Raw genomic sequence first — 70,823 nt, forward strand, 5'->3', positions numbered from 1 at the left:
CCTCTCTGCTCGAATCCTCCCCTCTCCCTGTTATCCCTGATGTGGTTATTCCCACAGCCTCAGTTAGTAGTCCTCTTACCGAAAGCAAACAGCACAGACCGAGATGTCTTCAAATGCTTTCTGCCGTTGCACCTTAAAGGGGGGAATGACAAATCCTGTGATTTGCACTGTTCCAAGGCCCTGTACATGGCATGAACCACCTCCCCCACTCTCCTCAAAAAGCTGCTCTACATCAAGCACTTTGTCTTCTGTTCTCCAAACGAACACCACTTATGAACTTTGAAATTACATAGCAGAGGTTTTTTTCCCCTCCCCTGAGACTTCTTTGCCTTCCTCATTCTCACAAGGATAGCTTTCTACAAAATCCAGTGCTGCCAGGGCCTTCAGTTCAAGTGGGACACTGAAGTGGTGCCTAAATCTCGTGCTCTCTAGAGTTCACTGCGTATCGTGGCACCTGCTTTCTCCCACACCTCTCATCTGAGGATGATCCCCATTGTAAATTAATATCAGGACAGAACTAATGAGGATTATGTGCCAAGTGGGTGGCTGTAATCACACTCGTGCAGGCCTTAAGTGGGTACAGTCTGGTAATGCTTCTAACGTGTCCCACAACCAAATTCCTCCAAGTTAGCACATACTTTTCAGGCAGCTCACTGTGCCAAATATGTGCTGTCTGGGTTTTTTATGAGTCCTAGGAAGTCCCCAAAGGAGCAGATCACCTGTGATGCAAATGTCTAAATTATAGTGAAGGCTAGGAGTAGGAAAAATGGTACTCAGTTTTCAAATCTGTCAGGGGTTGAGACAGGGATCCCCCCATTGCCTGGCCCTTGTCCCCACCTATACACCCTCCACTTTTCTCCAAGACGGGCTTTTACACATGCATTCAATGAGCGATTAGCAAGTGCTAGTGCCTGAGGCTCCCTGGCTGGCACCGGCTCTACATCTGAATGGCAGAGCCGGGTAAGCCCAGGGCTGTGGAATGGGATCTGCAAGTGGATGTTGTCTGCGACGCCTGACGGAAGAAAAAGATTTACCTGCTTTTGTCTGACAGTATTTAAATGGCTGACTTGGCTGAGATGGAAAAAGAGAGAGACAAAGAAGAGACGAACGGTGAGAGGCTGGAGCTTTTTAAACTGGGTGTCATTTGTCTAGGAATTAAATCCAATGAAGGGTGGAAAGTGGGTAGGGTAACATAGCACTGCCATCGGTTATTGGTGTAAAGGTTAAAATTATCTGTACTTCATAATCTTTAAAATCCATGGAGCTCAAATTAGGCTTTGAAAGCACATCTTGTGGGGGCATCAACAAAATATCAAAAAGACAGTAGTATGGATTGCATCTCTAACCATGTGCAAGGTCAGAAGCCACAGAATCATAGTGAAAGAACTCCAGACCCCCAGACTACTGTGATAAAATAAAAATGCTTCTCCAGCAGAGCTTAGTCATGATGGGGCCATGACTGTCTGTGTTGAGAAAAATATTTTGCTAAAAATTCCTTGTATAACCCCAGTTGTGTCTTTCATGCAAACTCTGGGGTTAAGGCAGGCCTGAGAACACCTTCTCTTAACCCCACTCATGACTATACTGCTTTGCTGTAATTGTAAACAGCCTAATAATAGTGTCAAAAGTGCTTGCAGATGCAAAGTAACCTTGCAGAGTATTTCATGGCTTTGGTGTAGAGATGCAGGTGTGGTGATCCAGCAGGGCCCTCTGACGAGGTAGCACCTCAGATGTCTCTCTTTCACTCCTGTGAAACAAATAAAATCGATAAAATCACGGACAAAGGACTCTCTAACTAGTTAAAGTTAGAAAGTGGCATGTTTATTCAGCCACTGGGCAACACGGGGAGTAGACATGTGCAAAAATCCCGGAGCTCTACCCCTCTGTTTATCTACTAATGTCTTACATATTCATTCAATTTCTCAAAAACACTTATACATATACATAATCCTAGCACCTCCTACCCGGCTTCGTATTAAAATGACCTTGAAGTCCTTTATGGCAGTGCAATTCTTCTCTCAAATTGGGTTGGTGGTCTTTGAAATGGGTCAGTGGTCTTGAAGGATGGAGTCAGAGACATCTTCCTTGCAGTGAACTTTCTACCTTCATCTTGTTGGCAGGCTATGCGACCTCTTGGGCATAGTCCAAGCTCTCCTGCCTGGTTTCCAATTAGTTTCCGTGTCCAGGTGCAGCCATGGTTTCTTCTTTATCACAATGGTTCATCTATCTTCTTTCCTTCTACAAACACAACTAAAACGAACAAGTAATATATTGCCTGAGCTCTAGCTTAAGCGTCTAATAATTATTAACTCTTCTACTTCATCTCTGCTCTTCTAACTTAAATCCTAATATAAATTGCTTCTATTCCTTAGTTAAAATCTTAACTCTTTCAATTCTTAACTCAACTGTACCCATCAAACATCACCAGTTCTCCAGCAGAAATGGTCAAGTCAGGTGTAATTCATCTCTCCTCAGCCACTGCAGTTCGCAGACAGCACTTTGACACAAACCACTGAAGATTTCAGTTTCTATCAGCATCCACCTGCTCTGTGAACCAATGTGCTGGCACTCTTTTCATGTGCTGGCACTCTTTTCCTGTGATTTGATCCCCAGAGAATACATGTAGGCTGGTCATGGGGTTGAACATTATCCTCTTCATGTACTGACCTTCTTGTGTCTTGAGAGCTGCTTGGAGCACCTGGAGCTGTCCTCAAGGCACTGAATGATGCTGCCATGGAAGTGCCAAGGGCTGCTGGCAGCCTGCCTTATAGCAATCTGCAATGGCACCAGGGAACAGGAGGAAAAGCAAATTCTCAGAATCAGGCTGTTCTATGTAACATCCTCTTTGTAGCTTTAATACTTCCCTTATGGAGAAACACATGAACATCTTGTTCCAGTCTCCAGCAGTCAAGGCCAAAAGGGAGGGAACTCGTCCAGTGGGACAAGTGCCGATTTCTGCTCCCTCTGTGAAACCAGGAGCAGGGAGGGATTCTTATCCCATGACAATCAAAGACACACATCGAGTTGGGTAGCACTGAACTTTGAGAATTTTTTCTGTGCTCATAACAGTGCCCCTGCGCACACACTCTGACTTTATTTACATGCAGCAATACATGCATTCCAGGACAAAGAAATAAAGCTGGTGAGTTTTATTTCTATCTAAAGCTAGACAAAGTGAGAAAAAGCTGAGCCACAATAAGTAGAGGGGAGGTAAGAGAAAAAGAGAACAGAAAACCATTTTATTAGCTCCAGGTTCCTAGATTGCCTTCATCGTTATGGTGTCTGAGCATTTTCCGGTGGAGTGTTCAGTGGCCTGACTCAGATCTGCCACATGTGGTTCTTTGTCTCTTTCTCATCCTCTCCACAGGGAGACAGCTGCACATATGTCGTGGGAGATTTAACTTTGGCTCAGCAGGCTTGGGTTTGGGGCTTGTTCATAACATGCTCGCAGCTGCCTGTATTTGACGTGTGTGTTGGAAACGTGCACCTTTTACTCGAAAGCGAAGCAGTGAGACCAGGGCATGCTGTAGCATGGGCTTGTTACGACCCCTGACACATCTCTGCTTCCTGCTTAGACTAGACTTTCACAGAGTTAGAGAGCTCCCTGCTATCAGTACAGTTGAACTGCTGAGACCAGTAGATGTCAGTTGTCAACTTAAGAGCCATAAAGGAATCTCTACATACTGGCCTGAGGCCACTGGGTACATCAAGATGCGTACATCAAGATGCCGAACTTGGTAAGTAGGAGCCAGTCCCAGTTAGAAAACACAGCTCAGATAAAAGGAAAAGCAGGTCAACAGGGATGGGTGAAACACTCCTCAGTCCCATCCTTGTGCTCTCCAAAGTCTACTGACTTAAGAGGTTGCCTACACTGTTTGCCTGCTGATGTTGGGAGGGGAAGAGAGTTTCCCTTTATATTAGTTGTCAGCAGAAGTATAACTGGCCAGCTGGTCTGATCAGTATTTTAGGATGTAGAGCACTTAGCATACATTAAATGTCCAAGCTAAGTGAGGGATGTCTGGTGTTGCACTATGCTGAGTCCATCACAAACCCATGTTCACAAGCAGACAGCTCCAGGCAACTTTCCATATCAGAGAAAGACCTTTACCACAGGGACCACTGTTCTAGGGTACATCCCCAAGCCAACTCTTAACTCTGTGGTTTGGTTATGGATAATGATGGAGTTTGGACAGTTCGAAGCTAAAAAATACCAGTTGAGATGCTGGTTAAACACTCTGGCAGTGATCTGAAAGAGTGGTGTCAAAACTGCAAGAAAATGCCATGTGATGACATTGGGTAGTTCTGTGGCAAAATGATCTACCCTGGTCTGGTGTGAACTATGTGGTCAAATTATCAGGAAGGACTTAAAATAACACATCAGCTCTTCAGTATAACTGACAAAAGAAAAATACAGCCTTAATTAATTACTTCTGAGAAACAGGCACTGCCTACCTCCCCACCCTCAGCAATGCACATAACAGTGTGTAATTGCAATTACTTGTTTGTTGTCTCCTCCACCCACATGCCAGGAAACTGAGGCACAAGGCTGTGTGGTGGCCCTGCACTCCTGCCAGGCCTGGAGCAAGCATCAGGCGATTCCCAAGTCTTTGACAGCATGCATTCTTAGGCTGCGCAGAAGTGAAGATCCATGTTCTATTAAAGTGAGGAATTGCCATGGTATCACTTCCTGCCCAGGCTGCCGTTTGTATTTAGGGAAGCAGTGTACAGGCTTGAGACACTGCTGCTTTCTGTGCCCCAGCGCTGGGCACTGCACAGGGGCAGCTGGCTGGGTTTGTCCCAGACCTGCTCTGGCAGCATCTCCCACAGACCCTTGCTGGGACAGACGCGCCCTGCCAGGAGGGGCAGGTTCCTATCCCAAAACACAGCCGCAGGGAGTTGTGGAGCTTCCATTGTGTGCTCCTGCCTTGTGCTGCTGCCCAGGGATAGGGGCCATCCTGGCGTCACCCTCGAATCCCTGCAAGCCTCGGAGGGAACGCCAGTTCAGGCAGAGAATGAGTCACTTCACATCAGTCCAAGCAAGCGCGGTGACCCGAGTACGCAGCTCCTCAGGGGGCTCTGCCTTATGCAATCAGCTCCATCCCACACCCGAAAAGAAGAAAGTAGGGTAACCCTGTCTGCATCCCAACCCCGCGGCAGGGATCCCATCCAGGTTCGGCAGCAGTGACCCTGGCATGAGGGAGAGCCCATCCTGGGACACAGCAACAGGTGGAGAAGGACCCCTGAAGGAGGCCAGCCTTTCACAGACGGGTCGGTTCTGGGAAACCTGAGCCTCCTACGGCCCGGCACGGCCCGGCACGGCCGCTTTCTGGGCCAGGTGGCGGGAAGGCTGAACAGCGGGGCCGGGGGTCATCCCCCTCACGGCGGCCCTGCTGTGCTTCACCGTGCGGCGGCCACCGAGCGGCAGCAGACAGCCGCGCCGGGAGCGGCGGGAGGTTCCCGCATCCCGCCTCCTCCATTCCGCATCCTGCACCCTCCATCCAGCCTCTCCCCTCCTCCATCCCGCATCCCAGTACGAGCGGTGCCCGCCCGCCGCGCCGCCCCCGCGGGCCCCGAGCGGCTTCGGCGCCATCCTCATCCTCATGGTTGCCGAGGACGTGCCACACGACGCGCAGGGAGCGTGGTGAGCCCCACCATAATGTGCGATGTTATCAGCAGCGACAGCACGCAAATCCAGGAATTTGTGTTTACACCAAACGCAGCTTCTCCCCCAGCACAACGTTTCTTGAGCCTTTCTGCCTTTGCCCTTGGTGACTTTCCTTCTTTAGGCTCACAGCTCACCCCTGTGCTTTGGACATGATCTCCTGTAGCTGGCAGCAAACCCCAGACGAAGCCTCTGTAAATAGGCGTTTGAATTGGCATCAACATAACTGGCTGCAAGCTGGCCCAGCTTTATTGCTGCAAAATGCACATCTTCGCCTGTTTGCACAGAGGGAGGGACTAGCATCCTTTCGAGCACGACATGCCAGACTCCAACTGTCTTTTTGCAAAGGAAAGATTGAATATGACGCTAGGAATCTTGTAGAGGTGTTTTCTTGGCTGTTCTGTTCTCGCTGGCAGCTGAGGCTCCTCTTGTGTTTCCTTTCAGAATGACGCCGCCGTTACCAGCTCCTGGTTTTGCCAAAGGCCGTTCTGATTCTCAGTGGGTGCTTTTTTTGCTACCTGTGCTGCAGGCAAGTGACTCATGCACTAGAGCTTCCATTCAACAAATACCCATACAATAAAGGCCCCAACTGGGAGAAATTTCCTGTGCAAAAAAGCACTTCAGCTAGCATAGTTTCAGAAGGTGTAAATCTGTAGGGTGTAAACCCTGGGGGGTGTGTGGCCTGAGGTCCTGGAGGGCTCATTACCTTGAGAATCAAGCAGGCTAAATGAAAGGAGGCTGAACTTCCCCTCCTTTAAGATGATGTTGCTAACATTTCCCAGCAGGACTGCAGCATATGCCAGAATTCAGTTTGGCAAAGATTAAGGGCTTCATTTGCACTAGGAGAAGGATTTCTTTTCCTCTCACCAGCTGTCATGATCTTCTGGTCTGTCTCCCCTGTGCATGGACTGAGTAAACTTTGTAGTGTGGACTATCCAGCATTTTCTTCCCTTTGCACAGTCAGGATGGAAGTGTGGCTGTCTTTGGCCCATCACTGATCTCCCCTCAGGATTTTCCACTTATTTTTGTTCTTACACTTAATTGCTTTCATTTCTCTCCTGCATTTTTTCCTGTTTATTTTCTTCTCCAGATGGCCTGTCATTTAAAGTTCTCATCTCCCTGTATTTTTTTCCTTCATGGCTGTATCTCCTGGTTATATTTCCTTGATTCTGTGTGATGTGCAGCAGTCAGTGGCCACTAACCAAACCAAACTTCATTTGAAGGCAAACATAATCTCAGAGAGAGCTGAATTTGAAGCACCAGTTGCTTGCAGCTGCATCTGTAGTTGCCATCACCTGTAAAGATGCAGGCACTGTTATAAATGATAAGCCAATTCCATAAAATAAAACGTTAACGAGAATTTATTAAGAATTTACAAATAGAAAAACCCCGATAAAGCCACAACCAAAATACAGTTCCGATCCCGGGAATCGGCACTGGGTGAACCAGAGATCCTGCCCCTATGGCACAGAATTGAGTTCACGAATTCAGTGTGTGCAGAGTCTATTTTTATACAGTTTTTGGGTTTGTGCAACCGATTACTTAATCGGTCTTTGTTTTTCTGGTTCCTGATGCATATTCATCTGGTTCCTTTTCTGGTCGAGAGTCCGGTGAACAGTTTATTTCCGAGGACACACAAGATTTTGTCCGGGCTTACTTGAATTTGGTATTGAGATGTGTGTTCATGACGAGATAGAGGAGATAGCTATCAGTCGCTGAGCACTGGGCTAACGATCGTTGATGGCGGTTCTCAGCTCCATCACCCATGGGTGACACCCTTCTTTCTCTTGGGAGTGGGTGATTCTCATATTCCTGGCAGAGGAATGTTTTCTACGAATCTCACATTCCTTAGGTTTAAGGATGTGATTTTATACAGTGAAACAAAAAATAATTCCCAAACATCTATTTTCACAGATCTATAAAGCATATTATAGAAAAACACGACCTAATCTCAAAATATTTACCACAGGCACCATTTTTTTTTCATGGAGAAGGATAATTGTCATGGTTTTATGGTCCTCCTTCACTGTTGTCCATTTATATTGTTGGGATAGTTAGATTCTCTCAGCATGCATGGTGCTAGCACCACTAAGCACATCAGTGATGAGAACTTTCCACCAACCATGCTGCTGTGACAGCCTCTCTGGCATGGTGACAATCTGTCCAATCAAACCAGGGAATGGTATCAACCTGGCAGCTTCATCTGCTTTCCAACTCTGCCTCCTAGATCACAATCAGATTGCATCAGGTTCCTTTGTGTGCTCAGAGGAGCCAAATGAACAACAGGGTTTTTTTAATCCCCAACTTTCAGCTGTGTGCTGCTCTTTTTTTTTTTTTTTTTTTTTTTTTTTTTTTTTTTTTTTTTTTTTTTTTTTGTGTGTGTGTGTGTGTGTGTGTGTGTGTGTGTGTGTGTGTGTGTGTGTCAAAATATGTTGTGCTGTCTTGGGTTTTTAACCAAAAAAAAAAAAGTTATTCTATTCCATCTATTGAAACCGGGTGAAGCAATGTTGCTTATCTCTGTCCAAATGGGTCAGTGTTGCTTATCAGATGGAGCAGTGTGGCTTATCTCTGTTCATTGTTTCACCACCCCTATGGGGATATCTTCTGCTAATGGACCATTAAAGCTCACCAATGACATGACACATTATGTCATACTATTGTAAGATGCTCCACACAGGGAGGAGGAGCCAAGCCATCTTTACCTAGATAAAAAGAGCCACAAGTGTCACCAGTTATCCAGTTTTCCACGAGATTCCTGGAGGAAGCCCAGACTCATCTCACCATTACTGGACCCTTTTTCAGCGAGACCATTTCTACTCCAACAGAACCACATCTGCCACTTCAGGAGGGCTTACTCTGGACTGCTTCCAACACCCTGGCCGACAGGGTGTCAGGTTGTATTTCTGACTCTGTCAAGGTTTTCTAGGATTTCTTGTTTCTTTGTTTGCTTGCTTAGTCTTCTGTACTACAACATTTATATTTTTATATGCCTAGTAAATAACTGCTATACGTATTCTGAAAATCTTTGCCTGACAGTCTTTTAATTGCAAATTTATAATAATCTGGAAAAGAAAGGAGGAGCTTACATTCCAAGGGAGACTCCAATCCTCCCTGGCAGATACCTGTCTATCTAAACCAAGACATGTGTCTTAGAAGAAAGCCTCACAGGTAGTCCTTTCCTGCCTAACTGTAAGGATGATAGGATCCCAGGAAGGTTCTGTGGCTGTAGCACAGTGAGATTTAGAAGTTCATAGCCAGGGGACAGGAGGCCTTTCCTACACTATGATGTTTAATATCCATACTATTTTCAGTGTATTGTGGACACTAACCAGCTCAGCAGTCTCTTCAGCTATGACAGTGCTCACCTCTTATCTAAAACTCAGAGACTTCCCTTGGGGCACTGTCCTGCCCCAGTGGCAGTAACAAACAGGTATGGGGGACAGCAGAAGAAAAGGTATGAGCTGTATTTGCTGCAGCATCAGTGTCTGTATGTTTATGATAAGCCTCAGCCTTCTGATGCAGGTATGGAAAGAAAGGTATATTCCACCCAAGTGTGCTTAGTCCCAGCTTTTGTTCTCCTCAGATAAAGACAATCTGTTTCTGCAGCCCTTTGATTTGGTTTCTATCCTGGAGACACAGCACCGTGTGTAGGAATGAAAGCTGAGCCGGCCAGGATCATTTGGCTTTCATAGGAAAAAGTTGTTTGGACAGAACCAAAAGGTTTCTGTGGAAAGGAGGAGATTAGCTGGGTAGCCTATCCTGGGTGAGACTTGGGTTCATACCTCCTTTTGAACCTGACTCTGTGGCATCCCTGTTGCATGCCACAGGCTATCAGCTGTTTTCTAGGATGACACAGGATGTGGGGTAGAAGCCAGTGAGAGTGGGAGGGAAGGAGGGACCCTGCTTGTGCTGTGAGTCAGAATAAAAGCATCTCATTAGAGTGAGGATTTTCAGGAAACAGAACTGCTGATTTATGGCCAACTGTCTTTGAGCTTGGCTGAAGTCAGTGGTCAGGGAAGGTGTTTCTGGGAAAATGGAACTTCCCAGGTGTGTGATATCTTCTTTCATATCACATTTTGGTTTGCCTGCATGCCTGGTTGTTTTTTTTGCCAAAACCCATCTGTTACTTTGCAGAGCTGTCCTCCAAAATATTTTACTCCCTTCTGCAGAACTGTCTGGATTAGAATTAAATGTTATAAAAACCTATGGAGGAGACCATTTACCCTGTCCCTCCTGATAACAGAAGTTCAAGGGAGGCAACTGGCAGCAGAACAGCAACAACAAATAGCCAGGGATAGTCCTGCTGCAGTCCTATGAATAGTTTGTTTGATAGTAAGTGGAGCTATCCCGCTTCAAAACATCTGCAAAGCTATGATGCAAGCCCAAAAACTTGGACTGTTGTTTTGAGATTTGGACTTGAGCCCATTTCACAGCTCACCCTGTTCCTTCTTCTTTAGCTATTGCTACAGAATCCCTGTGTGGACAGACTGTTGTTTGAAGTCAAGATAAAACTGTGCTGGCACATGTATCTTTCTAAGGCTAAAGACCAGGACAAACTGGGGCCAGAGAGAAGAAAATGAAGTTTCGTCATTCCTTGTCTTACAGAAGATGTCACTTGAATTGGGATTTTTTTTCCTTGCCTCATGCTTTTGCCCAAACCCTTTGCCCCACCATCCCCTGCACAGTCACTATGCCCTTAGAGAAACTCTTTATCCCCGTGTCTCCTTTCACTCACTACTCCCCACTGCTGCAACTTGGATTTTCCTTTTGGAGATGCACAGATTCAAGAGAGGAGATGACACAGGGTGACTTGGGGACAGAGATCAGAGACAAACTCCACTGCCTAGATACATCGCCTCTGCGAGGCTCCTGCTCGTGCATTTGTATTCGAAAAGAAGCCTGCACTCATTAGGGTCTAACCACAGGGCAGGCAGGGGTTTCCCCAGAGCTGTTGGTGCTGTCTGTGGGCTGGAACGAGCTGGGGTATTTTCAGCGTGGGGACAGGAGCAGCGTCGGCCACAGCCCCCGGGACAGGCACTCCACTGCCTGTGCCTGCTGCGGGCTGTGCCAAAGGCACCAGCGCGGGACAGTCCTGCCCAAGTCTGCCCGGCTCTGCCGGCTGATTCATCTCACTGTTGTGCTGAGGGTGTGGAAGCAGCTGCCTGCTGACTCTGGGGCAGCATGGAACCTGGGTAGTGCTGAGAGCTGGCCTGACTTCTGTTACCACTGCAAGAAATTCCTCTAGTAAAGAAAAGGCCCTGAAAATGGACAAGTAGAGCTGCGTGTGGGTGTGTTGTATCCCAGCCTGGTTTCTTTGCCCGTCTGACTCGTGTTCGCTCTTTCTAGGAAGAGCTTCCTTGATGGGCTGGAGTAACTAAGGGGAAGTATCAGCATTTAGGGCAGTCTCTTGGCAGCGAGAAGTGTCTGGATAGCACAGGAATTATGCAGAAAAGAGAGACCTCCTTTAAAGAATGAGGGGAAATACTTCACACTATTGTACTGCTCAGGCAGAATTCCCCTATCTTTCTTTTTTTCAAACACCAGCTTTCAAAACAGAAGCTATTTCACTGTCTTTCTCCATCATCAAAACCTTTTTTCAAATTCATTAGGGAAGCAAATGCTTCACAAAAAGATAAAACAAGCTTAAAAACAGAGATCAGTAATTTTTTCTGGGGTATTTTTTGCCTTTTGTTTTTTTGAGCTCTGAACTGTCCTTCCTGTTCCTTGTCCCACGGGCCTGAACAAATATTTAATGTCAGATGAGTGGCTGTGACGCTGGTCTGAAGCTAGAGGGGCTGAGATGTAGGAAAAACCTTCAGAATATGACAGCAAAGGTCAACAACATCCAAGAGGCTACAGAGAAATGTGCTGGGAAGTGCTGTAGGTTTTGATACACTGATTTTGGTGACAATTGTCTTCCATAAAGCTCCTGGCTCATAGAGATTCTCCTGTTCTATCTGACTCTGTGAGGTGATAAAGCCTCCTTAACAGGATTCATAATAGATCTGGGGTCAGGAAGGTCCAGCTGTTGGGGGACCAACATCTAATATGTGCATAGGAAATATTTCCTGATACTCTTCAAAATTTTAAAAGAGATAAATAAATTACAAAAATGCAGTTATGTTTTGATTTCTATTTCATTGAGTAATAAAGATAAAGAGCAGCATATTTAATGTCATAAACTGAACTAAAACATTATGACTCATATGTCCCATGACTGAACTGTCAGAACAAGATGTTTTATATTTCTGGTTGAGTTACCTACATGCTGATGATCTCACATCATGTTTTTCATTGCCATATTCAAGCTTTCACTGAAATAACAATTATGACCAGAGTGCCTAAGAGGCAAAATGACTAAGGACACACTGATCACTTATGAGTTTTCATCTTTTCTTTGTTGGCTGTCTATAAGTCTAGTTACCTAACCTGCTTTATTTATTGCCCCATCAGATCCCTGTAACTAATAATGTTATTATTTATCCAGCAGACTCCTTAGCCAGACCTCCCTAATGCCAGACCATTGCAGTGCTGTTGGCCCTTGGTAGGTGCTGTGGGTTTGTTCTAGTTCGGGTGTGGCCCACAGCCACATTCTGACAGGGCTCTGCTGACTCCTCCCAGCTGAGATTTTGTGCTGGCACATTTTTGTGCCATGCCTTGCATGTGAGGAGCTGGTGCTCCAGGTGGTACTAAGCATGGATTGTGCTGTGCATTGCAATGATCCGCTCCTGTTGCACAGAGCAGATGTCTGGCCAGTTTCCCAGGAAGGGACTGGCTCTTTCTGAGGGCAGCCACCATGCCATGACACCACCTTAAATAAAGACATCCCATTCTGTGGTGGGAGGGTTAAATGTTATCTCAGGAGTCCAGCATGAAATCTTCATGCAGTCCTAGTACACTGCAGCAGCAGGAGGAGGCAGTTCCAGCCCCAGGTGTGTGGAAACTGAAAGCCCCCAGCATCCAGCCTTTTGTTGCCAGTTCACTGGGAGAATCTTAACCTGTGGCTTGACAATATGATGTGAAACTGTTGCAGCTCAGCAAAAGCATCCCTTTCCCTAAGATGTGGGAAATCCAGGTCAGCATGTCATCCTGCAGTTCACAGGAGATGATGAAGTCTGAAAGACTGAAAGAGAACCTGACCTAGGACAAGCTATGTTCTTGTATCTCAGGCTGTTTTAATTTTACACCCTTGTGTCATTCACTAATGTTGTTTGCATGATGGAGAGCATGTGAATGAGGATCAATCAGATAAATTTACTAATCTAAGAAATTACAGCTGTTGCACATTTTTTTGTCACCAAACAGGTTGAAAGAAACTTATCCAACACCAGTTTGCTGTGAACAAGCAGACACTTCTTTATTCAGAAACAGGGGGAATAGCTCCTCTGAAAACATGTTCCACCTTAACCAACCAAACCCATCCATTTTATGTACTTTTTCTGCTGAATCATCAGTACATAAGTTCTTTTACATAGCATGCATACTATGCATGTTCTTAAATATAACCTTTGCATTGGATGGTTCCAATTGTTTTAACTTCATCAATATTCTTAGCCTAAAACAATCATTGGTCATCTCTCCTGAGGTCCACTGGTTGGAATCCTTAATATTAAAATCAAGGTCGGAAGTGGAGTGGGTTTCCAAGCAGCATAACTGGTGAGCATGATGATCTCCATAGCTTCTTGACTGAAACATAAGGGTCCAGTAACTTCTTGGTGAAGTTTGTAAGGCTACACACTCCAAACACAAGACTCTTGATATTTCTGTACTTTATATTTTGCAATTTTCTACTTACAATCATAGCTATCCCTTTGATATTATTTAATATATTATTTGATCAAAATATTAATAACATTTTCCCCCTCTGAAAATTTTGAAAATTATTTCAATGTTTTCATGTGAATCTTATTCTCTACATGTTGGTGGGAGACTTGGAAGTGGTTCCTTTGCATCTGGTTGTCTAGCTAATTCTAGGATAATCATGCAATTCCTTGCAGTCTTGTTGTTAATTTGCTTCTTATAACAATAGTAGAGCAACGTAATTGCTAGGAAGACAACTAACAAAATTGTATTAATCAGTGATTTTATCCATGAACTCAGATTCCATCCCAATCCACTAAGAATTTAATCTGCCCAATTTTGTTACGTATTTTGTTTAAGCTCATGAATATTTTCTACATTTTCTTGTAAGTCTAGGTCATGCTCTACATCTTGTGTCACATTTGGAATGTGTATGCAGCAATGATCAATTCTCTTTTAAGTATCCACAAACCCCATGTTCTTTGAACAGGAGCATATCTAAAGCCATTCCATTTTATAAAATCATCCTGGATGTTGCCTGTAACTGTTTAAATCCATAAATCTTTTCCTGGTCACATTTGCCAGCCTTTCTATGCATCCTGTGAGTTCATATCCATTCTTTATTCCTGTATATTACTAAATGAGTCAATGAACACTCTAAGGTCCAACTAACTTTCACTTCAGATGAAGGTTCATTCCATCCTTCATGCATTTTTGACCTTCTCACCCGTTCCAACTGCAGGTTTTCTACTGTTCCTCCAAAAGGAGCTTTCTTCCCATTTGGACATAAATTTGGCATACCTAATGTAATTTGTTTTACTTTACCATTTAAAGGTAAAGGAGTTGTCCATGTCCCATCACTCATTGCCCATACTAAATGTCTAAGGTTCCCAACTGTAGCTCAATTGCAACTATAAGAAAAAAAGGTTCCCCTCATATCAGTCAATTGGAGGTTATTTCTGAGGCCACAAAACATCCATACTTTAAAGCAGCAGTTAAAGAAGGAATAGGCTACATTACCTTATCAACAGGACTACAATTATATATCCTCTCACGTTTCCACCATGACACTGGCTTTTGCTGCACTTGATACCATGCTCCCCTTTCTTGCACAAATGGTCAATTTGCAAAAGCTAAACCATCCCAAGTAAAACACCATGGGGCCTTTGTCATATACTGAAATTGAGAAAATATGGTCATAGACCAAATGGAGTCCCAGTATGCCTCCTTTTATTTTGCTTGATTAGTTATGCCTCATGTTTATTCCATAAATATTTGGCACACATTTTTCTTTATTTGTTCATCATAAGAACATTATCCTACTGTCTGAAATATACCTATTTTGGTGAAAATATAATTTCGGAATTTCTCACAATCAGCTCTATTCTCTGGAGACTTCCACTGTTTGCTAATTTTCTCTACCTGCTCCTTCCATCCAGTTACATGTTTCTGTTCACAATGTGTGGTTTCATTTTTATGTTCTTCAGTAGTCAAATCCATGGTTAAAATTCCCCATGGAATGGACACACCTACAGCTCTTGATATTTGTAAACAAGCAGTAAGCTGTGATACATTCTGCAAATTGGCAAACTCCTTGATTAATCCTAACATCAAATACTCCTCTGGAGTTTTTCTCAGGAAGAGGATTAATTGTTCTATTTCTGTTTGACTTTCAATTCTCATTTTGCCTTCCTTCTTGATCTGGGTGAATGCATTTCTTTCCAAATGACTGAGTTGGCAAATCAAATTTCCTTGTTCTCTTTCCAATTCTCGTCATCATTCCCGCTTTGAAGTTTGGTATTCCCTACAAATCAGTTCTTGTTTTGGACTTTGCAACACTGTGTCATATCTTGGGTCCCTTTGCTCCTTATTTTCAATGGGTTGGCAACAAAAATCACCTTCACTCAACAAATGACGATATTGACTGCCATCCTTCAGGATGATAAGGTATGCCACTGCACTGTGCCATTTACCTATGCATTTAATTTTAAAAACAATTTTTTCTATCTCTTTTTCCCAGCTCACTTTCAATTTTTCAGGATTAAAGTTTGGAATCTGCATAAAATCACACTTCTACTTCAGTGGATCTCCGTCTCTTACTGATACTTCTTGTTGTTCAGTTTTTACCTTGCCCCAGGCTCTCACTAACATTAATTTCCAAATTTTTGTCAAATTGATGACTAAAGCCCCATAGAACTGGATTTTCTGCAGAGATTTGCGTTGGCAAAAAATTATAGAAGTTACATTCTGCCAAAATTTTGCACTAACTTTAAAACCACATTCCCCTTCCCAAAAGTTAAAAACATAGTTTCTATCATTATTTTTATTGTTGCTGTTATTATAATAAATATGCAATTATTTATCATCTTAATCTAAATCCAATAAATAGTATCTCCCTCGAAAATCATATTCCATACCTAAAACAACTATATAAACTCCATGGTGTTATTCAGTCTTTTCTCTGCTGAATTTAATGTGCGGTTGCTGATTTTGCATGTGTGTGATGAACCCAATGTTCAATTCCTTCCGCCTTGAGTGCAGTGTAGATTAACAGGAGAGCTTGATCTGGTCCTTTCCACTTCTCCTGGATTGGTCCAAAATTCCAGGCTCTGATGCACACCATAGGTCCTGGTCAGAAAGGATGTACAGGCAAGTCAAGTCCTACTGATCTGTTGATAGTGATGTATCTTTTAAAACTTGAAAGAGTAAGTTTCAGTGCTAATAAATATTAATTTCAGCAAAACCCTTGAGACTTCTCTTATCTTGTTGGTGTGACATGGGGAAGTTTCTGGCCATCCAAAAAAACCTATCTACCAATACCAAAATATACTAGTCTCCATTTTGCCTTGGCAATACCGCAAAATGAATTTGCCAATAATCTGCATGTAAATTCCTGTGTTTTACTAGCCCTGGAGGTGGCATTCCTCCTTCCTTGGGATTATTTTACAAGACAAATCACATATTTTTCAACAACTGATCTAATAATTTCTGTCATCTTTGTGCTTACTATATTCCTTTATAAAGTAGTTATCATATTTTCTCTTTCCTAATGTGTTTTCTGATGTGTTATCTTAGCTATCTTATATGTTAATTGTGGAGGTACAATTACCTGCCCACATCAATCACTTGCTGGGGTTTTCTGTACCTTCATATGACAGGGCTAATTCACTGTCCTGATTGCTGTAATTTGGCTTTTCTTCCCAGACATTCAACTTTTTGCTAGGTATTTGTGCCAGGATACCTTTCCCAGCAACCTCTTGTGCTGTTTTGTCAGTGAATCGATTCTCTGTGTTAACTGGAGAGTCTCCAAACTGATGAGCTTTACAAGGGCACCACATCCACTTCTTGCAGCTTTTTGCACGCTCTCTAGTAGTTGAGTAATTTCTTTTTTGTATTTAATAGGAACCCTTTATGCCTATAACAGTTCCCTTTTTTCCATGTGGTTTCATGGTGTATAACTCCAAACGCATATTTTAAATCAATCCATATGTTTACCCTTTTTCCTTCAGTGATTTCTAGCACTCAGTGTAAGGTCACTAATTCTGCTTTCTGCGCTGATGTATTAAAAGGTAAAGTCTGGACTTCTATTGCCTGAGTCAAAGTTCCCACTGTATAACCAGCTGCCTGTTATCTGTTTTGCACCATGCTGCTCCCACTGGAGTGCAGGTCCGGTTCTGGGCCCGGGATGGGATTGCTCTTGAGATCAGGTCTGCCAAAACACACTTGTTCAGTGGTTAGCAGTGTTAGGAGAATTAATTCAAGTTGCCAGAGGTTTATGTCCAAAAAGGAGAGAGATGAGTCCTGCAACTTTATTCAAATAATAGTAGAGACCATGGAATATTTCCCACGGGGTGTCTCAAGTTGCTGGAGGGTGCAGCCTCCTTTTTATCCTAATTTCCCAGTCTCATTTCCCTTTCTCTTTCCCCTTTGGCTAAGGTACTTCAGAGGTGCAGACTAATTGCCTAATACAGACTCCCTTCTAATGTGCATCCCCCTTCTTTTTCTCTGTATCTCTGTTCTTTTTCTCTCAGTTTAGGAATTTAGCACGACCTTGAGTAAGCAACAGTCTGTGTCAATTAGTGGAATTCCTCTGGAATTTATGGTTCCTCCCACTGCTTCTTTCACCTATCAGTATCTGGCTTTATCTACAAGCAGGCCCACAGTTTATTTGTAAAAACACATCCCCCTCATTCTTTTCACTAGCCAGTCATGATACATAGGTCTCCGGGCTTCTTTTGAAGCCTGAAGAAACATGGCTGGGTTTAAAGTAGTGCTTACCTTAAGCTCAACATTGTCCTGCTCCAATGGAGCAACCTGGTATGGCAGCATCCTGCTGGCAATATCCAGTGTCCTCCTTTCTGTTCCAAACCAGCTGTGCCCATGTGGGGTACATGGCAGCTTTTGTGCTTCTCTGCAGCTACCACCTCTTTCAGGTATCCACCTTTACTTCCATTGTCAAATTGTTTGGACAGGATACTTTCATGACCCAAAAGCTGCACCAGTACCCCTAGTGCCAGATGCATCCTTTCCTGCACAAGTGACTCAAATGGTTTGGTTTAAAGTGTGAGAGTCTTAATGCAGGGGTTGGCATTAAGGTTCTTCTAGGGCTTAAAAAAAACCAAACAAACAACCCTCTGACTCTCAGGAGTCTATACCAAGTATTTTTGGTGGAGGACCGTGCAAGGGTTTTGCCAGTACCCCATAACTGACAGCATCTCGCTGTACCTGAGAAGGCTTGTATTCCTTGTCTCTGGAGTCTGGCAAATGGCTTCTTTTCAGCTGCTTCCCAAGCTTCTTTTTTTCCTGTGATATCTCAAAACGAAATTATATTACTGCTTCTTTGTCTATTTGTGCCATTTGCTTTGATACCCTGTACCCAAACAGTCCCAAGAAATTTAAAAGACTTACACTAGCACCGAGGCACTTACTTTCAGTCTTGATTGCTGATAAAATATCATCCACACACTGTAGAGAAGTTCTGTCCAGATTTTCTTTTTCCAGCTTTCCAATTTTTTTCCTTCTTTTCTTTTCTTTTCTTTTCTTTTCTTTTCTTTTCTTTTCTTTTCTTTTCTTTTCTTTTCTTTTCTTTTCTTTTCTTTTCTTTTCTTTTCTTTTCTTTTCTTTTCTTTTCTTTTCTTTTCTTTTCTTTTCTTTTCTTTTCTTTTCTTTTCTTTTCTTTTCTTTTCTTTTCTTTTCTTTTCTTTTCTTTTTTTTTTTTTTTTTTTTTTTATTGTGAGCACAATCCACATAAGCTGCACCTTCCACCTGGTGTTTGGACTCCCCCACTCAAAGGCAAACATTTTCTAACTATCTGCATCAAGAGGTATTGCAGAAAAAGCCTCCTTAAGATCAAGCTTCATAAACCATTTCTATTCCCTTTTCAGTGCTGTCACTAGCTACTCCTAGATAAATATCAGGTACTTTTTATTAATAGCCCTTAAAACTTGCACTAATCTGTAACTGGTAATATCAGTATGTTACAGTCTAATTCTCACTCTTTCAATAACCCATATTCTAAAATTTTTTTAACAACCTTCTCCGACTTTTTACTTGCCTCCCACTTAAGAGGATATAATTTTTGCTTTACCAGTTTGACTTCAGGTTTGAAAGTAATCCTTACTCATTTGGCCACCTTTGATCATCCAGACATCTCTCTGATCATCCAGGCAGTCGTCTATACCAATGGGGTTAATTCTCTACCTCCTCTGGGATTTCTTCCAGCTCTTTTTTTATTCCTGTAAAATGAAAATCTTTGCATCAACATCTTTTGATTCTGATATTTGATTTCTATTTCTTCATTGTGGACAGTTATTTAAGAATCCAATCTTTTCAATAAATCTCTTACCAGTGAGGGCATTCTTCATTCAGGCACACACACATTGGTGTGTCTCCAATTCTTTTCCTAACTTAAATAGTAATGTTTGTAAAAAAAAAAACCCTGTTCTCTTTCCTCCCTGTTGCACCACAATGCTGTTGGCAGTTTCCAAATGGAGTTTTTCTCCACACATATTCAATACCAAATAAGTTGCCCCTATACCAATTAAAATTAACTTTTTCATTCCCCAACAGGGACCATAACTGGTGAGCATGATGGTCTCCATAGCTTCTTGACTGAAACATAAGGGTCCAGTAATTTCTTGGTGAGGTTTGTAAGGTTAGACATTCCAAACACAAGATTCTTGATATTTCTGTGCCTTATATTTTGCAATTTTCTACTTATAATCATAGCTAACCCTTTGATAATATTTAATATATTATTTGATCAAAATATTTATAACAATATGAGTGTCTGTCTGTCCACTAAGAACTTGCAGGGGTCACAGAAAAAAGCCATATGGTTTGTGGAGCTAGAGGTGACAGAACAGGGACAGAGCTTTTGCACTTTAGGAAAGTACTTATCCCATGCCTTGATGTCATCTCAGGTGATGTCTATTGTGGTCAGAGCAGAGTCACTGGAATGCATCATGTAAACAAGCTCATTTTGCACATTATCCTGGAGGAAGCTTTCCCATCAAATCTCTGCTGAGCCCATTCAGGCTAAGCGTCACCATCTTATCTTAGATATGTAAAACACCTTAATCTGCAAGCTGCAAAGAGGCCCATTCCTTACTAGTATAAGTTTTTAATTCCAAGTTAGGTGAGTTTATCACAACCTTGAAATTCATGAGTTGCCACCATGAACTTCCATTTGTGTTCTGCTTTTTATGATAGAAGTGCATTCCTAACAGACCTTATCTGGGAGTATTTACGATCCTTTCCAGCTTTCAGAAGGTTGCACTGTTGCCACTGATACTTACAACGCATTTACAAACAGACAAGTCAAAATGAAGATGCTGGCTGTGTACACCTTTACTTTCTCTTCCAAGGCACACAGGATTTCCCATTGGGTTAGGCTGGCATATATTGCTTAGCCAACAGCCCACAGTGCTCCTTTTGTCCTTCCCAGCTGGAGACAGGCGCTTTCTGAGGCAACCAGCACTCAAGCCAACAGGGTAAGACAAGCTGGTGTCAACACCTGGCAATAGCTTCAGCATCAGTCCTGTAATCACTGGAGCTCCTTCTCCCTCAGAAGAGTGTAGGAGCATCTGAGGATGGCAGGGAGAGGGAACTCTGCAAAACCTGAGACACTCTAAGAAACACGTGGTTTTATTGCAAGGGTCGTGGGTAAAAGGGCTTTCCTACAGCCACCAGTCTCGGCTGAAGGGAAGCCCCAAGGAGAGAGAGAGAGGTAAGAGCAGGGTAAGAGAGGTGGCAGGGGTAAGGGAGGAGAGCGAGGTGAGTTAAGAGGGCAAGGTAAGAGCAGGGTAAGCAAGAGAGAAGGGTAAGAGAGCGAGGGCCTTGTTACAACACATTATATCTCCTTTCGTGTTGAATATTCTACTTTACAGTGACCAACCGGCGCAAGATACAAAACTTACAAACTTTGCATACAGCCTATGAGAACTGCTATATTACCATATCATCCTGTATTCTAAACTCTAAAGACTACTTTTTCTTATCTACCTCTTCCCTGATACCTTTGCAGGGCTACTCCCTCGAGCCTCTTTGTTTGCTATCACCCAACCCATTACCAGCTAATAGCCGTCTTCTGGCCTGCCATGCCTACATATCAAAGCTAGCTTTCATTTCTATTTCACTCACAGGTTTTATACTGTTAGTATCTCTTGCTAGGCAATTATATTTGTAGGCTTTTTCTGTCTCACCTTTCCCAACAGAAGAGACAGCAATTTTCTTCAGGTATACCATAAAAAGGGAAATGGAAGCTGAAATCCTAATACTGTCAACTCGTGCTATTTGAGGATATCCCAGGTAATGTGTTATAAATGATAAGCTGAATCCGTGAATTAAAAATATTAATAACAAATTTATTAATTAAAAAAAATGAAGAATTTGAGAAATAGAAAAACCCCGATAAAACCACAACCAAAGCGCAGTTCCGATCCCGGGAATCGGCACTGGGTGAACCGCAGATCCTGCTCCCTGTGGCACAGAATCCCCCTCTGCTTCACAAATTCAGAGTGTGCAGGGCCCATTGTTATACAGTTCCTGGGCTTGTGCAACCGATTACTTCATCGATTCTTTTGTGTGTATGGTCTTGGATTCATATTCGTCTGGTTTCTTTTTTGGATGAGATTTTGGTGAATAGTTTTTCCGGGGAGACATAAACCTATGTCTGGGTTTGCATGGACCAGGTATTGAGATGTATGTCCTTAATGAGATTGGGATGATGGATATGGGGTGCTGAGCGCTTGGCTGATGGTGGTGCTCAATTCCATCACCCATGGGTGGTGCCTTCCTTTCTTTCGATGGTGGGTGATGCTCTGTTTCTCGGCAGAGGAATGTCTTCCCGGAGCCCTGCATTCCTTAGGCTTAAGAACATTATACAGTAACATACAAACTAACTCTCAGACTGCAGTTATATAGGTTTTATAAAATGTTATTAAAAAAGAAAACACAAATTAATCCTGCAATATTTATCACATAATGGAAAAAAAAACCCCAAGGCCAGTTCCTGGAGGGACAAATATCTCTGTAACTGTTCTAGTCCAAGGCTGGCTCTGCATCCAGGCAGGGTTGAGTCTGAGGGAACGTGCTCTCCTGGACTGCTGGTGGCATGCAGAGAGTGTCATCGCTTGCCTTGAGGCAGAGCTGTTTTCTTCATGGTCTGTGAGGAGTCACTTCGGTCCTGTTGCCACCTGCTCCCGTGGGCTCCTCATCTGAGGAGCACACCTGCAGACCCTCTGCAGCACTCTCTAGGTACATCTAGTCCTTCTTAGATTAGGCTTAGTGTCCCATGAAAGCATTTGTAATGTTTCCAGACCTGATCAGGCAGCACTGTGCCCCAGCTGAGGAACCCAGGCAGGCTCTGCATGAAGCCAGCTGAGCTCTCTGCACCCACAGTGCAGTTAATCCGAAAGCAGAACACTGCTGAGTGGTGGATTAACTGTAGCTACTCCTTGGTGTCTTCATAGGATTGTGAGTCTTGCCAGGTTTGCCTTGGCAATGTTTCTGAAAGGGGGCTGGCACTGTTGCTGAGCTGCACTGTGTTTTTCCAGCATAGTGGTTAGGTGAACAGCAGGAACTGTGTGGGACTTGGGAGCTACTATCTCTCCTAAATATTTCCACAGGAAATTCCTATAACAACACTCAAAAAGACCATAAAGAAAGGCAATGGGAGGGTTTTTTTACAAATCTCAAAATAAATGTATTTTGCCCCTTTGCACGCTTATCCGTATCAGCATCATAGAATATTCTGAATATTGGAGGGGACCCACAAGGATCAAATCAAAGTCCAATTCCTAGATTAGTGGCCTGGCCACGATCACTTACGTGCAAGAGAGATGGTGCAGGGTACATACTGGCTCTCAGTAAGAAACGCCTGAGAAGACATGAGTTAAAGAACAGCTGTTTTAAAAAAATAGAATAGCAAGAGGAGTATAGACAGCAAGTAAATCTAAGACCCCTTCAGATGCTGGGCACTGTGTATTCAGGCAGCATTGTTCAAGACCAGAGGGGAAACCCTGCTGGGTTTGGTCGGGAAGGTGATGAAGCTTTGCTGACACTCTGTGAGTGCAGTCTCTCATGAGTGGTGTGAAGTGTGGGGTTGTGATTTGTGTCAGGTAGAAAAAGGTGGCCTGTGTAGCTGTGGTTGTGAAATGTGTGGAATGAGGCCATGGGACAATTATAAAAATGAGTTTTAATGAACAAACGGAAAAAGCATGGAAAGAGGCTTTTCGGACAAATATTTTGCGTGCTTATAAGTGAAAAATGTGAGCTTTAAAGTTTTCACAATATAAGTTTTAAGGTTTTTTTAGGCCTTTAACACGTAGGATAGAAGAATGCGGAAGTATTATTTGCTTTGAAAATAAAATTATTATAAGCTTTAAGCTGCTTTGTAATAAGAGGTTTTGAACTATAGGATTCTGAAAAAGAGAAACTGGACATCACCATCACTAATTTACAAGCCTGGGATATAGAAATTCGACGTCACCAATAGGAACTGATCACAATGGGGTATAGAAATAGGACTTCACAAATAGAAACTAGGAGGAAACCACACACACACGCACAAAAAAAGCTGAGAAGTGCTTATGAAAATGCTCAATAAATACCAGCAAAAATTAGTAGCTGATGTGCAGCTGGAGGGGAAGCCCCCACTGTACCCAGCGCGCTGCCTTGTTCCCACTTTACCATTTGAATTAATGAATTAATGAATTAATAAATTGATTGTTGCTTGGTATATTGGCTGAGTCAAGCTCTTCTTCTTTACAGTGGTATTTGTGAACACTTCTCTTTGACGAAGTTGCAACAACATGGCAAGATTTGGCAACACAAGGCAGAACCACCGTGCATTCCGCACAGCTGAGCTTCAGCTGCCTCAGAGAAGGTCTGTATGCCACACAGAACAGCCATGACCCTTGGAGGAGTGTCCTACACAGAAGAATAAATCACGTTTTTCTCCCAAGGAAACGTTATCATCCCTTTGGAACTTAGAAGGAGGCTTCAAAGGGGAGGTTCAATTATTACGGGTTTTTTGGTTTTGGTTTTGGTTTGGTTTTTTGGGGGGGTTTTTTTTGTTTGTTTGTTTTCTTTTGTTTTGTTTTGTTTTTACCTGGAAACGTGTATCAGACGCCCACCCCCCGCAGCTCAGATAAGGTGTGAGGAAAGAGGAGAGAGCACTGCTGGGGGCAGGCATGTTTGGATACGTCATTAAGAGGCACCACTTGTGGTCAGGCGAAGCATTTCTGTTTCCGCTTTCATCACCTTGTCCCAGCTAAGCCTGGGGGTGTGCTGCGTGTGGCCGTGCGTGGAGCCCGTCCGCAGGGCCAGGAAGGAGAACAGCACCTGGAGGGTCCACCGGGAAAGGAGAAGCCATGCACCGGAGAGGGCTGAGAGGGTAAAAAGAATTGCTGACCTGAAGAAAGCACTCCAGCTTCAGCTCTTGTGTTGTTGCTGCTGCTTAAACCCAATGGCACCCCTCTCTGAAGCCCCGAGGGAGGGCTCTAGGCTTTTTTTTTCCGTGCAGAGTCTCTGTCTTGCTTGGGGAAGGGCGAGGGCAGCGCTGGTGGCTGAGCGGGACCTTCGTCCCCAGGGTCACTGCAGGGGACGAGGGGCTGCACTGGGCTCTGAGCCTGCTGGGGGAATTCCCGCTGGTTTAGGAGCTCTCCCGGGAGCCATAAACCCTGGAGGAGCAACAGGCACTGACCAAAGGCCAGGGAAGATGGGTGGTGTTGGGGAAGGGCTAAGGCGGGAGCTGGCTCGCCCCGACGCTGGGCTGCAAGAGAAGCTGGAAATGCCGCCTCCTCCTTGCTCGGCAGTTTCGAGGTCTTGAGACAGCTGATATCACCCAGAATAAAATGTCTCAGACCATTTTCTGTTCCGTGAAGCGGGGAGGGAGGGGGAAGTTTTAATGCAAAGTTTAGTGAAGAAGTGCCTCGGTCGTGCAAAGCGTTAGCGAGGGGCAAAAATGCAGATTAAAGAAGTTTTGACAAATTTATGCTCATATATTTTTAGACATTATCATTACTGTCTTGCAATGAGCAGAGTTTTAAATAGTTTCTAATAAAAAAGTGCTGGAGGAAGGAAGGAAAATTATTTAATATCTATAATGATGCAGTTTATTACACAGTTTTAATAAGAGAAATATTCGTATTAGGAGCTGGTTTTGTAAAATTAGTACTTTTTAAAATAACCTCATTGCATTCCTGATCAAGTTATAGATGATGGAACCATACAATAGGAAATATATTAATAACACATTTTAAAATATATTTTGTAATCAGTCAGTACATCTTCAAGGTTTAATGCACATTTATGTAGCAGCTGCATTTTAATAAAAAAAGAAAATAAAGCCTAGGAGACAGTTATGCTGGCTGACATCCCTCTGCCGTTTTCTGCCCTAATTCCTCTAAACATTTTGGGGTACAATCCACCTTTCAAATTATTAGTCACACTTCACAGTGCGTTTCTCTGCAGCTCTCAAATTCTGAAAGGATTGCAAGTTTATCTCTATGAGACTGATGAACCAAATTTAGAAATAAAACCAATAATGGTTTCTTCTTTATATCTTTAATTATTTGCTAACTGTGAAATTTGTGGGATCAGGTTTTTTTTGAGTTAGGCTCCATGTGAATACATGTACCGTGTGTAACAGTGCTGAACAGGAAGAACAGTTGGTGATAGCTATAAAAATTATAAAAAAGAGTTGAGGTGATTGCATGGATTTAGGCAATGTATCTGTAAACTCACAGTTACTTTAAGTATTCTCTTACCTGACTTGGGGAGAAAAATGAGTGCTTCCTTTCATATTTATTCTATGGTGTGTGAATGTTTTTTTCATGGTTTAAATTTCTCCTTCTGGTAATGTTGTTTAAATTTTCATTAATCTACTATTTAAAAATAGCAAGTTATAGCTGTAGGAAATATTAATAAGAGTGCAGACTTTTGGTCATATTGCATTAAGTTGATTATGCCGTAGATTTTACTCGGCTTAACACATCCCTAAGGTGGCTATATCTTGAAGATTAGTATATTTCACGATTGTTCTAAAGAAATAGCTTTATGGCCCTGAAAATATGCACAGGACACCCATTGCAATAGCTTGTCCAAAGTGCAATATTTTATGGTCAAAACACAGACGAGAGGGTGCTTAAGACCTATTTAGGTAAGACTTGGAAGTTTTAACTTGTTTGTGTGTTATAATCAGATGCGAAAATCTACAGATACCTTTGAACGAATCAGATCTCTGTAATCTGTTGTGACAATGCTTTCCAAAACCTTAGAGGTACCTTCTGTAAAAATTAGATGAACTGACTTGGCTTGAATATTGGGAGTTTAATGAATTTTCTTTGGACTTCAACCAGTCACAAATTTTGTACATTTATCATTAACATATAATTATATTATTAGATATATGTTCCCTAAAAATTGAGTTTTAAATAAATTTCAGCTAATAGACATTAACTTCCAAGTAATATAATAGAAAAAGTGCATCTCTTTTAACACCTCAAATGAGAAAGCATAAAAATTGTCTGTGCTTCAGTTTTGTCTCTCTTAGTATTTTTTTAACAACCTACTAAAGGAATTGCATCTAATAGAATAGCTATTCTTGTACCAGAATTAAACATTTGGTGACATTTACATTTGTTATTGCATTTACATAAATTCAGTAGAAAGTCTGATCACGAAATCTGCATGTGTGGTTTCTTTGGTTTATATAAATGGAGTTTACATAGAGAAGATAGAGAGACACACCCTGTGGTTTATAAACTGGTTTGTGTGCATATGTATTTTAATGTGTAGGAGGCTGGGATGAAGAAGAAGACAGGGTAAGAGGACAAAACCTTCTGTCTAACTCAGATAAATGAGATGCTTTTTTTTTTATAGGTGAGAAGTCCTGCAGATAGGGAGTATGTGACAGTTTTTCTGCAAGATGTCAATTGTCCCTAGTTCAGAGTGGGGTTTTGTGACTTTGTTTGTTTGTTTGTGGTTTTTTGTTGTGCATTTTGTTTGTTGGTTTGGTTTCGGTTTTTGTTTGTTGGTTTTTGTTACTAATGAGTACTAATATATAAAACAATTTACATGCTTATTGCTTCTCTCTTCAGAATCTGATCAGTTGTCTGCTAGATTTACTCTGAATTATTCTAATTTGGAAAAACATATATCTGAAGTGCATTCTCATATAAATCTCTATAAAGGAAAATTGTACAAAGGCCACAAAGTGCCTCTGGAGAGTTCATTATTTATGTATTATGGATAATTACTGAGTATAAAAGATATATTCAAGACTATTGGCAGTCTTTGTATAGATCCTTAACTGACAATATTTAGAGGTCCTTTCTGAACTCAGAAAATATCCATCCTGGGAGTTGCATCTTTTTGCATAGAACACTTCTTTCTTCTTATCTTGAGTTGGATGGTGTTGACTGTGCTAATCCTTATGAAAGTACACACAGCAGGAGAATCCAATAAGGAAAACTATTCAGCTTCATGGTGTATCAGTGCATTTATTTTCTTTTTTTAAAATTTTTTTGTATTAGTTTTTACAAAATTCACAACAGCTCCCTACATTGAAAAGGGCCATATAGGAACCTTGTAAAAATGTCTGACACACAAAAAAAATATAGAGAGCTGTTAGAAACACTCCCACTGATGGGGAAGAGGACAGGCGTAGGGAGGGGGGAGGCAGTGAAAGTTCCACATGCAGCTGTAGATGAGGGGATGATTAGCTGTTCAGGGTTTGGTTTCTTTAATTCCTTTACCCTGCCTGGTGCCTGCCTCTCCATTTTTCTTGTGTTGCCGTCTCGTGCTTTGCGCTTCTCAGTTCTTCCTCCACCCTTCCCTTTTTAATGTACTGGAGTACTACCGAAAACAAACTTGTAACCAGTGATTCCCTGAAGTTTCTCTTCTGTTTCAGCATGTATATATCTAAGAAGGCATTCAGAAGACACTTTGATCCCTGCCTGTATCCAGACGAGACGTACCTACTGTGCGAGCTGTGGTGGAATGGGAATGAGACGTCTTGGAAACACTGGGTCAGAAACGACGTTAACCATGCAGAAGAGTACTTCCTGCAGGAAATCTTTGAGCCTAGAAGCTACGGTTTCTGTAACATCACCTGGTACCTGTCCTGGAGCCCCTGTTGGAGCTGCTGTAATAAAATACGGGATTTCCTGAGGAGGCATCCCAATGTGAGCATAGACATACATGTAGCACGGCTCTACTACTCTGACTATACAAGAAACCAAAGAGGCCTGAGGGAACTAGAGGGGTTGCAGCGAGTAACCATTCAAGTCATGGAAGAAGAAGGCAAGGTTTCCCATACTTTGTGGGACTGGGGAGGGGTTAGCTGGTGAACTTTGTGCATGGCTGAATCGGGTACAGGCTGGCTTCTGTGGTGCCTCATGTCCTACTCAGCTTCTTTGGGGGCATAGCCATCACCATGCAGTGAACGAGAGTGACATCCAAAAAAAAAGATGTTTAAATAGTGCAGGAGAAGAGGGGCAGGACCCTTAGCAACCAGGTCTGAAGGAAAATTCTCCTTTGTTTAGAGATAGCATCCTTATGGCACCCCTCAGGGAATGGGAGATATGGTCCTTCTCCCTTGTCCTGAGCAAATAAATGGAGTCGCAGGGATCAGGCTGGCTGAAAAGCTCCTGTGCAATTAAAGGAGGGGAAAAGTATTGCCCAGAGTAAATGACATGGGCTCCAAATATGGAGTGGACAGCATGCATCAGCTGACCTATTCATGGCCGAGCTGTCTCTGTGATATGGACACAAGGAAGAGCTTAAAAAGTCTTGTTTCCTGAGCTTCTCTGGTATCTGAATAAACTCAGATTAATTATCTTGCTTCTATTTCTCCAGACTATCATTACTGTTGGGAGACCTTTTTAGAAACAGATGTCTATTATGATTTCTTGCCCGAGAACTTTGGACCAGCGATACGGAGATATCGTTTAATGCTCGAAAACATCCTTGAGGTCAGTACACTCTGAGAGATAGAGGGAATCACATGAAATGATTTGCAGTCTAGGGCAACTGAGTTGTAAAGAGCAGGAAAGAAACCTTTGTTTACATGTAGCTCTAGTTGGACTTCAAAGAGTCCTGCAGTAGGCTTTTGAAAAAAGTAGTGTACTAAAATCATGGGAACTATCCTCTCCCACTGGGAGAGAAGCACTGTGGATATTTTTCCATAATATTGATGCCATCTTGGCTTTTGCCTTTTTTTCTTTTATATGTTCTCTGTATTCTTTGCACATATATTTGGAGCTCTGTAGCCTAGTATTTTATTCTGGCTTGTTTTCTCAGTACTTTTCCGTGCTCTTTCCCTAGGCAGGAAGACAAAACAAATTCCAGAGCTCCAAGCCCCGGGGGATACAAGGCCCTTATCCTATCTTGGTCCTTCCTGGGAACCAAGGTTGATAACAAGGTCTTTGAGACAGATTTTTATAAACAAATACAGTTAGTACCAAGGGGGGGCTCCAGAGAAGGAGCTTGACTTGGGGAATTGCATCACTGCTTGTCCTCCTAATTGGTGCTTTTTATCCATTATGATAATTTCCTAAAACTAATCAAAACTATATTCACCTTGCATGGGGGGGCTTTTGTGGATATTCTCCATAACTGCCCCTGGAGACTTCCAAATAAAAATCCACTTTTATATTACCTCCTATACTAAAATGACCTCAGGTTTCATTTTTAGGTTGAAAAAGGCAACAATATTATGAAGGAAAAGCTATGAGTGCAGTTTTTCTCCTTTGGGTTCCAGGGTGGGAAATTCCTTGATTTTTACCTGGAACTCTAGTCTCAATCTCAGAAACCCTCCACCAGATTCCTTTTTAACCTGGGTCTGAGCATGGGTTTCAGTTTGCCAAATGGTGCTGCTCAGCCCCTTTCTCTCAATGTCTGCAGTGGTCTGGCACCCCCCATTCACTGGGCCCCTGCATACTTCATTAAAGTCCCTTCTAGACTCCATTCAGTAACTTCTGTGACTGGTTGGGAGGGTACAGTTTCTGTGAGATGAGAAAAGCTGTTCAAAATGGAATGTCTGTACCCTGGGAAAATTCAGTCTTTGTTTTGTGCCAGACCTCCTGATATAGGCAGGAGTGAAAAGAGCGTGTTCAACAACACACTGAAAGTTTGTGTCCTTGAAGACAAGAGAATTTGCTTGGATGAATAAGTCCACACCCTTGGCTGGGAAAGACTGTATTAAAAAAAAAGTATAGCAAAACTAATATAAATGATTCAGCATTTTATTTCGATGTATTAGAATTTTCTGACAAATGCTATTTTTAGTGAATAAGAGTGAAAGAAATCTATGGCTATGTGGGTCATTGGTTATTTGGGAAATTCATTTTATATGGTATATGTGGAAAAGTAACATCTTGGGCTACTACAACTAATAGACTGCTTCTGCTATGTCTGTTTCAAATCACAAAGCAGTTGGAGGATCTAAATGTCATTTTCTACTTCTGTTTTAGGATCATCGTTTATAGAATCAAAGAATCACAGAAAATCTCAAGTTGGAAGGGACCCAAAAGGATCATCGAGTCCAACCCCCTTCTCCTCGCAGGACTAACTAAAACTTAACAACATGACTAAAAACATCATCCATGTTATAAACAGGTTATGTAGTAGCTGACTTTTGTTAAAATTTGTTTTAATTATAAAATTGTAATTGTTTGTAGATAATTAGTGTAAGTCTCAATTTGCTTTTAAGTGTGGTAAAATTTGTAATTGCTCATGGGGAACGTAAAAGGGGAAGCAAAGCTTTCATGAGATGTAAGTGGGCTTTTGAAAGGTGTGTTTTAAGATAGCTTAAGTGGAGAGCAGAAGATCATAAAAGGAAAAGTACCAAGCTTAAAGTGGCATCAAAAGACCACCCTAGACTGTTGATGTCTGCAGTTATTAAATCATGCAAACGCTGCAAAAATCTAAAGCAAGATTGTGGTCAACAAGCTCTAAATAAATTTGCTAAATCATTTAAGTGAGTAATACAACTGAAATGGTATAAAAGACTGCAGACTGAAGAAGTGGGTGTGTACTGGGTTTGCCAGGCTTTATGATTATCCCTTTTATTATCATTTATTGAAACTCTTAAATAGTTAAGAGGAGTGAGCTCCTTACCTCTGACAGACCTGATGGTGATCCTGTTCCTCTGACCAACCAACTTCTCAGTGAAGGTGAGCTGTTCCTAATGTCCAAGCTGAACATCCCCTAATGCAGATTCATTCCATTTACACCAGTCCTATCACTGGTCACTGGTTTCAGGAATAGATAAATTTCAGGATTACCCGGTTCCAAGTGGAGAATTCCAGCACTTGCTCTTGTAATATTTCATACAGTTGGTGACTGCTCAGCTCTTCAGTATCCAGATCTCTCTGCAGGGCCTCTTTACCCTCAAGGGAATCCACAGTTCCTCCTAGTTAAGTGTCATTGGCAAGATTACATGAATTTGGTTCCTACATTTGATTCCTCCATACAGATGATTTATAAGAACACTGAAGATCACTGGCTGTAAAAATGAGCCCCAAGGAACTCCAGTGGTGACCAGTCACCAGCCTGATGTAAACCCACTGACTGTAACTTTTTGAGCCATCAGCCAACTGCTCACCCAGAGCCCTGTGGACTTATCTAGTCATGTGCTGGACATTTTATCCTGAAGGTGAAGTACTGAGGCCTGAACAACAAACCCTGACTAAGACCTGAAAAACAGGCCTTGAGCCAAAGTTGACCTCTCGATGAAGTTTCCAACCAAAGGTTATATTTGTATCTGCTCTCTAAAGAAATCCTATTAGCAATAAGATACATGTCTCCTTTCTTTGGTGAAAGATGTATTTACCTTTCTGTATTAGAAACTGGACAAGGCCAGGTCTTTTTTGCTCTACCTCTGTTTTTCTGTCTTTCCTTCTTCCTTTCTTCCTCTGCTTTAAAGTTTAGGTCACTGTTGCCATAGGCTGCTCAAAGATTATTGTTGCCTCACGTTGTTCAGAAAGGTTTAAATTGTTGCTGCTACAGGCTGTTGAACCTATCATATGGTTTTAATTGCTGTGGCCTATATAAATAAAACTTTCTAATTTGATCTCTTGGTGTTGTTGTGCCTTAATTTAGCCCAAGGCTATCCCAAATGTTAGCTACCTCAGAGCAGGTGGTCCAGGACATCCCTCTCAGGACCTGATAATTGTGTCTCAGAATATTCTTCTTCATAACTTTACCAGTCACTGAAGTGAGACAGGCAGGCCTGTAATTACCAGGGTCTTCCTTCTTACCATTCTTGAAACAGTGGAACAACACTGTCGTCTTCCACTTGAACCTTTCCAGACTCCCAAGACCATTGAAAAATAATCCTAGATCCTGCGATGATAATGGTCAGCTCCTTCAGTACCTTGGGACAAATGCCGTCAGACTCCCCCGTAGGTTTATGTGCATCCATCTGGAGCAGCCACTCTTGAACTAGATCGAGATTGTCTCTGGGTTTATCATCCCCTCAGTCCTGGCCTTCCAGCATAGGGCTCTTGGGGTCCCAGGGCCATCATCTGGCAGGAGATGGTCAGGATGCCAAAAGGATCATCTCTGGAGACTTGCTGTCCTCTCAGATAGCCTTGTTTCCTACCTCATGATTTAAGAGGAACAGAGGTGGACTTAGTACCATGAAAATGCCCCATCAGGTCAGAAAGCAGAGTCCAGGCACTATCTAGCAGTGACAGAGGGGTTGTTTTTCACAGAGAGCAGATAATCCTGGCCACCAGCTGTGGTTTTTCATGATCCTGTCCCAATACCTCAATACCCACAATGACTGCACTTGGGTACCCTGCATCTCACCTTTAGGGTCCGTATACAGACCTAGTTTTACTCTGTCCTGCCATCTGCGTCCACAGCTTACTGGAGCAGAAAATTCCAGAAGCTTATAGTTAGCCATGTAAATAAGCACTTGCCTCTGTTTTAAACTGATCAACTAATCACACTAAGTGTCAGTTCTTGGTATAATAATGTCTCATGATTGATCACAGAAACACTAGTCTGCATTAGAAAGACTGTCCTAACCTAGAGGATTTTCCACTCTTTCAGTGGGAGCTCTAACATGTAACTGACAGCAGCACTTGATTTTAAAATGCAGCTTCAAAAAATCCACAGATGTTCCATTCAACAGAACCAAATCCTCCATCCATCAAGAGATTTGACTGTGGAATGATAATTACAGTACCCATGTTCTTTGCATTTCAGCATCTCCAGTCAGATAGCTAAAAGAAGTAATTAATTAATTTAATTTGCAAGTCCATCCTGGAACTGGGCCACTAGATGGAAACCCCTCATGTTTTAAGGTGTTTTTAAAGAGGCACAGAAAACTGATCACACAAGTCGTTAAGGGGGATGGGAAAGAGAAACACAGACATTGTGAAACTACTGAACAAAATTTATGAAGTGGACCAAGTGTTCCCTGTTCAGTCTCCAATGTAACTAGTTGTTGGCACAGGCTGCTAAACAAAGGATATCACAAAGTATAATCTTCCAAGCAACTTTGGGGGTGGTTGTTGATGCTCTGCCTGTGCCAAGGCTCATTTTCCTTAGTTCTTGTTTACACTGTCCTGTTGGCCTTCTCTTACCACACTCAGCCCATTCACATCATAACCAGATTTTGACCAGAGCAAGCTTGTGACATTCCAAGGTCTTGAGCAAGGAAGAACCCCAACTTGTTTTCACAATAAAAAATAAAGACAGTTATGGTCTGTACCTCTTGGGGCCCTGAGGACTTAAAAAAAAAAAAAAATTGGTTATCTTGACCACCCACACTAGTGGCTTCCACTGACACACTGCCCACAGATGGCCCAGGAGCTAATATGTTTAGTATGGATTGCAATGAAGAAGATTAACTCCGTCCTTGATGGTGCCCAATGGTTGTAGTGCCTGGTCCTGACGAATGTTTTCTGCTTTTGATGGAGATTTTACCTCCCATGACAGCTACATCTTCAAGGTGAATTTTCGGGAGAGTTTAACCCAATATTTTGTTGGCATTGAGCAATCCCTGAGTGCTTGGAAAAGAAAATCTCAGAGCTGGAAGTTCCTAGAGCTGCTCTGTACATTCTCCTTGGTACAACCTATAGAAAATCATTGCTTTCTCTCAAGTGAAGTCCACCTGGTAATGTGGTCCCCCTCATATTTAAAACTCTGCTGTTTTGTGGTGACTGACTCAGGCTCTCAAGCAGAGCATGGACACCAATCCCCCAGGGTTTGGGGCACTTATTTTTGTGCTTTGACAAGGTGTGTGCGTTGACACAAAGATGTAGAAATGAAGCAAAACCAGAAAGATAAATATATAGAACTTCTGTGACTCAAGGTAGTGTGAGAAGACTGTAGAAGGACTGCTTGGAGTAGGGAAACATTCCAAAATACAGATATGTTCACTTGCAGTTTTTCTTTTCACACTGACCTCTCATGAAGTATCTTTGATGAGCTCAGAAATTCTTTGATTTCTACAACCTCACCAGTTAATGTGAGGTTAATGTGAGAAAGAATTATATTACAAGGATATTCAGGATGTTTTGTTACCGAAGTAAGCATGCAGGTAAGTGCTTCCCCCTAGCCAATTATTTTTCACTTTGCCTGGGTCAGAGCTCTGCCTGCACATCCTTGTGGCAGGCTGCCATTCCACTTCATCAGAGTCAGCCTCATAAAGCTCACCCAGCAGTGGCAGGGTGCCACCAGTTATCTTAATCTCTTATGTTTCGGTTTCCATGCATGGAGGCTGAACAAGAGTATCAGTAAAGTATGGTGACGCCATGCAGCCTGCAGAGGAAATGAAAGCAAAGGTACTGGGAGAGATAAAGGAGCCATGGGTGGGTGTGCTTATCAGAGTTGCAAAGTAATAATACGCTGCAAAGGAGATGTATTTGTGTATCTACAAGCTTGTTTTTATATGCATTATTGTGCATATATGTAAATATCCATAAATATTTTCATGAGTGTGAATTCATACATACAGATTCATACATAAACACGCCTTTTTAAAATGTGGAGGTCACAGAAAAAATCTTAAAAGGCTCTGTGCGGTTTTTCTTTCCATGAAAAGTATAGATACCTACTGAGAAAACTCCATTAAATCCAAGTAAACATACAGTGGATTTTCCTTTTACTGTCAAATGTGTCAGCAGCAGAACACTTAAACTAACACAGGATTTACTATTTCAAATTAAGTCCAGGAGGCAGCCTGTAGGTGGAGGTTGAGACTTAAGCCTCTGTAGTATAAGCCCCGGGCTTTTGTCACATTTAAATTTAACCATTCTCTCTGCTACCAGAATTCTACTTGGTGATTCTCACCTCTTTCCAATAGATCATTCAGCCAGAGAATAAAAAGTTGTATACCTGTAAAATCCTCAGAGGTCTGCAAATTGGGATCTTAGCTGATTCAAACCTTGACCCTTTTTGTCTTCTTTGATGTCTGATTTAACTTTTCTTCTGTGCTCCTCTTTGTTCTCTAACCTGCTTCCATATATTTCCATTTCTAGGACTCCGTCAGTCCAAATTTGTTACCGGATGCACATCTTGGGTTTTGAGCGTCAGATAAGCTAAAAGATGTTTGGGAAAAGGGAGTGGCACATCAGCAGACAACACGTCTGTAAGAGTCGTGCTATGGACTTGTTTTGCTGCTATCTCTTTCCTGGGAGAATCTGAAGGCACCTAGCTCACTCATACTCTGTCCACCTCTCTATCACTTAGTGTGCGTCGTGGAGGCCCTTTATAAAATGTTCTTGTTATAGATGATAAGCCAAATCCGTGAATTAAAAATATTAATAACAAATTTATTAATAGAAATTAAAAAAAAATCGAAAATTTTGGAAATAGAAAGACCCCGATAAAACCACAACCAAAGCGCAGTTCCGATCCCGGGAATCGGCACTGGGTGAACCGCAGATCCTGCCCCCTGTGGCACAGAATCCCCCTCTGCTTCACAAATTCAGAGTGTGCAGGGCCCATTTTTATACAGTTCCCGGGCTTGTGCGACCGATTATTTCATCGATTCTTTTGTGTGTATAGTCATTGATTCATATTCATCTGGTTTCTTTTCTGGATGAGAGTTTGGTGAATAGTTTTTCCGGGGAGACATAAACCTATGTCTGGGTTTGCATGGACCAGGTATTGAGATGTATGTCCTTAATGAGATTGGGATGATGGATATGGGGTGCTGAGCGCTTGGCTGATGGCGGTGCTCAACTCCATCACCCATGGGTGGTGCCTTCCTTTCTTTCGGTGGTGGGTGATTCTCTGTTTCTCGGCAGAGGAATGTCTTCCCGGAGCCCTGCGTTCCTTAGGCTTAAGAACATTATACAGTAACATACAAACTAACTCTCAGACTACAGTTATATAGGTTTTATAAAATGTTATTAAAAAAGAAAACACAAATTAATCCTGCAATACTTATCACGTTCTGAAGAAATTGTGAAGCTTCTACATTCTTTTCCCCGATGAATCTGTTGACTTGTGTAATAGATGTACTGTATAAAATTCGTGTATTAAATTTGTGTGTGTAAAATTATACATTGGAATTGAAAAAACCCGGATTCCTGGAAACGGTCTGAGGTCGTCTCCAAAAATTCCAAAGTCTTTTTTTAGCTTGGAGGTGCCACCTCGACATTTGCAGAAGAGATAACGTGGAATCGGCTCATTAATCACGGGCAGATCACATCTTCGCAGCCACTCAAGGATCTGATATTGATCTTGATGGAGATTAGCAGATGATTGCATCAAGCCTCCCAACAGAAAATTCAGAGACTCTCCTTTTGGACTTTCATACAACTCTTCAGGAAGTTCTTTCAAAAACATCCCTCAGGGGGTGTAGGACATTTCGGCGATTGTGTCGTTTGCACGAATTCATGTTTTTTGGGCGAATTCGCATTCTTTGCGGCAGTCCTGCTTTCACCTCAGGGCAGAAAAACGGTATAAAACACCTACCCTGAGACCCTGAATTTGTGGACAGTGCCCCGGAGAAGCACCTTTTGCTGCTCCCAGATTGTCCACCCAGCATTCGATCGATGTTGTCCTGATTTATCGTGGCGTCTCAAAATTAATTTTCAAAATTGCTAAATAAATCTTTGGATTTTTGAATTGGCTCGTGATTATTTATAACACTTGTATACAGCATGGCTCTACTACCACCAAAGGGAATATTCTTATGAAGGTCTCAGGAACCTGGTGTTAAAAGAGGCATGAGTAAATGTCTGTCTACCATTCCATGTACGCTTTTCTTTGTATGTTCCTCTAAAATGCATCCAGGTTCATGAGGTATGCATATGAGGGTGGTGGTAATTAAAAAAAAAAAATCCTTTTGCTGGAGTGCTTGAGATATATTCAGATATTACCAATAGCTCAGCATCACGAACCACCTCCATATTTTTCTCTCACATCACCTTAAGCAGCTTCTGTAAGGGGACATAACTGATTGCATGAGAAGTAAAATGAAAATTTTTGCCAGTTGTTCGAGTAATACAAGACTCCACCTGTATAGATAACCCTTGCCACAGTCACGTAGCAATTTAAAGGGTTACTGGATTACTGCTGGTTGCTCATAAAAACCAAGGGATGGGTTTCCCACCTAGTTGTATGATGCTTCTGGAGGTCATAATCTCCCTCTTGACTCACTGGAGCGTGGTCCCCATAAACACAATGTGCAAGTTCTTCTAGAAGTATGAAATTTCATTTGTGTGGCAACCCTGTCTTCCTGATTTTATTATGATTAAAGCAACAACTGAATTTGGAAGGGATTTGTGAAAAAGGAGGTTCACTCTCCTGGTAAAATTTAAAAGTTTAATAAACGACAATAGGAGACAAAGATAATAAAGCAAATTTTAAAGGCTGGGTGCTTGGCATTCAGCCAAGAGCACACCTGCTGTTTCGGAGACACCCTTTACATACCTTTTCTATTGTATCTGCCTATTACATATTCATAAACAATTATGCATATTTAAACTTTTCCCCAAACTAGTTTACACGTTCCAAGAACTGTTGACTGACTATGGTTCCTTCTTGGGTCCGCCTTTTTAGAGCATGCACATTTCTTGGCTGTGGTTTTAGTCCATTCTTATTATCACCTCCAGCTTGGGTTTTGGTCCATACTTTCTCCAGACGGCAGGTGGTGAGAGTTGGCATATCAGTAGCAGGGTCCTCATCATATGTTCATTGGATGTTATCCCGACCAAGCAGGCAGCTCAATTACCACAAGCCTATCCCACATAACTATATATCAGCTATTTCACTACTATGTCTAAGTTTAGTTAATAGCAGAAATAAAAACTATATCTTTATAGCAAAGTTACTTTAACGTTATACCTATAGCATCCATTTTAATATTGACGAAAAGCCAATAATATAATACGTATTTATGACAGATTCTTCTTCTCATATTAGGCTAACAGAGCGGTATTTCCAGATTGTTGGGGTTTTTTTCCTTTTGGCTTTCTGCCATCTCATACAGCACATTCAGCTTCCTGAACACACCCAAAAATGTTGCACTGCTTGGACATTTTTATTTCTCCACTTTCTGTGGCACATTGCTGGTTTTCTGTGAGGAACTATTGCTGCTAATCAAGCCATTCCTTGCAGACTAATCATCTTTAAGCCTAATTCACTCCTGCTTATTTGTAAATACGTACTGTAAGGACAGGGCAGTGAAGGGAGTGCTACAGCACCAAAGCATTCCTGGTCTCACTGAGAATCACGCCCATGAACTCAAAACCGTATTAGTCAATCACATTTTTGTTTCAACAATCTCTGTTTAAGTTGCTCCCCATCACTCTTCTGTGGTAGGAAATAATGCAGCCACTAGGTAACAATTCTGTGCTGAGAAGTGAGAAGTGACCTTGTAGCAGAAGTGACCCTCAGGGCAGACGCTGTGTTGGCACTGCCTGATGACCTGCCACAGCCAGTCTTCTCCTTGACAGGGAATCCTGCCAGTTCCCGAGTCCCTCGAAACTCCACCATTCATGTACACTTCTTGATTTTTTTCTGCCCTGGCAAGAAAGTGAATACTTTTTGACAATAGAATACTGAGAGCTTCCTGCTGAGAATACAAATAAATCACTCCCTTAGCTTTAAAATTCAGCATCTAGCTTGGCACCCAGGAAGGCAATCTCTACATTGTGCATCAGTTCAAAACTAATTGTGTCACAAAACCAGAAAAAAACTGTAAGGGACAGAGACTGATTCTACCTAAGCCATGTGAAGAATTCTTTTGTGATCCCTTTCCTCTGCAAGCCGTTTTGGGGTTTATCAGTCAGAGGAAAGTTTCTCACTAGAAACTAAGATGAGTATTCTGATTCAGGAATAGAAACTGAAACTAATATAAGACTAATAAAAGCACGCCAGTCTCCCAGGAAGCAACACACAAATCCAGAAACACCCATGGCTGCCACAAATGCCAGAGGTAAGTGCATTTATGTGAAAGGCAGGCCTACTTCTCCATATTCAAGTGTAGATATTTACTGTAGTTGTACCTTAAGGACTGGGGTGTAGAAACAAATGTGTATTGTTGGCACAAGGACACACAGGAGACAGATGTGGATTTGTGTTTTATGTCTTTGAATACATTACCGTATCTTGAGTCGTAGGTCCAGCTTCAAAATATTAATATAATTTTGTTAACCTTGGTATGGCAGGAAAAATTAAAAATCCAAAAGAACTTTTTTCTGTGAAAAGAGTTATCAAAGGCATTTAAGAATGGAGCAATGTAGTTATCTTATGTGTTCGCCTATTTTATTTTCATTGTGATATATAAGTAGAAGATATATAATCTTCTTCTTAAACAATCAGGGCAATAAGGCTGTGCAAGGAGTTGATCATGTCTCTGTAGATGTGGAAAACTATTTTCTTCCTGTTAAAATGTAATTTTACTCTGGATAATTCATAATTTCTCATCTTCAAGAGCTAAGCTGCAGAAAAATGCCATTAGTATCTTAATTCTAAGTAAATTTTAAAAGAATTTTTTATTATATTATGTATGATACATAAAAACTAAAATTATAATTAATTATTTCTATTTTATAAACACTTATAATTAAAAAATGAAATTAATTATTTTATCAAATAAAATGATGGTTCCCAGATCCTTAAGTTTTCTATTGGTGGATTTTTACAAAATAAAAAAGTGCCTTGATCACCTGCAACTGTTTTCCTGTAGACCCTCAGCTGGGAAAGGCTGAAAAAGCCTTGGGGTCAAAGTTGCTTGCCACCATGGAAGATAAAATGTGTATAATCAGGCAGATCTGCGTTGCCACCCTGTATGTATTTGTTACACTCCTTTCTGTACCAGTATTTTTTTCCTTGGCACTGATATTTTTTTGATTTTTAGAAAGTTATGGATTAAATAAAGATGGGAAGTCGTTTGTGGACATGTTTTTGTCTATATTGCCAAGATTATGAGTACCAATGAGAAAATGGCTCAAGCCTTGCCTGTCTCGTAGAAGTGGTTTGGAAGATTTAAAGGAATAAGATATTTGATTCTGCTTTATGATTAGTCAGGGAAAAACAGATGCAGTACTGCTGAAATTAGGGAATATAAACTTGAGTGTTTACGCAATCAACCATAATGTGCTAAACTGAGCAAGGGTTTATGTACAGCATGGTTTAAACAACCATCAAATTCAGCTTCCAGGTAGGAGTCAACACCTCCTGCATCCCAGAGCGCCTATCCTGCTGTGCTGTGATTACTTATTGAGCCCTTTCAGAGAAAAGAGATTTGGAAGGAGTGTATAAACTGAAAGGCATCTGGACAGAAAGTGCAGAGAAAATTTTGTTTTCTGACCTGCTATCCTCAGTGACTCACAGATCCTTTCTACACAGGTCCCTCACCCAGAGAGAACAACCAAGGGTAAGAGATGTACCTCTGTCACTCACTGCTGCCTGAGCTACATGGCAACTTCCAGAGACAACCTTGTGCCTTCTTTTATTCTTACTATCCCTTTCCTCCATCTTCCTTTCCAGTTGCCTTACTGCTTTGACTGGTGCTGATCTCTGAGTGGTGACAGGGTTCCTTACCCACCCAACAGCTCTCAAGAAGGTGCTGGGGGTGAAGTTTTCATCACATTCCAGGTTTAGATTGCTAAATCGCAACATTCTTCAAGCTGCTCATTTCTGATGGGAAAAGCTGGGAGTGGGAGTCCTGGCTGATATTGAGAGCGGGCAGTGCACGGTGGGACCAAACAGCATTGAAGTGCTGGGGTCACAGTACTGCTGGTGCTCTTCTTCAGGTGGAGGTTACAACCGAGAGACTTCCAAAGAAATTATTTGCCTCACCAAACCGGGCCAGTGGTGTACCTGCTGTATGAAATCAGGTGGAGAAGAGGTTCCATCTGGAGGAATTGGTGCTCGAACAGTCGTAAGCAACATGCCGAAGTCAACTTCCTGGAAAACCGTTTCAGTGACAAGCCACAAGCTTCTTGCTCAATCACCTGGTTCCTTTCAACTAGTCCCTGTGGAAACTGCTCCAGAAGGATTCTGAAGTTCCTGAGGTCACACCCTAATGTGACCTTGGAAATATATGCAGCCAAGCTGTTCAGGCATCACGATATCCGTAACCAACAAGGTCTCCGCAGCCTGATAATGAATGGAGTCACAATACATATCATGAATCTTGGAGGTAACCCAGTTACTCTTGGTCTAAATGTGGATTGAAAGTTCTAGGATTATGTGCACTCTTAGTTTGTAATAGGGGTGATCGCTGGCTCTGGAGAGGACTAGTGAGTACAAAAGTGTCTCTTCTACTCTCTTCTACCTTATTTCTTCCCCATTCCTGTGCAGCAGCAGGACCAGCATGGTCATTTCCTCTTGCCAAATCTGAACATGGAGGGTTGGAGGTTTCTCTAGCTATCCATACTTCCTTTATATGCAGTGAAAAATCCTGGGCAAGACAGAACCTGTCCCTCCTAGAATACACACGCAGATCAGCTTGCCAGCTGCATCAAGTAATTGGTTTCCCTTGGTAGCTGGAGAAAAGGAAACTTGCCCTAAGGAGACTTTCAGATGATGCATCACAGAAGATGCATCTTGCACATGTGCCTTTTTTTGTGTGTATCTTGCTAGTCTGGTGATGTTTGGCTGTAAAAACAGTCCAGACAACCAGCTCACAAAAAGGAATGTGTATTTGAGGAGATGAACCTCACACACCTGTGTGGATACTTACCACTAGAGTGTGGAGCTACAAAACCCACCAGGTCAAATGTAATCTTAAAGGATGTTGCTTATATTGAGGGTACTGTCTCTGGGATTATAGCACCAGAGCATTGACAGAAGCTCTGGCCATCGTATCAATGCTAAGATCAATATGAAACTGCTAAATGTTGTAGTATTCACTCCAGGTTTTCCCTGATCACTGGGGCAAGTCAGACAGATTCATGATTGAAGCAACTTGTCTTACCAAAGATGTGTTCTCAAGCACAAAGCTGCCAAAAAGAGGAGCCTGACCAGCTCTGACTGCATGTCCCACTTCCCTTTTTACTCCTGCCACTTGCTGATTCCTTATCTCTTGACTTTATGGCAGAGTGTGCTATTTGTGATAAGGGTCGCCCAAGCCGCCACAATGATCAATTTCTCTCTCTGGCAATTCATTTTTAGACATATTGTTACTCTGTAGAGTTTTGGTTCCCCTTTCCAGTAATTTGTTTGTGTAGTTATTTGTGTACTCCTTGTATGAATATCTTTGTCCTTTACTGTATTCTTACTGAGAAACAAATGATTCACTGACATGTTAATGAAGAAAGAACTGGACATCCTTTCATCAAGAGTGACTGGGTATCTCTTTTCTTAGATTACAGTTACTGCTGGAGAAATTTTGTTGCATACCAACCTGGAGAAGACAATTACCAGCCCCAGAACCAGAACATCACTGTATACTCCTTTCTGTATCACAGAGAACTCTTTCATATCTTTTTGGTTAGTAGACACCTGAAGAAAATACCAAGAGTAAAACTAAATGCAAGAAATCCAAGGAAAAGGAGGTTTGGATGATCTCAGCAATGGTGTTAGCAGAAATGATTGTAGGAAAAATAAGCATGGGCTTGATGCTGCATGAGCAGAGAGCCAAGCAGGCAAGAGATTGCCAAAAGACTATGCTCCTACATTGTGCCTCTGTGGCCGGGAGCAGAGAAGAGAAGGGATTTAGCAGTACTCTCAGATTTTAACTAAGGAGTGGATACATTATTTCAAGCCTTTGTATGAAACAGCTAGCAGTTCATTAGCTTGCAGCTTACCAGAGCTATTTGACCCCAAAAGCTCCTTCAGCTCTGTAATCATAATTCAAGTATTCTCTTTTTGCCACTCAGGACAGGGTCATGTATTTTAGTTAAGTTCTGAGCAAGTTCAAAAGCCCAGATGGGTGGATTTACCTTCAGGATCAGAGTTTACAGATAGAAGTATCAGTATAAGATAATAGAAGATAAGAAAGCAGACCAAGATCTGCTTTCCCTTTCTCTTCTGATCCATACAATTACAGAAGTTATTTGTATGGCCTGATGTCCTACTCAGAAAGAGGAATTGGTCTTCTGACCAGGAGAGAAGACCAGGACTGGAGTTAACTGTGGGGTTCAGCCACCCTTTGTGGGGCAAGACAGTTCTTGCTTGAACTGGTCACTCTGTGCAGAATGGATGGCAGGAGGTGGAGGAAGAGATGCCCAAAACTGCTGGCAGGAACTTAGAGTCATAGACACAAAACTAACCTTTTTGTAGGATGCTGTGAATGCCTTGTTTTATTTCTGGCTGAGGAAAAGGTACACATTACACTTCATTTCAGTTCCATTCACCCCAAACATTGCATAGGACTTTCAGTACCTCAAGACCCGACCTTTCCATTTCTTGTCTGAGTAATGCATTCAGGTGACAGGATACACAGTCAGTAGCAATATCCAGTCAATCAGCTGATCTAACAAAGTACTTTATGCAATGTAATGGTTTAGGAGACATTTTCCCCTTGGCTTTCAGCCCTTCTGAGTCTCCAAATGCCTGAGATGATTAAATAATTTAGCAGCTTACCCACGATCAAGTGCATGGTGCGATGCCTGCCGGGAGCTGAGCAGAGCTGTCTTCTAAATGCTCCTGAGTGCTGACAAACTGCTGCCGACTCAGCACGGCTCCCTGTGCAGCACTACAAGGGGAATCTGCCCTTCAGGTCTTGGTTTTAAAGAGCCAGCTAACAAATTGCCTGTCCCAACCAGGCAGCATTAATGATTTCTGCAGAGTCCTCCTGGCTGGGAAGCCTGCTGGAAGTCAGGCACTTGCTCAACTTCTCTGCTGTCTCAGCTAAACACAAGCCACCCCTGAAATGAAGGTGAATAGGGCCCATCATCAATAGTTCTGACTAACTACCAATCCTCCAGAAGTAATGGGAATGTCTGTGTGCTCAGCCCATTTGAACACCCTGCCCCATTTTACTAACTACGTATAGATGTAACGAGGGGAGTGAGTTCCAGGCACGTGCTCCAGAGGAATACACTCTGTTGCATCAAGCCCTGGCCTCCCTGGCAGAAGAAAGACACTGAGGAACCAGAGGGGATTTGGTGGAGTACCACTACAAAGGGCAGGGGGCTAGGGCACTTGCCCTACGAGGAGTGGCTGAGCGAACAGGCTTTCCTAGATCTATAGAGAAGGTGGCTAAGACGGAACTGCAGTTTTCCACTACATAAAGGCAGTAAAGACACAGCCAAACTCTCCTCAGTGACACATAGGGAAAGAACAAGGTAACACACACAAGCTGAAATGAGGGAAATTCCAACAGGATAGAAGGAAAAAGTCTCCCTTTGCAATGGTGCTGTACTGGAATCCAGAGAGGCAGTCACCTCCATCCCTGGAGACACTGAGAAGTTTCCTCTGAGCAGCCAGATCCAGCCTTGGAGTTAGCCATGCTGCCAACATGGTGTGGTACTAGAAACTTCTGGGGGGACCTTTCTAACCGCCCCAAAAATTTGCCTTTCCACAGGATCCAACTCCACTTCCCCTGCATTCAGCTATGCAAGTTGCCACCTTTTAAATGCTTCTGTTTCTAAATTGTCTGTATTTCTAGGAGCGGCTTACATGGCACAGTAAATTATGAGGTGCTACCCTGTTGTCTGGGGAAATGTATCCTGAGGGAGATTATCTAACACACTGAAGGAGGATCAGAGTGATCTCCTGGAGTAGATGCTTTATTTTCAAATTTTCTATCATGCTGAAGAGATAGCTTAAGCTTTTGGTATCTAATTTTTAACAAGGTTTTTTTTCTTCCTCCTAGGGGCTTCCTCCACTTCTAGCAAACTGAATGCAAATGAGCATCACCACCATGCTTTCAAGCTCAGTTGGTGCATCAATACAAGACCAGAAAAGCCAGTCCCTGGCAGTCTTTTCTTCTGCAGCCTTGAAAAGTTTCTTGCTGCCCCCAGAGAAAACCCTTATCACTGGCTGGCCAGTGCTAAGTGTTGAACAGAACAAAGAGCTCATGAGAAGCCATCAGGAAGCTCAGATGATGCAGCCAGGCTCCAGGACACTCTGGCCTTTACAGAGCTTCCTAAGATCCAGTGGGGATGGACACCATGCCCCATAATCAGGCCTTCCACGTCTGCTGATTCTGCAATCAGATTCTGCAAGTGCCCTCTTGGGAGGCCAGCATGTAATATTTTTCACGCTCTGATCTGTTCCAAAGAAGTAATCAGCCATGCATTCTTGCTTTCAGAATTTCTTATGTAGATCACTTTTATGGCTACGTGTGTGTGTCTCAGAAAATGTATCATGGGAGAAAATATTACATGCTATTTATTCAATATTGTAATAATACTTCATTTTAAGGTTTTGTTTATGAGCGTAATCTTTTTTTATGACTGTAAAAGCAGTTTAATAAAAGGGAAGATGTCAATACTGTGGAAACTTTGCTTTTCTTGTTCAGCTCCTTGGTACACAACTCTCCTGTGTAGTTCTACACTCTGGAGACATAGATGTTCTTTACAAACGGGGGAAACAAAGTAAAAACTCTCTACTTTTCCAGCTGGAAACATGGAGTGGAATGGTAAAGTAGGAGTATTGAAAGCTCTGAGCTCTCTCTACTGGCAGAAGGCAAAAAGAAGATACAGTGTTGGGTCTTGCAGCAGTTTTGAATTTGAACAGCAAATAATGTTGATCATCTGAATGCATCATGTGGGGAACTCCATGTGTGGTGACTTCCAGCCTCTTCAAGCAGGAGGGTCACTGTGTGATCCCACTGGGGAATGTGCTGATGCACATAGGGATTGCATAGGGATCTATAACATGCACAAATGGTAACTTGAAGGACAAGGCAGGGGCTGCTGGGAACCCTGCCTATCTCTTCCAGTTTATTAATGCTTATAGCATCCTTTGGCCATGCCAAAATCTCCAGATGTTTAGCAGACCATTGAGACAGTCAGAAAATCTGCAGGCTGAGGAAACAGTTCCAGTCCCCACAGTATGAGAACGTATCTAAGGCTGAGCACAGCTGGCTGGGGAGTGTCTCCTATATTAGTTAAATAAAAAAACTCCAAGCAATGTATAGAGCACCTAAAATTTTCTTCCCCCTGTGCAGGGGGGATGATACTGGATGTCACATGCCCTCTTTCTGGACATTATAGTGTTTACTCTTTGTTTCCATAGGGAGCAATCAAATCACTTGATCAACATGCAGTTTAGTACAGCAGGGTCCATAACCATTCATGTCCAGGGCTCAGCCCTTTCCCACTGAATGCAGGAGGACAAACTTTCTTTGGTCTCTTTGGAAACCTGTCAGTTCCGAGTCAGCCCAGTGAAGTTTTTCACACTAGATATATCTGCCAGAGTAAATTTGCAATCGGCCGTATCCCTCCTGTGCCCCTACTGCCATGTGAGAGCCTAGAGGAGGGTCTACTACACTGGTAGCTTTTAAGGGTAACCACAGCTGGTCTGCTCTCATCTTCTTCTGGCCCTCTGGACTGGTAGAAACATTGTGCCAGCTTGTAGAGTAGGATAGCTTTTAAGTGTGAATCAATGACATGGTTATAGTGAGGAGACATCAACCTCCTCTGTTGGAAACCAGATAGAAATCCCCCAGGACCTCGTGCACACAGGCTTAGAGGCAGAAAGGAATGCAGGGGTTGGTTTGAAACCCTCGGAGGAACTAAGATACAGAAAGTCACACAGACATGAAGTGGGAATGTAAATTTTAGTTTTAGGTAAATAAAAACATGCCTTAAGTGCCTTAAGCAAATAAAGAGACTATATTAGTTAATAGAAAAACCCTAAAGTCTAGTTTGAAGTTCAGTAGCATTACCTTTTATGAAGTGAACTAAGTCCTAGACATAATATAAAGATAATATAGCATTGCTAACATTGCTAGACAGAATTGATAGGCTATGTGTGTAGGCCCTGTGTTAAAAATGACGGCCATTGTTGCACAAATGTGTTAGACCAGGGTAGGTCCAAAAAGACAGTAATAGCATTGTGTTTGTAGCTGATTGGATGATTTATGAATATAATGCATTGTATCAGGATTACTGCTGCTGCTGCTGCTTGAGACATGGGGACTCTATGCTAGAAGGCTTTTTGCATAATGGCATGGACTGTAACACTCTCACCTTTGTGAGACTGATCTAGCCATGTAATAAATTACTTTACACCAAGCAGCAGCCTCTCTTGTTCCTGTTGGTCCCCTCAAACTTGGTAACCCTCCCTGCACTGGAACTTGGGTGCAGAAGCAAGAGCAATGGAGTTTTAGCCATATCTGATGTGGTTTTGGAAGCCTGAGGGGAAACCTGCCTAAGACAGAATGTGTGAGAGGTTTAAAAGCCAAAGGCAGCCTCTAGAATAGTTGACACCCTTTGGTGCCTCCTCCTCTGCTATGAGCTCTGCTCTTGCAGCAGCCCACTTTCTCCTTCCCCAGCAGAGGCTCTGCTCATCATTGCTCACGTTGTCTGAACCAGAGGTCCCTTCTCTGCCAAATCCCTTCATGTTTCTTTTGTGAACCAAATCTGACTTCCATCACTGTGAATATTTAATACATATGTGATGAAATAATGACATTCTGCTCATAGGGATGCTAAAGGGTCAGCACCAGGGAGAGTAGAAAAATGCACTCAAAGATAGTGCTGGACACAAATACATGTAGGCTGAAAACCCCCTGAAGGGACAAGCAGCAAGGGACCAGATTCCATGACCCTGAAACCCCGTTCTATCCTGATTTCTAAGTACCAGCATGCAGGAGAGTAAGAGAAAGCAAGGAGGGAGAAGACATGCTTTTGTTTGCAAGGGTCTGGAGTGTGTCTTTGCATTGTTTATGGTAATCTGTTTCTTATTATTGCAAAGTCCAAGGACACTGTGTACTGACCTGGAGTAATGCTGTGTGCAGCTGTGGGAATGATGTCAGTGTCCTGCTCTTCAGTGGACATGTTCTGGGGGTTGTTGAGAGACAGGCTTTGGGAGCTGTTTGCAGCATGGATCAACATCCCTTCAAGGCAATATCCTCAGCAGGGTGCCAGACATCCCCGTGCACCAGGAGATGGCAACCATGCCCAGCTGTCCACACCAGTCTCCATCCCATCCGTTTGTCCTGTTTCCTATGTTATCAAGGACCGATCCTCTACAGCTACCTGGATGTGCCTGTGCCTTGTTCATTGCTGCAAACCACAGAGTGTCGATCAAGTGAGACTGGGGTTTTCAGCCAATACCAAGGCCCCTGCTCTGGCTGTTCCCCAAAGTCTGGGGAGGAAACGCCCTCCCAGAAATCACAAGCCCCCATTTCCCACAGCTCAGGCAGCTGGGACCAGAGGTATATTTGCCACAGTCCCCTTGAGAGGCTAGTTTTTGCCCAGGTGCATATAAAGGGGAGAGACAACTAGAGTAGCACACCCACAATCTCCATAAGGCTGTAAAGATAAGTGGTCCTCAAAAATATATCATCAGTAGTGAAATGTTCACTATATGCACAGTCTACAAAGCAAGAAAAATATCTTAGGTTAAAAAAGTAATGTTACTGCACAACAGCCACCCTCCAGGGAGTTATTCTTGGCAAAGAAACCTAAAAGGTTTGAGGTTGAATTAATTTAGAAAGCCAAATTAAAGAATATCTTTTAACAAACTATGAATTGAAAAAAAGTGCAGTTAAAATAATCTCATGCACAAAAGAGCTAAATTCCTATAGCTGGAATCACATGGATTAATTCTAGAGTCCACTCTGGACTTAATCTGATTTATGTTCAGAAGAATCTAAACACAGCATGTCTTCTTAATGTGGTTCATGATTCTTTGCATTTACTCATTGCATTTTTTTTCCTCCTGTACAATGTCACCTGTTGGCATGTTTTGTTTCAACAAGTATCCTCAACCCCTGTTGAAGTCCTGTTAGTCAGAATTTAAGCAAAAGCCAGTATTTCAGCTCCTTTTTAAGAAAATGCTATTTTTTTCTAACAATTTCACTGAGAAGGACAACGCTGTTGTACAGGCCAATACCAAATTTGAAAGACAAAGATTCTTTTTACATCTTTGCTTCTCTTCTTGTTTTGTGAAGCAGATTGGGTCAGCCCTTCTGTGTCCAGTGCAGTCAATTATGAGTCATGAATGGGCACAATAGGCTGGCCATCAATGAAAGAAGCATCTCAAATAACTTCAGGGATTTTTGGTAGTATTTCCAAAGTACCCAAACAATTTATCTGCCATGATATACTGGGTGACACTCCCAATAACTTCAAAGCTATGAGTAAAAGTATGAAGACAGTTTAATATTTCCAGGTTGTGCCTCCAGAAATCAGAAGAGATGACACGTCAATCCTGTGTCCAATTTACCTCCTTCACCCACATGGTACCAAAAAATGAAAAACCAGATACTTGTTTGTAAGACCTTTATTTGTATAAATAATATGCACCATATGAAACAAATATACAACACCATGCTTGCAAATTAATGCTTTGCAAAGTACTCTCATTGCTATTCCTGGTCGAAATTCCGCAAGCTGAGAGTGCCTCAGGAGCCTGAAGTTGTAGGAAGCATGTGATGCACCTGGTTGTGTGCTCTCCTAACAGGAGGAGGCCCTGTAGGAGCAGGGCTCTCTGCTGTCCTTCTGCAGCTGGCCTGGCACCAGAGAAGGTGTTCTGAGGAGCCTCCAGCCTCCCCAGAAAGAGGAATAGGATGGAGCAGAGAACTTGCAGCCATTATAAAGGAAATGACAGAGCACACCCAGAGTGTGGGACACACTTAGCCTTGTCAAAGCCTCAGAAGGTTAGATTGGAGAGGGCAATCCAGCTGTAATTCAGGCGGTGCGAAGGTGGTGGTGAGCAGGCATGTACTGTGAGCCCACATCTTCAGCTTGTTAAGATTGTGTCCACCAGATCAGGAGCTAATGGGGTCCCCTAGTGGAAACAGAGTGACTGCCACGCAGAAGGATGGTTTCATTTTTGCCCCTATAGAAGATATTTATTTACTGGCTGAAGAGATTTACGTGTGCCAGTTGTTTTTATTTTTCTGGCCAGCTCTCAAGTACAGTCACCAACTAGACATTGCTGGCCATCTTATGGGCAGTAAAAGGCTTGGAAAAACAGAAGACTGTGGGACTGTAAAGGTGCCTCCAGCAGAGGCAGTTGGCTGGGGAGGGAGCATATTGCCTGTCTGGTCTAGGGGGAAATGCTCAGCAGATGAAGAGCACTCCACACAGTGAGAGCTGTGGTGCTCTGCACACAGTTCACTTAGACAGACCTGCTGGCTTCAAGTGAGGTTTTCAAGCTGAGCTACCTGGGCTGTCAAGGACTCACTTCAACACCCTCAGCTGAGCATTCCATTAGCTGGCCAACTTTGCCGTGAATACATAAGCTGTACCACTTCAGTCGTGATGGTTTTCAACTTCCTACCAACACCCAGAAGGACAAATAAACCATTTCACAGGGGAGGACACAGAGCAGCCGAGTGTAGTGCAGCTCTAAAAGCCAAAAAATGTGCTCCTTGAAGCCCTCATGAAGTGTGCAGGTCAGTGCAGTGCCAGTGAGAACACAGCCACAGATACAGCTTTGCAGCTGTCTGTTCCCACCTGGGCAAGGCTAAACCCAGAGCTCCATTTAGTGGATCACCTGGATTAGCTCTGCAGGGATTCAGGGGAAGCAAATCACTCTCTGGCAATGTCACTGCAGTCCTGGCTATTCCCAGTTAGCAATGGATAAGGTGTGAGCCTGGGGAAGGTGTCTTCACAAGATCAGCCTAATTCTCCTTGGAAATAAAAAGTAAGGATAGTCTTATCTCTAGGCACAGGGCCAGAAGGAAGAGTGATGTAAGGAGGGAAGAAGAGAAAGATCTGTTGTAAGAGAGACAGTTGGAAATCAAAGAACAAGTGTTTGCGAAATCTTCTGATTGCTGATGACTTTCACTTCAAAGTCCCAGAATTTTAAAAGCATCTCGTAAATCATCAACTTCATACAGTGGCTGCAGGACAAAATATAAATGGTAGGTCAGTTGTCAAGTGAGGAGGAACCCATGAATATGAGGAAGGAATGGCAGGAGATGGGATGAGACATGGAAGAAGGGGAAGTGAACGAGGAGAGGAGCAGTGAAAAAAGTTGGAGGAAGAGGCATAAGGGATGTAGAAGGTGAAGACACATGAGTGAATGAAATGGCAGATGGCAGGGATGAGCAGTAGGAGCAGAGAGGAATTGTAGCGAGGAAGAGAGGGAAGAGGCACTGGAAGAAGGAGAATTGGTCCTTACCAGGAGGATTCGTCGAAGTTTCCTGGCAAGATGGACAGAGTTTTCATGCAGCCCTTCCCAGCCTTTGAATGTCTGTTCCCTGTTCTCCACAAATGTGTTCCAGCAGTAGAAAAAATCTGTGCAAGGTACAGGGGAGTTACAGGATGCTCAACAGGACACTGACCTCTCCTAGGAACACTAAATCATCACACTCTGCATCATCTCTGGCTCCTTGCCCTACCTTCTCCCCCTCTCCTGGGTCTCCCTGACGCCCCTTAGCTCTCCATCGTCTCTTTCCTGCCTGCACAACTCACCTTTGAAGGTCATGATGGCAATTTGTGCCCCCGCCTTGTGCAGGCGCCTCAGCCCCTCGGGCTCTGCCTTGCGGTCCTCGCAGAAGTAGAGGCGGGCCATGAAGATGCGGAGGGTCAGGTTGGGGTAGGAGCGCAGGAAGTTGGCGATGTGCTGGGCGCAGTCGTAGCAGGGGCTCCAGGAGGTGAACCAGGTGATTCGGTAGCAGCGTCCCGGGTCCAGGTCCCAGGCTGCGATGTAGCGCAGGAAGAGCACCTCCACGTGGCAGCCCATCTTCGGGAAACGGGGAGAGACGGGCAAGGCGTGAGGTGCCGCAGACGGAGCAGGCTGTGAGAGGGGCAAAAGGGAGCGCTGGCGTGGAAAAAACAAAGCGGGGGGCGTGTTCTTGGGTCAGCACACACGGGGAGGAGGCACGGTAGTACCCAAGGGCTACAGAGAAGCACAGGAGGGCACCGATGTGGAGGGATGCACAAACGGGATGGGCGAGCGCTAAGTAGGAAGGCAGGCATACTGGTAAAGCAGCAGGGAATGTGGATGCCTTCCTGGTAACACACCTGGGGATAGCACAAAGTACAGCTTTACCCGGAGGCCGCATCCCTCAAACAGTGTGTGCCAGCACAGCGCCCAGGTGTGCCCGCGTTGCTGTCACAGCCCTCTGTTCCCTGCTGCCCCAGGCAAACAGGAGCTGCAGGCACCTCAGAACAGGCTGGCGAGGTGTTCCCGTACCTGGTTGCGCAGGTATCCGAAGTCCAGGGAGCACGAGGTCGCGCTGTCCCGACGCTTTACAACGTAGCAGAGGTAGGTTTCCCGCCGGCCCTTGGCCTTGCGCAGGTTCCTGAAGTTGTAAAGGAAGAGCCTCCTTTGCATGAGGATGCTGCAGGAGAAGACAAAGAGAGAATTTACATTAGCCCCACCCTGCAGCCAGCAGTTTACCATTGTCTCTGTTGAGGGCTCAGCACCAAAAATATCCTCACACCTTCTGGTGTGAGAAGAGTGTCAGTAATTTGCATTAAATGTTCTAGGGAAAGGATGCAGACGTGACTCTGGGGATAAAGCAGGTGACCTTGTGAGTGGAAATGGTGTGTGAATTAAGAGTGATTAGTCAAACAGCAACTATGGCTGGGCAGAGCGTGAAAATATCTGAAAATATCCAGAACATGGACACCAATGAGGAAGAAGGATGAAGGCATCTGAGAAGACCTGTGAAGATGAGAGGGTGTGGAGTTCAGTCATCAAGAGATGTTATTTTTACTATATGAAACCCTGAAAATCCACTGGGGCAAAGGACGGATCAAATTAGAATCTCTACAGAGAAGACTGGACTGAATGTCTTCCAAGCACTGCCTAAAAGAAAAGCAGAGTTGAAAGTGTGCAGGAGTAGGGAAGAATGCCATCCAGTTGCTGATGGAAGATATAAAGGGTAGGCATGCTGACGCCTCTCCAGACTCAGGTACCATTTCCACAGCATCAGACAGACATCAGGACTGGCATGGGCCTGCTCCTGTGCCCAGGGATCCTGCTGGGGAGAGGTAGCAGGAGCACAGGGAGGGCGTAAGGTAGTCATGAGCCATATCACACAGCCTCACTGCCAAGTGGAGGGACACAGGCAGCTGGGTTCATTGAGGTGAGATACTCACCTCCCCCGCAGCAATGCAAAACAGAAGTGAATAGGTTAAAAATAATCACGTCCTTTGTCATCTTTTCCCACTGTTAGGCTGATGTTCAGCAGAAAGATGGGGTAAGTTTCAGAGATTCTGAGCTGGGTTTTCCGGAGGATCTCCAGTGAAGTGCATAAAAGGGGAATTTGGGTTTCTTGGGGATTTAAATCTGAGAGTCTAGGCACATATATGCACCCTTCTTCTGTTTGCCAATGTCACCAAAAAGCTTGAGCACTGCAGAGCACTTAATTACCAGCTAACAGGCGTCCTCTCTGCTCCTCCAGGAGCTTCTGTCCCTTGTGCACCCTGACACATGGCCACTGCATCACAGGCACTCATTCATGCAGTCATGCACCCCCTCTTGCCTTTTGCTATGTAGTGACTGCTTTGAGGTTGTGTGGCACTCCCTACTGCTCCTCACCTGCATCAGACAGTTTCTCCCTCAGGCACCCTTGCTCCCCTGATTGTCCCACAGACAGGCAAACGACTCTTTCCTGGTTTCCCTCAGCCTGCAGTGCAAAAATACCTGTCCTGCTCACACAGAAAGAGGAAGCACACACATACCCTATTATGCCATGCTTTGTGCAGACAGGGTCCTGCAGAAGCACATCACATGGGAGCATGTCTTCTGTTAGAAGAAAGTCCATAAGAGAAGACTGCACACACTCAGGATGGTAAAGCATCCCCATTAAGTATTTCATTAAGCCCAACGACAGTCTGAGGCCGTTCCTGGAGGTCTGTCCTGTAAGAACTGTTGCAGTCCTGCTCTGTGGGGCTCGCAGGTTGTGTCAGGAGCAGAGCACAAGCTGATCCCACTGCATTTTGTCACCCTTTTTTCTGGCTGTTCGTGTTGTGTACGTGTTTCCCATACCCACTGCATGTTCTTCATCACCTTTCTCACACTTAGACCTGACTCACTCCCTACCACCTTAGATTCACCCTATTTTCCTGCCTTTGTACAAACACAAATGAACACCTATGTATATTCCTAACACACACACAGAGGCACACATATTGGTCTCCTCATATAATTATCAACCAGTGGTTCACCACAGGTTTCTAGATGTGTTATTGCAGGGATATGGAAAAGACTGTGCCCTGTAACAGAGATGCTGGAGAGGGGATCAGTTCTGTGGTGACAGATCCTCAGGTTGTCCAGAAAGGATAACCCACAAGTGTCATAGGCCAGAGACTTGCAAAGCACTTACCTGGGGTGTGCCACAACTGCAGAAAAACAGAGCAGGGGCACTGTGCACAAGGCAATTGCTTGCTGAAGAAACATATAAGCCAGGTGAAAAACAATTACAATTACATTGATGTTTCATTAAAACCCATAAGGGAAAATGCTTTTTATCACATCAAAAACATCAGGGAAAACAGACTTTCCCTTTTCTACTTTTTTTTTTTTTTTAAGTTTTGGCCAAAACCATTTGCTTTCAAGATGTTTCTGATTCTTCTTCTAATTGTCCCTTTTCTCATCTCATTCCATTTTTCTCTGTTCAATGTTTTGCCAGTGCAGAGTTGCATGTGGATGCAAATCAGAATGAAGAACAAGAAATGACCCCAAACCACAGAAAAATAAAATTACAATCACTTAGATTATTTTTCAGTTTCAGAACAAATTGAAGACAATTTGAATCACAGAAGACATTTGTTCAACTAGAAATGGTCATTACCATCAGTTCTTTTTCTCCCTTTCCTCTGCAGTTCACCATCCCAGGGTTTTTTTCCCAGGGAGGATTTCAGAATATGTCTGGTGCAAACAGAATAATGAATGAACAGATGTTGTGTGGAGCAACTGAGCAGATGTCAGGTTAGGTGTAAACTGCTGGATACACATGCAACTCCTATGGCTATAGCATAGCTCAAGGAAAAGCAGCAAGGACACGTATGAGCTCTTATTATACCTGGGCACTGAAGAAGCAGCCTGAACAGAGATCTTCTCCTCAAATAAAGATTAATGAAATCAGAGTGAAGCCCCCTGAGTGTGTGCATAGTATGCAGTTGTGGAGAGTGATTAGTCATAATAAGCTCACAGAGTAATTGCAGTGCAAGTAGAGGACTGAGGTGCTTAAGCAGCAGATAGCATCTGACTATTCATCCTTCTGTTATCATCCTTTGTTTCTAGAAAAGAAAAACAATGAAAGGAACAGAGAATAGCCACAAGTAAGAAATTACAGAAAGGGAAAAGAGTACAGGTGGCAGACAGTCAAAGAGAAAGAACAATAGAGACACAGAGATGCAAGTTGCAAGAGCAGGAGATGCAGGGAGTTAGATCAGTGAGTCAGATGGGGAAGGGGAAAGGGAAAAGGATGGTCAACACCAGAGGGAGAGCAAGCTAATTGTGACAGAAAGACTCTCATATGAGCAAGAAACCAGAGGCACTCATTTTACCTGTCCATGACTCCTAGGGTCTCTCTCAGGTGATGGGATTACAGGGAGGTTATCTCGCAGACTCTGTTAGTGCAGCCCTCTGTACCTGATGTACAGAAATGTGGACTAGTCTGTGTGTGCCCTCCCCATTCACCCCTATCTATTCCCTGCTGGCTTTCATCGGGGTGTGGTTGAGGGAGGAGTTAGAAGGGTCTCTGGAGCTGCAGGAGCTGAAAAGTGTTGAGATGCAAAGGGGCATCAGTTCTGAAAGATGCTCAGCACCCATTGGTCACCACCTGCCCCTGCCTACTGGCCCCCCTGCCAGCAAAATTCTTCTGAAATAATATCAATAGCATAACAAGGCAGGAAACATTGTCTAGTGGTTAGAGGGGGGCCTAAGAGCTTGTGTACCACTAGTGTGAATGTGGGCAAAACCACACCATCCCTCCAGGCTTCACATCACACAGCTGTGCAGGGACGGTGGTGACCCTGCCCTGCTCCACCACAGGCAGCTCTGTGCAGCAACCTGGAGCCACCCCGTTGGAAGGAGCTCAGGGAACACCAAATTGTGGGCACACTTTCCCTGCTCCTCTGTGACCCCCTGAAAGGCCTGGCAGTTGCATGGATCAACACTGAAGCTGAAGATGAGAGGGAAAGGGCCCCAGCCCCCAGGGTTCAGTGCAGAGTGGCCGGCCTCGTTTTGGTACCTGAACATTGCCACGGTGTCTGAGCCCTGTCAACACGCCAGGAGTGGTGGCAGACCTGCATTGCAAAGCTGTACACAAAGCACCAGTGGAGAGTGACTCTGGGCCTGATCCTGCAGTTCCAGGTGGTACTGGCACCAGCACCGAGCTCTGCTGGTGGCAGGGTGACAGTTGGGACACACTGACTGAGCTCTGTGCTGTCACAGCCAGGCTGGCACTCAGGCTGCACACACTTTGCTCTGCTAGCACTGCTCTGGGCTGCTCAGGCTCTGCTCCTGCCTCGGCACCCATCCCCTCTGCAGGGCTGAAGGACAGCCGAGGGATGGGGCAGCGCCTTCGGCTGGGCACAGAGGAGGCAGCCAGGGGACATTCTGCTCCGTTTCTGCCTCAAGTGGCACATGGCTGAGAAGCAGGGCTTTTGTTTACCTCATGCTAGGGTAGTTCTTCGTTTTTTCTCTGCTTGATTAACTTTCCTTATTAATTTTACTGGTTTTCAGAATGCTAAGGCTTTGTGAAACCAGTATATGCAAACACATGCAAAAGAGAGATGAGTTGCCAGAACAGAGCCAACTCTCTAGCCCAGCACTTGTGGAGGACTTGTTTTTGAGAGCAGAGAGCATGGCATACTTCAGGAAAAGGAGAAGCATGCCTGCAAGGCCCAGGCATGGGCTGTCCTACTCCTGAGGGAAATGCCTGGGTAGGACACATGCTCAATGAACACACATTTTGGCAGCTGCATTGGTCTCAAGAGCTGTGGCAATTATCCTCCTTGAGGATCTGGCTCCTAGTGTTTGACCAAAGCTAGAAGAGACTGAAATGCTTGAGAATCCCTGTCCTACTTAACAGAATCTAAGAGAACACTCTGGCTAATGAAATAGCTGCCCCCTTTCAGCCTTTACTCAAGTAGCGCCTTGTGACAAATCTCCTAAGTCAGACCAACACATCACACATTAATACTAGATTTTCTTTAAATAATTCAAAGAGGACATTTGTTACGCAGGACATTATTTAAAAAAAAAAAAAAAAAAAAAAAAAAAAAAAAAAAAAAAGAGAGAGAGAGAGAGATAAAAAAAAAAAAGAGAAAAGCAAAACCAAAAAGCAAAACACTCTGGGAAATCAGCTTCCTAGTGATCGCAACTGTTTGTGTTTCAGTCAATAAATCAAAGTAAATTTACCTTTATTCTTGTGCTGGTTCTCCACTTTCATAGCCAAAAGATTGCAGAAAATTTTATATAAAGCTTTCTACTTTGAAAGGAGTCAAGAAATATCTCCATGGCCAGCCTAGTCTTTCCCATAAATTTAATTGGTACAAAATTGTTTTCTCAAAGGTTTCACATGTCAAGTCTCATAAAACGTATAATTAGATCCTTTCTCTGGTTCTGCCTGCAAGTGGAATTTGTCCTTCCATGTTTAAGACATGCTCTTTCCCTTAAATGTTGAGAGTTTCTTTGCTCTCCAGAGAGATAAAAAAGAAAGAATGGATGAACAATCAGATGAACTATAATTAACGGCAAGGCTCTCAAGTCTAAACACTGCTGTAGGCTTTCTAATGCCCTTCTTTTAGACTGGTAACTTCCCTCACATGTGAGGTGCAAGTGCACAAAGTCAGTGGTAGAGATTCTCTGCCTCTATCTCTAATCCCCAGAGCAGAAACATGCTGGTGTGGATGTGTTTGAGTGTCTTGTAGCAAGTCTAGGGGATATTTCAAGAGGGACCTTCAGTTCCTATGCAGTTCTGCCTGAAACAGGAGCTGCGCTCTCTTGCCACAGCAAGATTTTGCTCATTAGCAGATGTCACCCCTGCTCTGGGTAAAAAAAATAGTAAATAATATAAAAATAGTATCTGCAAAACCGTGGAAAGGTCACTGATCCCTGATCTGATTGCTTGTCCAGCTTTCTCCCTGGCTGTAAATTGCCAAATCTGTGTCAAGCATACGCTGGAAGCTAACACACGAGGAGATATGCTGACCACTTCAGTTTTCTGTCCTTTCTGCTCAATGAAAACCTATTTGGAGAGGGACCTGAAGATGGGAGAGGAAAATACTGAAGATGTCTCCATCACTGTTTCTGGTCAAAGCCCGGGTCAGTTAAAGGCTGGTGAGGAAGGCTGGAGAGGGTCCCTGTGCTGCTGTGTTTGGAGTGTTATCTAGCAAGAGACACTGCTCCAGCTTTTTGGGATCATGAAAGGATGTTCTAGCATCCCTTCAGGTTTCTTGTGCTCAGGGCTTTATTTTCTATTTTGGAATGAGAACAGAGAAATAACTGGTGGCTGCAGAGCAGTGGTCAGGTGTAAGGTGGGGTGAGAGGAGGAATGCCACCATTACTTTTACGAAAGATTCAGAAAGCAAATCACCAAGAAATTAGACAGCAGAAATACAGTGAATAATTTAAATTATCCAGCCCCAAAGCAAAGGAGAGGTTGCTTGTTTAGTCAACAGGAAGTCATGTGTTGGTGCGTACCATTATTAATATATATTTATTTTTTCCATTCACCCTTTGCTCAGAAATCACCTTTTGAAAGTAGCGCCTCTATCACCAGTTGGTTGGTTTGACACTGAACACAAGAAACACAGACACCTGCTTCCCCTGGCCTCAAGAGTAAACCTCAAACAGAAAAACTTTCTCTGCTCCACAAGTGCTGATGCACCCCAGCCACTGACTTGCACAGAGACCCTGAGCAGAGGAGTGGCAGAGCTCCCTGCAGTTAGGCACTGGCAGATAAATGAGCTGTTATGCTCGTTTATTATAAGCATGCTCACTTAATATGAACACATACTAAGTGTGAGACTATATATCAAAATGCTTATTTATTACACACACACACACATTGCACTGCCTTCAGTCCACAAAGGTTTGTCACCCTATTCAGAATGACCCAGACCCAACACAAATATAGTGCACTTGCTCAGACACCTCTGCCAGGCACACCACTCCCATGACTCCAGTCCTGGGCGCAAGAAACCCCTCCACAGCAGATGTAGAGCAGCTTGCTGTTAGGACATAGGGCAGAGAGCCTTGTCCCTAGAGCTGCCAACTCATCCTGTGATGCAACCGTGGATGCCATGCCTGGGGAGTAGGTTTCAGCAGTTGCATTACAAAGCAGTGATTTTTGCGGAATATGCAGCACCACAGAGATATATAAAAGCTGTGAGGATGTGTGTGAGGTCTGCCTGGGGTGGACTTCACCAGAGAGGGATGGTTGTGGTGGTGGGGTTTGCAAATGCAAAACTAAAGCACTGTGGGGTAAGTGTCATGGAGGCTACATCTAAATTACATGAGAGCAGGGATCCCAGGTTATGAGAGGGAAGAGGGAAGTAAAAAAGGCAGGAGTTCAGGATGTGTGGGAGGGTGGATTTACAAACCTTGCACTGCTGCATTGCTTCAGGATTGTCAGTGATGCCACTGATGCAGAATTGAGGGCATCTGGTAGCTGGGTGTGCACTAAGGTTATACGTTATTGTGTATTTTACTAGTAATTCAGCTTTCCAGGCTTGCACTGCAAAATCTTTACCTGGAGACTTGACCTGCAGTTTATTTTTGTTTCACTGTTGAGCTTGTTTTGGTGCTGGAGGATGAGGCAAATTAGAGTGAAACTATTGAATTGAGTGTACATTTTTTAACCGCAGCCCTGTGAGTGCTTCTCATTCCTGCCCTGCAGCTCTCTGCCAGCCTAGCCCGAGGCTCTTTATAGGAACTAATAATCTTTAATTCTGGCCCTGTGACCCCACAATTATTTTCTCTCCCTGCCTGTATTAGTACCCTCCACCATGTCTCTAGGCCACAGCACTTCCAGCCCTTGCTACCAGAGACTGACACCTGCTGGGATCACCAGCAGGAAGGCAGGAAAGGGGCAAGATTGGGTTGAGGAGTTTGAGACCTAGTGAATGACTTCCCCATCATGGATGCAGATAAGAAATGTGACCAAAATTCATATACTTATGCTAAATGTCTTCTAGTGTGGTCTCTGGCTTGAGGCTGTGACATGGTTGGGAGTTTATCTCATTTATGCTAAGAGAAACAGACTCTGATGAGAGCAGAATGTGCCCTCCCCATGCTGAGAGCTGGGGGTAAAGTACCTACCAGAGCTGCTTGCACCCTGCTGCTTCCCATTGCAGTGCCTGCAGCCTCAGCCTCCAGCATGCCCTGCCCATCTCACTTGGCTCCTGACTCTGTGCTGACCTGGAGAACACCCTCTGTGTGCTCAGGGAAGCTGCAGGCTCTGTTCCAGTGTTACTCCATTCTCCTACAGCTCAGCTCCCTGGTCTGGGCGTCCCACACCCTGCTTCAGATCACATCTTCCCCCTCCTCAATGGAAATCATTGGCTCCGTATCTCTGCAATCATCTGCTAGCCACAGGGAGAAACTCAGTTTTGCACTACAGTTTTTCACAATGAGGCTCACCTTCTAGCTGTGGTTATGGTTTTGCAAACCAGTGCTGCCTGTGATTAGCTCATGTTTGTGCAGTGCTGCAGCTCTTGCTACTCAGTGCAGAAAGAGCTTGCACCTGGGCCCTGGGTGATAAATCCTGATTTTAACTTCCCTGTTGCCTTTGGAGAAGTACTTTGTTGGCAAGACCCAGACAGAAGTCTCGGGAGTTCAGTAAAAAATCAGGTGTTGGTTGTTCCTTGGCTGTCAGTCATGTGCTGAGAACCTTGCAGTTGTACAAGGTTTCCTTGTCTGGAAGTCCTCATGAGCATCTCTTGTTCTTGTACTCACATACACAGCCAGGTAATTTCCTTTTGCCCAGTCTGTGCTCAACATGGGGACACCAGGTCCATTCCTCTCTTCTATCACTTTTGTGCAGGTACAGGTAAGGCACAGGCAAATTTACGGAAGGGTGGCTAGCTTGGTCCCGTTCCAGTTTGGAAAACAGGGAACAAGGCCAGAAAAGCTTTTAGATTGGAGAGACAAAAATCTTCTGTGAAGCAGTGCCCCTGAGGACTCTCAGGGAACAGAAATGATGGTTTGCAGAGACTACAAAGAGTTCAGACGCCTTTCCTAAGCTGAACAAATGAACAACTACAAAGAGAGCAGCTGATGGACAATGGAGCCAAAAGAGATGCTGTGTGATGACAGTGCTGGGCTCAAGCAGTGCTGATGAGAAAATCACTGGTCACCACAGCACAGAGAGTCTCAGGAGCAACTACACTCACACTGCACCAGGCAGAAAAGAAACACTTCTGAAGGTGGCAAGAAGGCAGCAAAGGCCAAGACCCACCTCAACTGGTACTGCCAAGGAGCCTGGATAAACTCTGGCTGTGAAGAAAGCTCCAAGGAAAGCCAAGATGCTGGCAGCCAGCATGGCCAAGGAGTAGCTGCAGAATATGAAAACTGACAGACCAAAATAGCCAAAGATCCAGCTACAGGCAAAACAGTGAAACCCAAGGGTACCAAACCCAAGGCAGAGAAATTGAAAGTGACCTCAGGGTGAGAAGGTGGTGCAAAAGAAGTAGATGCTGTGTGAGCATAGAAAATGTGGCCCGCTGCAGGGACACAGATTGCAAATCCTTTAATTGAACCACTGATTTTTTGTCATGTTTTCATTTTTTTAACACAATTTCCCCAAAGGAAGCAAATGGATTTCAATAATTTTAATGCCTTGTTTTGCAATTAAACTTCTGCTTTGTATTAATTAAAAGTTTCTTCTTGTTATTTGCTTCAGTTGTCTGCAGCAAAACTGTAGGGGAGACAGAGTTTGCTCAGAGATGCACAGCAAAAAGAATAGAGGCAGCAGACAAAAGATACAATAAAGGAATTTCTGATCTGATGTCAGGCAACTATTCTCCATCTTAAGTGTGGTGAAATACTAGAACAAATTGAGGATTCTCCATCCACTGCTGAGTTTTTAAAAATTCATTTGGACAAGGCTCTGAGCAATCTGAGCAGCTTTGAAGTTAGCTCTGCATGCTAACTTTCAATGTAAGTTTATCTGTGATCTTAACTGGAAACATATACTATCTCAATATCCACATTTATTTAAAATTTTGCACAGCTTAACCTACATTCATTCTTCTATTTAAGCAGGTGAGATCTGACATGACTTATTAGTCAGACACATTGAATTACATAGGCTTCTCTATTAGACCTTTTTGCTAATTTGTGATCAGCTGGATTTGTATGGAAATTGCAGTCTTAGTAAAATGGCCCAAAACGCATTGTGATAGATAATTTATTCATAAAATGAATTGAATGTTTTTCACAATTCACCTTTTAAATATACTTCAGCATACTAGCAATAAACACAGGCTGTTTGCATTTTAACTGATATAATTGGTATTATTGAACATGTTTTTATTTGTAAAAATAATTTATACTGATAGCAAAAGTAGACAATCAAATACCTTTGTGGTATTTCCCACACATTTTAAAATAACTTTTTTAATGGAATAAAATCCAGCTCTCTATTTTATGGGAGTTTATTCCAACTTACTGAATTGTAGGGGCTAAGGATGGCAGGGAACAGAGAGAAGAAAGCAATATGCTAAAGATCAGAGAGCAGGGGGTGAAGAGATTCAGAACTGGAATTCAGATTTTGTGTGCCCCAGTCAGGGTGCTGTTCACAGTTGGACAAATGTACACTGTCAAACAATGTCACCATGTGGTGTGAGGGGTCAATACTACAAGATCGTATACTTCAACACCTCTGGGAAAAAAAATACCCAAACAATTTTTTTTCTTTTCTAAATTAAAGCTAAAATCCCATTTGGTTTCAACCCAGCTATTCTTTGCCCAGGAGAGGTGCTCTTTTTGGGTGGGTGGCAAGGACCAGTCCCCTCTGTGAAGAACAAGCCCAAACGGCAGCTGGCAGTACATCCTTCCAGGCTGAGATGCCCGATGTCAATGCTCTGTTCATGCTGTGGGCTCTTGTGGACAAGATTCAGGCAACAAGTTTCAGGAGCTTCTAGGTGACATGTCAGGGCTTCTGACAGCCTTCCCATTCTTGTTAGTTCCACATGCCCAGCAGTGAGGCAGTGCTTCAAACTGGGGAGCAGTCATTGGAGCACTGGATTTAAACAGCAGCCTTCAAGCTGGTCACACAGATAGGTCCTGAGGAGCTGTTCCAGCAAAAGGAGAAGGAACAGCCATTGTGTTGGAAGTGACCACACGGCATCTAACTTCCGCTCCAGGTCAGGAGAGGTTATGAAAATCAGCCACAAATGCAGAATCATGCTTCTAAAACCAGAGCTCTGTCAGCTTTCTTTGTGGCCAGCCCAACTGCATGAGCAGCACACCTACCCGGAGGTATATTGAAAACCACTTCCCTGGTTTGCAAGAGAAAGTGATGTCCAGATATGGTAATTCAGGTTGGAGGGGCAAGGGAAATAAATCTGTGTATGGGGCAAGTGCTAATGAAGTGTGGGCCGATTCTAGTGTAAGGGAAAAGGAAGAATAAGCTGAATTACAAACAGTTGATGGCATATGTTGTACTTGGCTCACACAGCCAGGGGGAAGTGCCAGTACAGGAGCACTGCAAAGGCTGAGTTTATGAGACAGAGCAGGGTCTGGCCAGTGTACGTGGGAGCAGTATCTCCAGTCACTGGGGCTGAGGCTGTATCCATTACAGCAGTCCGAGATCAGGACACCACAGCTTCAGGCAGGAAGGGGCATGGAGGAGAGTCCTGTGCAATAACCTGCATTGTGTGGTTTAGTCCTGGAGATCTGTGGGGCACTCTCAGAGCCAGCTTGATGGCTAATTTGGCCCATAGCCACTTTTGTTCTAGAAATACCATCTAAATGCAGACTTGACTGCTTGCACATGAAGACACTGCTCCGACTCCCCTACATCTTAGTGCTTGATCTTTTCAACCAAAATATGACATACAGTCAGTGCCTGATGAAACTATGAAAAAGTCAGAAAATCAATGAAAAAGAAATTTTCCTAATCCCTTTGACCTAGATGTATAATTTTTAATGTAGCCTCTCACTTACTCCCATTATTGAGTTAAACGGTTGTAGCGAACAAATTCTTCTCTGCTTATGTGATATTTATTACAGCTTTTCTCTTATTTCAGTCATCTTCCCATTTTATTTGGAGATTGGAGATGTTAATTCTCCACCAGAAAGTTATGGCATGTGCACAGTGAAAAGATTTGTCCTCAGCACAGATTTCATGGGCTGGGAGGAGTTATCCATGTGTTCAGCAGCTCCCAATTGTCAGGAAAACCTAGCACAGCTATGCATGGTAAAAAAAAAAAAAAAAAAAAAAAAAAAAAAAAAAAAAAAAAAAAGCTGGAGAAAATATTATGTTTGTTTAGAAAAAAAAAAAGAGTTCCCAGGAAGACCTGTGATTCATGAGTGAAAGGAGGGTGACAGCAGAGGTCTAGGCTATCAGGGAGTAAAAGGTTACAAATGATAGATTTGATCTGGAATCAAGTCTCCCCATAAATCTGGAGGAAATGCAGCAAAAGACAAATAAACCCAAACACTTAAGAGTTGCCAAGAATAACAGGAAACAATTTTTCTTTTAATATGGATTATATAGACTCTAGCATTAAAACAGTGTTCTCCTGGACAGAAGCACCTCTTCCTGCCCCTGCTGAAAGCAAGCAACAGAAGGGCTTCTAACCACTTCCCACCTGTATGAAAGCTAAATTTCTATATGCTGTACAGTAGCTATGTTACCCAGCTATGTATCTATAGTGCTGTATATTCACCTCTAAATACAGAGTGCAGACTTGACCTAGTCCAGTTTCCAAGATCTCACATCCCATCTCCATCCTACCTTCTTCCACACAGGCAATTTTCACAGGTATCCCAGCATGGAAGCCAACGGCTGCCAGTGGCTTGAATGTCTTTGAGATCAGGCTGTCAGTACCCTCTTCTCTACAGAAATATGCACCTTCTCAGTACAAAGAATTCCCACCTTCATTCCTACTCTCATGAGCCTGGAGTACTCGAGAGGAGCATCATCCTCTGAGTAGCAGTGCAGTGCTCCTATATGTAGGGCAAAATTCTAGTCACTGCGTGATTTGGAATTCTTCCTCCTCTATACTGGATTGATATAGAGAGGTTTAGCCCAACTAGGGCTAATTTTGACCTCATATGGAATCTGTCTGCACAAGGTGTATTTCCCTACACAGAGGATGTAACCAGTTTCTTGCTGCATACAGCAGAAATGCAGGTCCTGGCGAGATGGTCCTACTGGACACTACTGGTTTTGCTCTTTTTCTGAGATGTCTGCCTCTGTGCAGCAAACCGTCCCCAATACTGTGTGACCCTGGCTCTGTGCAACAGGGCAGTGCAGCTGAAAGACTGAGTGGTCTCTGTTCAGCAGAAGAGTTTATTGTGTGAGGGAAGTGAATGCCAGATCTTGGGAACAACCCAGGGATCCTGGAGAGAGGGTCTTGCTGATCCTCTGGTGACCCACAGAATCATGACACTAAGAGTCACATGGAATGATTAATACAATTCAGACTGCTCTTCCCCACTTACCCTACCTGGTCTCATCATGAAAACTGCCCATATACCTGGAAATGTTCTCCATATATCTAGAAAACAAAGTCCTTGAGCAGACCAGACATCCAGTGCTGCCACAGTGAATTCTTCTGCCCAGGCTGGCCTGTATAAGCACTTATACCTGCAGATATGTTTACCTTCCCCATCAGCACCTGGCTCTGTGCAGGTCAGCACAGTCAGAGATTCTGCAGGAAAATCCCAGGCCCCAGATAAACAGAAATCCCAGATAATGATTCTGCTCCCACATCCAATTCCATTTTTCAATTTCTTACTGCTTTGTGCAGGAGTTCCAGGTTAGGAGGTAGGAACTCAGCTGGAGATTGAAAGCAGGCACAGCAACTGGAGAGTGTGGAGGTAGCCAGACCAAGACAAGACACCAAGACAAGATAATTCCTTGCAAGGTCTCAGTAATGTCAGGTCACACAGGTTCTTCATGGGCTTTCTTGGGCTTAGGAGTGGAGGCAGATGTAATTACTGTTCCCTGGAACTTGCCTGGAATGGGCATCAAGAGATGCCTTCATTGGGAAGGGAGGGACAAGAACAGGGGAGAGGAGAGGAGAGGAGAGGAGGAGTAGAAGAGGCAGCACTCTGATCCAACATAATTTTCTTGAGAAAAATATAATGCCACACTAAACCCAGAATTTTTTTCCTTTGGTAGCAGATGTGTGTGAGGGAGGCAATGGGCTTGAGACAAAAAACTTCCCAGAGGTAGTTATAAATGATCTATTGCCACCCAGGGACAATGATGTCTGCCTTGGGTTCAGGACAGCTCATCTCCCAGTTCTGTCACTTCCCTGATGCCAGCAGACACAAGGAGGAGAATGTGCTCACACACCAAATTCAGTGGTGCAGGAGAACCGGAGAGGCTCAGGCTGACCAAGAAATCTAGGGCAGGAGTCCTAGGGCATGAAGGTGAGATGAGATGCAGTTTAGGGCATCTGTACCATTGGGGAGAACTTCATCCTGTCCCCATTTCTGTCTCTCTCCAGGGGCAAAGCAAGAGAAGGTGTAGCACATTTATAAGGACCTCTGGGAAATGAGAAGCTCACAGCCTGCCAGGCAGAGTGTGAGAGAAAAGAGGGGAGAATCCCATATCCTCAGCAATAGATTATAAAGACGACAACAGCTACCATGACAGACTAGCAGAGAGGGTACTCTGTGCACTGCAGCACCTGAAGAAGAGGATGTAGAAGAAGGCACAGAAGCAAGGAAATGGTGGGGGAATCACAAACAAGAAGCACTTGTCTTGGACTGTAGGTAGTGGATGATGACTTCTCTTCTCTCTCATCCCTTTCCTCTCCTCCTGCTGGTAGCTCACAGAGCATCAGGCCTGCGCTGCTGCTCCAGGAGCTGTCTGCAAGGGAGAGGCAGGGGCTGCCCGGATCGGCGGAGACGTCGAGGAGGAAGGCCAGCCAGCTGGCGACAAATCTCATCTGAAGACAAGCAGACACACACAGGTTGACAGATAATCAAAGCTTCCTTCAAATTCTTCACCAGCAGAAGAGTTAGAGGTACATCCTTCACTGCATCTACAGAAACTGTTGAAACTGCTGACTCCTCATACACATGAGGCAAGCGAGGCAAGCAAATCAAGTCCTTAGGCTTTTATGAATCTCCTTCTGGGTTTATGCATGTACATAACATATTAAAACCACTTGTATTTTGCTGCAACAAAGATTGCATTAAAAATCTAGACTGGATCTTGCTTCTAATCATGAACAGAAATACTGAGATTTACTCTTTAACCTCAAAGGAGTACAACTTTGAGTAAGGCTGTGTGTGGGACTACTGGACCATGATCAAGATCGAGGAATAGAGAGCTATCATATTTCTTAGTAGTACAATATCCACTTCCAGTTTGGTTTTTTTTTCTTTATCATGGCATGTATATTAGATCCAAGATTGCATTGCATTAGAACTCTTTCAAAGTCCAGGGAAGCTACTGCATGTGGATTACGGTCTAAGCCAACTAGTTAGCTTGGGGACTCTATCACATGGCTACAGCTATCCTTCTAGGCTAGCCTGTGGTACCACTCACCTTGCATGACCTCATTCTCCTTGCAGACAATGCGAGTGCACACCTCCTTGTTTATTACGTACATGCGACGCACACTGCAGGATCACCGGGATCAGCAGCAGACGGCACAGGGACACAAAGAAACAAAAAAGGGATACAGGAAATAAACATATTCACTAATAAGCAGGCAAATCGTGAATTTTTATGACTTCTTAGCCTAGAATAAGGCTGCTCAATAGCGAAATAATCTCTGTAAAGAGTTCATGAAATCTTAGAATCATAGAAAGGCTTGGGTTGGAAGGGACCTTGAAGATCACCTAGTTCCAAACTCACTTCCATGGGCAGGAATGTCACCCACTGGGTCAGGCTCCTCAAGACCCCACATCGAACCTCACCTTGAACACTCCCAAAGTGTTCATTGGCATTGACAACTTCCTTGGGCAACCTGTGCCAGTGCCTCACCACACTCTTGAGTAAAGAATTTCTTCCTGAAATCAAATCTAAATCTCTCTTCTTTCAGTTTAAAACCATTCTCCCTTGCCTTATCACTATTTGCCCATGTAAAACGTTGCACTCCCTCTGTTTTATAAGCTCCCTTTAGGTACTGGAGGCTGCAATGAGTTCTCCCTGGAGCCTTCTCGTCTCCAGGCTGAATAATCCCAGCCCTCTTAGCCTATCTGTGTAGGAGAGGTGCTCCATATCTCTGATGATTTTCATGGCCCTATAAATGACCAAATACCTTAAATATGGATTACAATATGGGGCATATTACAGCTCCTTAGTGCTGCACAGACTGTAGTCATTGTGTCATTTTAAATAATTACCCTAAAAGGATGCTCTGAGAATAGGATTCATCTCACCCATAGGTTCCCAGAGAAAAACCTCTAGTCTTCAAAGGCAACAACTGCTGAACCAGATATACCATTTCTCAGCAGTTTTTAGTGATTTCTTAGGGGACTGCTGGTTCCTTACCTTGTAACACAGAGGTAGCTGATGCACTGCTTCACTGGCTTGTGCACAGAGTACAGGCGCGTGCAAGGGAACTTTTCCTCACGACAGTCTGAGAACACACACACAGACACAGGGGTGCAATCCAGCATCATGGCCAGGTGCACTCATTCAGGTACAGATATAATTTAATCACTAGATACAGTCCTCCAGGCTTCTAGGGAAGGAACTCCAGCCTCTTATCACTCTCATGTGAGAGATGGGGTTGGTTTAGAGAAGAGGAAAATAGTGCAAACATTTGTGATCCCCTTGCTTCGCAAGACAAGAGGAAGGGAAAGTTAAGTGAAATGCAAACAAAGCCCACTGGACACCCAGAATACAGGAGGCACATGTTGTAAAGGGGACAGACACATATAAACAAAATGTAAATTTCAGTTGCATATTTAAGATGCGGTTCTAATAGATGTGCAATCATCACATTTCAGGACACAAATCCAGTTCCTTTCTTTTCTGGACAATCAACTACAATGGATTTTCTTGCAAGTCATTCTGAAATGCCAGATCTTAGCCACTGACACCACAATATTGACCCATGGTATCTGGTCTGCTGATCTGCCAGCTCCTCCCTTCCCAGGCATGCCATCCAGGAGAAGGCTTCAGCTTCCACTACCATCATTCTCCAGTACTTCTAACTCAAGGAACAATTTAAAGCAATTTTTCAGGAGACAAAGTTCTGTGCCCAGACAGAACCTCTCTGGAGAGGTAACAGGGTGTCTTGGGTTTTGTAAGACACAGGGTGGGTGAAAGTGGGTCTGGGAGGGGGTGCAGGCAGCAAACTTAAAACAAACCTGATGAAGGCGTTGGCGTTTCACTGCCAGACTGAACTGGAAGACAGAGGGTAGCAAAGTCAGTTAGTTACCATGATTCCTTCCTAGAAATCAGCTTAATCAAAACAAATATCTGAAAAACTCTTTCAAGAGCCTTCCATTGTAACTTCTAATGTAGAAAATTATTTCATTGTTACTGAAATGAAACCATAAGGTACAAATCCAATGTGAGTCCAGTGCCAGCTATGCGGTCAACAATGCTAAAAATTTGTTGAAGCTTTCCCATAAAGCATTACCACTACTTTTCAAAACTACACTGCAAGGACATTCTGACTTAAAAACTCAGGCAAATTTCTTTAGCTGCTATAATTACCCTTTATCGAGTCAAGAGGCAAAGGAGTTTGTGACTGCCCTTCATAAGCAACAGTGACACACACCTTTAAGAAACAGCATTGCAACACCATTGATTCTTTATGATAAGGGGTCAAAAAGAGGCTGGTTTGTTATTCCTTCTGATAAAGTAACCCATCTGTACCACAGCAAACCAGTATATTTTATAATTTACACAATAATGAACTGGAAAGGAATTCAGACAACTGACTGCCAGGTGAAAGTTCTTATGAGCAATTGCAGAGGACTTCTGTTCAGGTGCCATAGTGTTAGCCAGAAGCATAGAAAAACACGTGTGTTAAAGAGAATGAATATTTTGGGTGTGGGGCTTAGAGGCAGTCAGAGAAGGTAGGATTCCAGGTGTGCAAGGGACTGCATGAGGAGAGGGACGGAGGGTCCACAACATGTGGCTGGAGACTGAGAATAAACCCAGAATAAACCTCCTCCTTCCCAGGAGGAAAAAGCGCAGGTGGTGTGACAGCTGCATCTGGAAAAGAGATGTACTGAAAGATCTTAATTTGAG

General features: G+C 43.4%; 4 protein-coding genes across 4 annotated transcripts in view; 2 read left to right on the plus strand and 2 right to left on the minus strand.

Moving 5' to 3' along the window:
* Positions 1-24,134: 24,134 nt before the first annotated feature.
* LOC136284976 (C->U-editing enzyme APOBEC-1-like) lies at positions 24,135-32,042 on the plus strand. Its single transcript, XM_066175533.1, has 4 exons — positions 24,135-24,359; positions 27,879-28,270; positions 28,826-28,941; positions 30,442-32,042. The coding sequence occupies exons 1-4, from the start codon at positions 24,337-24,339 to the stop codon at positions 30,454-30,456; spliced, it is 546 nt and encodes a 181-aa protein (XP_066031630.1). The 5' UTR covers positions 24,135-24,336; the 3' UTR covers positions 30,457-32,042.
* Positions 32,043-39,352: 7,310 nt separating this feature from the next.
* On the plus strand, positions 39,353-45,811 carry LOC136285872 (C->U-editing enzyme APOBEC-1-like). Its single transcript, XM_066177380.1, has 5 exons — positions 39,353-39,374; positions 40,790-40,817; positions 41,197-41,585; positions 42,753-42,877; positions 45,207-45,811. The coding sequence occupies exons 1-5, from the start codon at positions 39,353-39,355 to the stop codon at positions 45,231-45,233; spliced, it is 591 nt and encodes a 196-aa protein (XP_066033477.1). The 3' UTR covers positions 45,234-45,811.
* A 3,963-nt stretch (positions 45,812-49,774) lies between these two features.
* Positions 49,775-52,864, minus strand: AICDA (activation induced cytidine deaminase). Its single transcript, XM_066177287.1, has 4 exons — positions 52,655-52,864; positions 51,931-52,201; positions 51,638-51,753; positions 49,775-51,356 (listed from the first exon to the last, which is right to left on the minus strand). Exons 1-4 carry the CDS (start codon positions 52,862-52,864, stop codon positions 51,303-51,305), a joined length of 651 nt encoding a protein of 216 aa, XP_066033384.1. The 3' UTR covers positions 49,775-51,302.
* Positions 52,865-65,095: 12,231 nt separating this feature from the next.
* MFAP5 (microfibril associated protein 5) overlaps positions 65,096-70,823 on the minus strand; it is an 11,980-nt gene continuing 6,252 nt past the window's right edge. Inside the window, 4 exon segments of the mRNA XM_066175534.1 lie at positions 65,096-67,551; positions 68,157-68,230; positions 69,108-69,195; positions 69,932-69,967. Of these exon segments, the coding sequence (XP_066031631.1) occupies positions 67,433-67,551; positions 68,157-68,230; positions 69,108-69,195; positions 69,932-69,967 (317 nt within the window). The 3' untranslated portion in view covers positions 65,096-67,432.

This window comes from Chamaea fasciata, unplaced genomic scaffold (assembly GCF_029207755.1).
Source record: "Chamaea fasciata isolate MVZ Bird 193981 ecotype frontalis unplaced genomic scaffold, bChaFas1.0.hap1 SCAF_2, whole genome shotgun sequence".
NCBI lineage: Eukaryota > Metazoa > Chordata > Aves > Passeriformes > Sylviidae > Chamaea > Chamaea fasciata.

What these genes read in the sequence shown, in the direction of transcription:
- LOC136284976 (XM_066175533.1), top strand. Translation starts at nt 24,337, where the DNA reads ATGCACCGGAGAGGGCTGAGAGG. An exon ending in CACCGGAGAGGGCTGAGAGG is followed by an intron (nt 24,360 to 27,878) that starts GTAAAAAGAATT and finishes CTTCTGTTTCAG; the next exon opens with CATGTATATATCTAAGAAGG. An exon ending in TCAAGTCATGGAAGAAGAAG is followed by an intron (nt 28,271 to 28,825) that starts GCAAGGTTTCCC and finishes CTATTTCTCCAG; the next exon opens with ACTATCATTACTGTTGGGAG.
- LOC136285872 (XM_066177380.1), top strand. Translation starts at nt 39,353, where the DNA reads ATGGCTGCCACAAATGCCAGAG. An exon ending in CCCAGAGAGAACAACCAAGG is followed by an intron (nt 40,818 to 41,196) that starts GTAAGAGATGTA and finishes GCTCTTCTTCAG; the next exon opens with GTGGAGGTTACAACCGAGAG. An exon ending in ACATATCATGAATCTTGGAG is followed by an intron (nt 41,586 to 42,752) that starts GTAACCCAGTTA and finishes CTCTTTTCTTAG; the next exon opens with ATTACAGTTACTGCTGGAGA.
- AICDA (XM_066177287.1), bottom strand. Translation starts at nt 52,864, where the DNA reads ATGGTAAACTGCTGGCTGCAGGGTGGGGCTAATGTAAATTCTCTCTTT. An exon ending in TCGGATACCTGCGCAACCAG is followed by an intron (nt 52,202 to 52,654) that starts GTACGGGAACAC and finishes CGTTTCCCGAAG; the next exon opens with ATGGGCTGCCACGTGGAGGT. An exon ending in AACTTCGACGAATCCTCCTG is followed by an intron (nt 51,357 to 51,637) that starts GTAAGGACCAAT and finishes TTTGTCCTGCAG; the next exon opens with CCACTGTATGAAGTTGATGA.